The 53118-nt window shown below is 44.0% G+C and overlaps 3 protein-coding genes and 1 long non-coding RNA gene across 8 annotated transcripts in view; 2 read left to right on the forward strand and 2 right to left on the reverse strand.

The window, feature by feature from the left end:
* rmdn3 (regulator of microtubule dynamics 3) overlaps positions 1-5237 on the reverse strand; it is an 11080-nt gene extending 5843 nt beyond the window's left edge. For both annotated transcript variants that reach the window (XM_040124694.1, XM_040124695.1), the window contains exons 1-4: positions 4568-5237; positions 3274-3463; positions 1664-1807; positions 1-36 (exon numbers count right to left, since the gene is read on the reverse strand). The exon at positions 1-36 is cut by the window's left edge and continues 301 nt beyond it. In XM_040124694.1, the coding sequence (XP_039980628.1) occupies positions 1-36; positions 1664-1807; positions 3274-3463; positions 4568-4769 (572 nt within the window). In that variant the 5' untranslated portion in view covers positions 4770-5237. The remainder of the gene's footprint in view (positions 37-1663; positions 1808-3273; positions 3464-4567) is intronic.
* Positions 5238-12694: 7457 nt separating this feature from the next.
* LOC120789486 lies at positions 12695-15574 on the reverse strand. The gene is made up of 3 exons (XR_005707394.1): positions 14090-15574; positions 13942-14002; positions 12695-13045 (listed from the first exon to the last, which is right to left on the reverse strand). It is a non-coding gene; the product is annotated as an uncharacterized LOC120789486 (long non-coding RNA).
* LOC120789485 lies at positions 14900-38563 on the forward strand. Its single transcript, XM_040126214.1, has 23 exons — positions 14900-15126; positions 15394-15480; positions 15847-15970; positions 16062-16164; positions 19505-19618; positions 19702-19818; positions 21789-21949; positions 23061-23207; positions 23690-23792; positions 24994-25122; positions 25491-25673; positions 26268-26521; positions 27294-28244; positions 29331-29418; positions 29581-29688; positions 31365-32861; positions 33343-33465; positions 33582-33710; positions 35093-35285; positions 35392-35516; positions 36156-36346; positions 36878-37011; positions 37186-38563. Exons 1-23 carry the CDS (start codon positions 15108-15110, stop codon positions 37416-37418), a joined length of 5313 nt encoding a protein of 1770 aa, XP_039982148.1. The 5' UTR covers positions 14900-15107; the 3' UTR covers positions 37419-38563.
* A 136-nt stretch (positions 38564-38699) lies between these two features.
* On the forward strand, positions 38700-48510 carry cfap206 (cilia and flagella associated protein 206). Of its 4 annotated transcripts, none has more exons than XM_040126218.1 (12): positions 38700-39446; positions 40485-40568; positions 41483-41538; positions 42587-42775; positions 43621-43851; positions 44275-44489; positions 44691-44810; positions 45241-45439; positions 45607-45747; positions 47079-47272; positions 47439-47582; positions 48232-48510. In XM_040126218.1, exons 2-12 carry the CDS (start codon positions 40549-40551, stop codon positions 48451-48453), a joined length of 1731 nt encoding a protein of 576 aa, XP_039982152.1. In that variant the 5' UTR covers positions 38700-39446; positions 40485-40548; the 3' UTR covers positions 48454-48510. The 4 variants fall into 4 exon arrangements, with proteins under 4 accessions (XP_039982152.1, XP_039982149.1, XP_039982150.1 ...); XM_040126215.1 differs by lacking the exon at positions 38700-39446 and adding an exon at positions 39615-40212 and having other exon boundaries at positions 41483-41573; XM_040126216.1 differs by lacking the exon at positions 38700-39446 and adding an exon at positions 39616-40212 and having other exon boundaries at positions 41483-41573; positions 43621-43788.
* Positions 48511-53118: the final 4608 nt, after the last annotated feature.

The raw sequence follows: 53118 nt of genomic DNA on the forward strand, positions 1-53118 counted from the left end.
TCTGTGTAGTCTGACTCAGCGTAGGCGGTGGAGTACCTGGGACAAACAGACGGTGACAAATTTAAGGAAAAACCTGAAAAATGAGTGGAGAAACAGGATGACAGTGCCCCCATCCACAGGGCAGGAGGGGTCACTGAGTGGATTGATGAGTATGAAAATGATGTGAATCGTGTGCTGTGGCCTTCACAGTCATCAGATTTCAACCCAAGTGAACACATATGGGAGATATTGGACCAATGTGGTAGACATCGCTCTCCACCACCATCATCAAAACACCAAATGAGGGAACGTCTTCTGGAACAATGGTGTCCATCCCTCCAGTAGAGTCCAGAGACTTGGAGAATCAATGCCAAGGAGCATTGAAGCCGTTCTGGCAGCTCGTGGGGGCCCAACACCTGACTGAGACACTTCATGTTGGTTTTTCCTAATTAATCTGTCACCCGTCTGTATATGGAAGATCATCTGTTATTCATTTTGTATTATTTAGCTGGGAGAAGATGTAACTGTATTCAAGAAACCGCACCTTCAATTTCACACTGGAGTGTATTGATGGATGATTAAGTTTGCTGTTTAAAGAGTTGATTCACCCAAATCACAAAAAACTAGTTTCCGATTTATCTCCGGTGGTATCTCCCCTTGCAGATAGTGTCTGTTTTATTTGTCCAGGTTTTGAGACATCTGTTTCTTAGACCTCAGCATCAACACCAATGCAAACGAGGTCAACTGCATTTGTTTGAGAAAATGTAAGAAAAAACAACTTTCGCAATGTGTGAAAAACATTTATTGAATGGGACATTAGCAATGGCACAGAGGCGGTGCTGATGCAGGGGGCTCCAGAAGAAAAAAAACACTAGGGCAGGTCTGCTAAAAAGGTTTAGCCTGGGTCAACTTTTGCTGCAACACAATCCAGCATAATCCAGCAAGGTGCTGTGTTGGCCAATCAAACACATGCAGACGTGCATTCCTGGTAGTTTACTTTGTTGTAATGTGAACAATGTATTTCTGCTGTTTACCACCAGACCGCCAAAACAGAAGATAAAATGATTGTCAGTGTGATAACTTTCCAGAGCAGTGAACCTCTCTCATAGTGCTATTAAGTGCTCTTGGCTTCTGATAAGCCTTCGAACTCTCGGATCTATCATTCAAACATTCATCTCCTCTGTACCGGGAACGGCATAACGCCACCACCTTGCATTTTCTCAAATCAGTGCCACTTTCGTTCAAAAACTCTCGACAAAAAGGAATGTTGGTCAGTCAGTCACTTGCTAAGCTTTAGCCACACATGGTGCTATTTAACCATCTGTAATTGTCTCACAAGAATTAGCTGATTAAGCCTGTTAAGAAGTCTATCTGAGATCCAGGGCAGATTAGGGATTTTTGCCACCTAATCTGCCCCACAAACCAAAGACACTAAAGGCAAAACAAAAAAAGATCAACACTTCAAAGCTGCACTAGCCAACAATTTCAAAGTAGCAAAGGATCAAATGACTATGAAAGAGCAGAATGACAAACAATTAATTCAACTTTAAAAAAAAAAAAAAAAAAAAAAGTCATACTGGTATCATCAGTGTACTATGAGAAGCCCGGAAAACAAGATGAAGAATACACCAACACAAAAACAAGTGAATGCATTGCTTTTGAACACCTCCAACCCATGACATACCCTCCTTCGCTGGTCTCTTCATACGTGCTGGCCATGCCCTGGCTGGCAGTGAAATAGATGGAGCTGGAGCTGGCGGAGTCAGTGCGCTCTCTGTGGACGAGATGACGGCGCCGACGTACCCGCTGACTGTCCTCCACTCCCTTCCTGAATGTGGAGGAGGAGGAACACACATGCACATCGGTCAAACGATCCCAACGACCTCCATGTGGGGAACCAACCCCACTTGGAAGGGTTACTGTGATGTTTCACCCCATTACTGTACCATTCTGTTCTCTTACGGTGCAAAATGCGGCTGCTAGAGCCTTTCGGGAACCAAAAACCTATGAGAATCTAATCCCCACTCTGTGGCTTTCAGCCAAAGCCAAATCTGACTTTAAGGTGTTCCGGTAGACACGTGGAGTGTTACATGGACGGATACTTATCAGCTCTTACTGTGCGTTATTTGCCATAAACTTAAATCCGGCAGCCCGTTGCACCAGCTCAAAGGTTCAAATAATAAGTTCAAATGTAGCTTCGACTGAACGTTGTGTGGAAGTTCCACTATAACTTCATGGAGAGTGGCCGCACCACACAAAGTAATCACAACCTAAGGGTTAACTTAATATTGACACCTTCCCCGCCGTGGTGGACTGGTAAAGACTATGACAGAAGAGCTAGAGGAGAGTTATCTGCAATAATTCCAATGTGAGCGCATTGTCTGTGACTGAGTGCAGGCCTAGTACTGTGCTTTACAGTTACTGTTTTGGAACAGACACGAGCATAAACACTGTATGATTTTATGCTGCATTCACTTGAGATGGGAAATCCTGCTGGCACAAGTTTCATGCAACAAAAACTTTGGAAGAATTTTTTTTTGCCAAAATGGAAGATTTCCAGACTTTGGTTGATCTTATCAATATTTATGGGCATAATTATCTGAGATGTAGGCTAAGTACAACAGAGACGAATAATAAATTATCTTCTAGTTATCAGAGGGAAGCTAGTTTACATGCAAAAGCATACATACACTTTCTCAAGAAGAGTGTCTCTTTAGGACCCTTAATTTCTGTCATTCGTTAGTTATCAGATTATGGTGCTTTCTCAATTTCGTCGACTATAATATTGAGGTTTTTGATCATTTCCGGCATCACTGTGTGATTTTAGTCTGCTGTATATTTGAACTTTTTGCTATTATCATGCATTATCGGGACCATGCTACATGGTGTGTTTATTTAATCAGAGACATCCGTGAAAAGTTTCGAGCAAAAGAAAAAAAAACAATTTCCCCATTGAACACATTAAACGAGGCACAACCCCCTCACAGTTTGACCAACCTACACTGTATGTATCTGCTTCAGACCTGCATCAAAAATGTATCCTGCCTATACTAATTGTATTACTCAAATACCAAAGCAATACCACCTGTAATTTAGCCTGATACACTTTGAATTATTGGAGATCATAGGAACGGGGTACTCGGTTAAAGTAAACCACCTTGGATTTGGACCGTGTATTGTCTACACAATATGATTTGATTATGATGGTCTGGCCAAAAAATTACTGTTTGTTATCATATTCTGAAGAGGTTCATTGGGGGTGGATTCCACACAGCTCACCACACTGTCACTCACTTGACATCCTGAATGATTTGCAGGGCGATGTCCTGCAGGCCGCCCCTCAACTCAGCCACCTCTGAGCGCAGTGAGGCCACACAGCTCAGCACCTGGTCCAGCTGGTTCCTGAGCTCCAGCTGCTGCTCTGGGGACAGGCCCTGAACCACTGCTTCCACTGCTGCCAGAGCCTGCTCCTGGGCCTCTGCCTCTGGAAGAGGAGACAGGGAGACAGAACATGTTAGAAATTTAGTCAGTCAGTCTTGTACCCTCTAGATGCATCCCCACCCCACCACCTTTCTCCCACCCTCCTGACATGAACATCTATCCATCCATCCATCTATTTTCTCCTACTTATCCAGGCCTGGGGCGCTGCGGCAGCAGGCTAAGAAAGAGGGCCTGGTCGTCATTCACCTTACCTTCATCCTCCAGCTTCTCCTGGGAGATCCCAAGGCATCCCCGTGCCAGATAGGATACATACTACCTATCGCATATCCCGGGTCTGCCCCCGGTCTCCTCCTGGGCCCTAGAATACCTTTGGATGGAGGCATCCAGGAGGCACCTTAATGAGATACCCGAAACCACCTCAACTGGCTCCTTTCAAAGCAAACGAGCAGAAGTTGTATTCCAGATGTCTGAACTGTTCACCTAATCCTTAAGCTCCTCAACTGTGGCCTCAGAGAACTGCCGCTTAAAAATGGTGGTGGGGGAGTCGGCGTTGTCCTGGGAGCTGTGTTGTTGGGGGCAATAACTCCTGGAAGGATAAACCATGGCAAACTGGTCCCAGGTGAGGAGTCAAACTAAGAGTGATTCAAAACACTTAATATAAACAAGAACTCTGGCACAAAGCCACCTGCGATTAGGGAGACAGGACCCCCCCTCCCAGGCCTGGCACTGAGCTCATTTAAGGCTTTATTTTAAGGGTTCTTAGTGTTTTCCACTACGGAAAGAAGGCATTATTTCAAATGCTGAAATTGCCAGGCCATTTGTCATTCTCCGGGTGGTAAAAGATGAAGTCTTGCTTATATAAATGCCCATTTAAAAGCCTCAAAACAACATGAAAACGAACCCGGTTAGCACCAAGCATGTCTCTCTCTCTCTCTTCCACACACAGGCTCACACGCACACGCACCGACAGACACACACACACGCACGCACGCACACACACCGACAGACACACACACACACGCACAGACACACACACACGCACAGACACACACACACGCACAGACACACACACATACATACACATACACACACACACACACAAGCAAGCAAGCTGGTGTCAGTGCCAGGCAGAGCCGAGCCAACCCACCCTGAGTATCCAGCGTCTCCCGCAGCAGCGCCGCTCCGTCCGCGCTGTCAAACAGCCGGGGAGCTGGACGGGCCCCCAGCACCAGTCTCTGGGATCTTCGCTTACTGATCTCTCGGTAAATGATGAAGGCAATCAAGCTCAAGCCGGCCGTAGCTCCGACTGCAAGCCCGATTAACCCGTTCCTGCCGAGCGGCGTGTTCATTTCTCCACACTCCGCAGACGCAGGTCGTTGACGTTAAGGTCGGTTACTAACAGGTGCCACGGTCTCCCACCATGGCGGCTGTAATGAGCCTCAGGCTGCCAGCGACGTGACTGGAGCCTCTGCACCGAGTTAGAGAAAATACGGTTGGTACGGGGCACGCTCACCGCTAGCACTTTAGCCTACCGTCATTAGCCTTTCGCTGCCGTAGCGTTCACTGGCCAACAGCCACTATCGACTTTTAGTGAGATACAATTTTCCTTTGGCGCCTCGCTTAAATACTACGACGACACTTTTTTTTAAAAGCTAAACGAGTCTGCGTATAAATTATCACGATGTGCAAGTGTTAGTAGGCCACTAGCGAGACTGCTATGAAAATGTATAACGTAGCTACTTCACATCAGCACCGCCGATGACAGCCAGGCTAGCGCGTGGGAAAATAACTTCCGGTTTCAACGTACAAAATAAAACGCGTTGACAAGCGGACGGAAGCACATTTCCGCCAGGAATATAAAAGCATACACTCACGACCAGAAGTATTTGGACGGCTACATACGTCTGCTCTTCAGCCGCCGAGCTTCAACAGATTCGGTTTGAAAATAAAATAACCTACACGACATTAAAGTGCCAGGTCTCTGCTTCAATGGGTTGGTTTACATCAATATAGAAAGAACTTTGGTGGAGCTATAGCCCACTAAACAAATAGTGCACAAATTTTAGGGGCTCAAAAGTAAGTGGACAGATACTAAAATCATTTGCAGCCATAAAGGGGTTTTTCTCCACCTTGCAAATGATTTTCCGCTCATCCACAAGGCTTGAGCTCCCCGGTCTAACAGCTCGTTTGACATTTTCTAGTTTTCCTGACCGCGCCTGCTGTTTTAGAGCGTGTCCGGCTGCTGGATTTGGCAAAAGCAGCTACTTGTGATATATCTCTCTGATAGATTTTTGCTTTTTTGACCCTGATTACAATCTTCTCCTCATATTGACCTAAAACTCCACCTCCATCTAAATGGCAACCGTCAACTGTCAGTCAACTCTGAGCCACGTTTGAGCTCTTTTGTGCATGAATTAATGCTGAAACAACACACAGCTGCCCGAGAAACATTTAGCAGCCAAGGGGCCAATTACTTTTGAACTCTTGCAATTTTGGCACTATATGTTTAACGGGCTATATCTCCAAACCTCCTCAAATTAAAGCAGAGACTTGACACTTCAATGTAGAATCCATTATTTTATTTCAAGTTGAGTGTGCTGAAGCTCAGAGCCTGAAGAACAATGTGTTACTGTCCAAATATTTAATACTTCTGGACTGTATATACACAATGTAAAGCATTATCAAAATACAAAACACATATGCAAGTCTAAATTGTGCTAAGTCGCTAATAATAGATAGTATGCAACAATTATGCCTGTATGGCTTGCTGGTCGTTGGACCTTGTTGCAGTCGATGGCAGAGCAGATGGGGCCTCCAGCTGTCTTCAGCACCAGGTCATGTGACCAGCGTTAACGCTCTTCACCCCGTGCTTTGGGGCAACAGCCAAGCATGAGGTTCGCTGGAGTACCTCTTCGGAGGCAGAAATGGCATGCTGGAAATTCAGCCTTCCCCTAGAAGAACATGTTTGGCCGGGCTGGACAGCACATCATATATGGACTGGATGAGGAACATTATTCTGAAGGGCTCTGTTTGCCACTGCTCATTTCAGGGGGTCTTACGGTCCGTTGCCCAGTCCTACCAAGGCCAATGTGCCTTTTGAGCCCATTGCCACCATCTGGATTGCTCCCAGTGCCTCGGCTTCTGCTTCCACCTGTTTTTGCACCAGTTGGCACCCTTTCTTACCTCGGACTTTGTCGTACCAGGTAGCCTCTGCTCTTTCCACTGCTTCCTCAGCCCTCCATTGCAATCAGTCCTCACCTCAGTGGCGGCGTGGGAGATCTGGGGGTCACTCAATTCCCTGTACTGCAGCAGCTATCTTTCACAGCTGACCTCGAACTCCTCACTCAATCCACTAATTCGGAGTGTGACCTTGTTCTTACTTCCATTCAATGCGATGCTGGTCAGGCTTCGTGGCAGCCCTAGCCACCTTTGGAGGCAACTGATCAACCCCTTGGAGCCCTCCACGGTAGACAGATGAAGCTCATACATGAGCAGAAGCCACAATGTCTTGGGAAGGATGCCATGTTGGTAAATCCGAGCTTTGAACTTTCCTGGAAACCCCAGTTTGTTCACTGAGTTGTACAAAGTCTCCAACACCCTGTTTGTGGTCATGATGGACAACTTGTTCTCTTGTTCAGGCAAGTTGCAGCCTAAATCAAAAGTCTGATGTATTAAATCCAAGGTAGGCCTGTTTATTATGAGATATGGATTATGTTGAAATTATGAGACACTGGATCAAAATAATGACTTACTGAATAAAAATGGGCTTTCTAAATAAAATGCATTTATTATAAGATATTTAGTGACAATCACAAAATAGTGTTCATTTTTACTTTGCCCTAGACCCTGAGGGGGCCTGAAGGCCCCAGATTATTTGTGGCAGTAAATTTATGGTAATGTGATTAATTACTAATGCAACACTAACGCTAAATCATAAACTGAAATGGTGAGGGCTATACGGGCTATTCATTCTTACCCAATCTAGAAGCCCTGTCTTATGAGGGGACCCTGTGTCAAAATCACAATTTAATGCCTTTAATATTTCTGTTGATATTAGGATTACATGGTGTACATAAACCAATCAGTGTCTGGTCGAATCACCTCAAACCAGCTGACATGGAGCAGACCTGGAGCAGCGTAGTATTCCGGTGTGTTCGTTTCTGAGACTCAAAATGGGTTGGGAGACCCCTCAATAGGGCTCACAGCTCATTTTTCCTCCACGCCCCTCTAGTGGCTTAATATGTCCCTGGGGATGATTTAACAGTGTTTGTCTATGTCTGGATACTTCCTAATAGACAGACCTTCTAAAATCTCTGCAATGTAATGAGCTTGCATGTAAAAAACAAAAGATGTCAGTCTTCTGTTTATGGAGGTCAGTAAACAGACCGTAATCTTCTCTTATTTTTTATCAAAGTGTCTAAAAGGCTTATTTCATTGGGTTAAATGCATAGTAAGTCAATGTGTTGCCAGTGTCGACATAACTGTGACCGCTGTCAAATTTGAATACAGAGCAAGAAAAATAACGATTCAAGTCATAGCTATCAAAATAATAAAAACACTTGCCAGTAATTGCTACAAACGCAGGACGGTATCTTTGTTAATAAGATTATCAGTGTGCTCGTTTCTACTGAATATCAATTTGACGAGGACGTTGATGCTCACCTCACTCATGCCGTCCTTTCTTCCTGTGCCACCCACAGGACAGCAGGGACAAATACAACCACTACATCATGTTTTTTCAAAAATGTCAGTTCCTTCTTTTGGTGATGATTCTGTCTTTCTATGTCATAATTTCTTCTATGTTCTTTAAAATCCTGTGGCAAAGTGTTCCTTCATATTTCGAGAAATTAGGTGTGGAAACCTGTAGAACATGTTGGGAAGACTACATCTTCCATGATGCCTGGGAGTTTCTGGGAACCTCTGCCAAGCCATGTTTCCCCTGTGGACCTGACCCAGATATGTGAGACAGACAATGGATGAATGATGATGAATCACTCTGTTTCGTTTGGCTGCTACTGAAGCGTCCCCAGAATGTGTCCAACAGAAAGAACAATGTCATTCATGAAGAGGTGAATTCAGCATGACAGACACCTGCAGGGAGGAAGCAGTGGTGCCTCGAAAAGCCAAGAAAGGCTACAAGACTGATAAGTTGGCTCCAAAGTCTCAAAATGAGAGTTCAACTCTTTGTCTAAATAACAGAGGACCTCTGAACCGTCTCAGCAAGTGTGTATGAATCTTCATGATCACTGACCAGGGTCTGAAGACTTAAAACACTCCTACCAGAAAAAAAAGTAGTACATGTTCGGCTGTTCAAAAAATAATAATATTTCAGTTTTCCAGATCCCACAAGTTTGTTAGTTGTGTGCAGTGTTAGATATGCTAAAATATTCCTGAAAGAGAGAAAGGAGACAGTTTTTGAAATAACAATGTATAAACTGATGGCTGATTTAGAAAATACTCAGAATGGCAGAAAGTGTGGTCCCACAAACCTACACAAAGACAATTCTAACATATCTCTTTTGCTGCTAATAAACCTTCAGCTATCTTGTATGGCAAGTACTCATCCAAGCTATTTTACAACTTATAAAAGTGTAAAAAAAAAAAAAAAAGTCTTCTATCAATATGCCAAGGAATAGTGCACATTATATGTTTGGCTTTTGCATAGGCATGAATTGTCTTAAAATCAAGTAAAAGTTTATTTAACTGAATTTAAGCCATTTAGATGTGTGATTTAGTTAATAACTCAAAATAGCAGTCATCTTTAATAAAGATCCCCTCCAGCCGTGTTCTAAGACATATAAAAATGTTCTGCTGATGTGGTTTTCCCGCAAAAGTAGCTCAGTTACCTAGAATACATTAGAATCTATGAATGTCTTTTACTTCACTGAAGTCCAATCTCAGTGTATGTGCACTGGAGGCTTCAAGTGTTCACATTACACTTGTGTAAATTGCATAAACGACCAGTGAAACTATCTGTGATGTCACATTATCCTGCTTGCACATGACTTAAACTGAGATTTAAGGTGAGCATAGAGAAACCTTTCTCCTTCAGAAGATTGGTGTGAAAACGGCCAGTGGCAAACTCTGTACAAACATCAATCTGCACAATGAGAATCCAACATTCAAATTAAGTCACAAGAAGCAAAACGCATTTTTGAATGCAGGAGGACCTTAAGGTTTCTCCAAGAATAAAATAAAGGCTTGTTAACAAATACAGTACGGAATAAATAGTCAACTACATTAATCACAATATGAAGCAAGAGAGAGTTATTCTGATTAGATTTTGAAAGTAAGCACATTACTCTTGTTTGTTTAGAACCAGTGAGGCCAAGTGTTAATAGTAATAAAATGAGTCCATTGGATGATCATTGTGAAAATGGGGGAGCTCTCTCAGCCTTTAAGGAAGCAGTGTGCAGTCTGAATAACATGTTGTCCTTACGAATCATAAGACTGAAGAGTGAAACAACCACTAATGAAACTCAGCCCACATAGTTTGGATTCTCATTGGTTTTCATTCTCAGTAACACATTCTTCTGGGTGAAATCTCTCTATATCAATGGAAACAATCTCTCATCCTTTCCCTCTCTCTCTTTAGTCTCCTAATGAACAAACAGAAACAAAGCATTGATTTTTCCCTTATTTGTGCCTTTTGGAACTGGAGTTGTCTGTGGCTTAGCTGGTGCACTTTGACACTGATACTAAGCAGGAGATCTTAGGGAAGGTCAAACTTAACTGAATAATGACTCTTAGTTTAGTTAAACAAAGGGTACGTGATTTTCTCACGAGCTATGCAGTCAGACCAGTCAGTGTATTCACGAAAACGTAGGACTTAGCTGCTCCCACCCAGGAAATGCTTGAAGGCATAATAATATTCAAATAAGAATATCTGACTCCACTGAGGCCTTCAAATCCAAACTTAAAACTCATCTTCATGCCTCAACTTTCACTTAGTGGCTTATTCTTGGATTACCTCAGCCTGCCCCACCGGCAGGTCGGTCTCAGTCTTAATGAGTCTGTTAGGCTCAGTAGATACTGTATAGTCCGTGTGGTCCTGCTGATGAGATGAGATTACTGTAAACTTTCTGCAAACTTCTGCACCTCTCTAACCCTCTGTTTGTTTGTTCCCTCAAGCAGACGAGCGTCCAAGGCTATCACTCTCTCTCTCTCTCTCTCTCTTTCTCTCTCTATCCCCCTATTTTCTCCTCCTTGTCTTCTCTTTTCCGTCAGACTCTCTCTGTGCTGGACCATCAGCTGTCCTGGGACCTCTCTCTGTCCACGGGCTGTCAGTACCTCATTCCAGACGTGTTGGATCTTGATCTTTGTCTTCTCCTTTGTGTCTTTGTCTCTTCCTCCTTCTTTGTGTTTTTATTTCCTTCTAGATGTGTGCATAATGTGCTTGGTTTTGCCTCGTGTGTTTGTGTGTTCTGTCCTCTCTCCAGGTCTTCCCGGTGGACAGGAGGTCGTGTGGCTCAGGTCCCGGAAGTTGCTCCACGTCCTCCCGGATCATTTTCTTCATTAATGTTTACAGTCTACAATGTTGTCGTCCAGATTGTCCATACTGTAAATCTACTATGTTGGTCTATTCTCTATGCATGAGATCTATTTCCTGTCTGTCCGTTCTGAAGAGGGAATCGTCCTCAGTTGCTCTCCCTGAGGTTTCTTCCATTTTTCCCCATTAAAGGGTTTTTCCTTTTCCAGTTCGAGGGTCTGAGGACAAAGGGTGTTGTATCCTGTACAGATTGTTAAAGCCTCTTGAAGCCAATTTAAGATTTGTGATTATTGGGTTATATGAATAAAATAGGACTTGACTTGACCTTGCTTCACCAGCTGTTGGCAATGAGGACTGTACCAAGTGAGACTATGGGAGGGAGGAAGCAATGGGCTTTTTCTTTGTCTTTTGTTTTCCTACCAACCCTCAAAAAGTAACTCTAGCCTGAATGATATGTTGTAGAGTTCTTCTTATTATTATTATTATTATTATTATTTTAAAGCATGATGGAGATGTAACCAATGTTTTTAATAGCTTTAATTGTCTATTTATGTTTAGCCCTCGTATTAGCCAGGTGGTTTGACTATGCAGTGTCTAAACCTATTGTTTGATTTATTTGGCCTTTTGTTTGTGTCAGTGAGTTTCATTTGTTTTGTATTTATGGCCTTTGAACTATGTATAATGATATTAAGAAACAGTAAAAAGCAGGGCTCTGAACCAAGTTTCTATACAGTTGTACTAATTTTCTGATCCACGATACCTCAGAAATGCTTGCTCACATCCTGATCAACAGGGTTTAAGATCCTTGCCCAGAGGTGATTTGGCGCTGCCATTCTGTGGAAGGTGAAGTGACCTATAGGACTTTATGAACCTTACCAGGAGGAGAGCATTGGAGGAATACAGCCTCAACCTGAGGGAATCCGGGGGGTTCCATCAATCGCTTGGAGGTATGGATGCTGTCACTTCAATGGTGCTGCACTGCCTCAAGCTCCAGAAGGAGCTCACAACTAGGTGGGAAAAGGAATCAGTTAAGCAAGAGCAGAGATGAACAATCTCAAGGATGAGAGGGAATGATGACCAGAGGAGCTGGATCCCCTACCCTAGCCACAACCATTAACTCCAGAGGAGGAGGCCCCATTCCTCAGCTACCTGACCAAAGGGAGAATGCTGGAAGTGTTTGGACTCAGCCTGTTGCCCTGCAGCTAGAGCAAGGTGATTATATCAAGCAGTACATGACGACATTTGAGCATCTGCAGCAAACCAATGGCCAAAGGATGACTGGACTGTGAGACTGGTTCCCTATCTCACTGGGAGGGCCAAGAGTGCCTATGTACCAATGGCAGTTGCTGATAGTAACAATTACCAGAAGGTAAAGGAAGGACCCTTATCAAATACTACATAAATGAAATTTACGTGCAAAGATTCAGAAAACCAGACATTGGATGAGGTGAAACCCCCAAATGAACTGTACAACCACCTCGCTGACTTATACCAGAAATGGATTCAGCCAGGAGCGATTTTACAGATGTCTGTCACTAGAGATAAGGGTGCGGTTCCGGGAGCATGCACCAGAGTCTGCCCAGAAAGACGGTCAGCTTGTGCAGACCTTCCTAGCCACCAGATGGGGACCCAAGACCTACCGCTATGAAGCCCAACCCATGACCACAGCAGCACGGAGTAAGTCTGTTTGCTCTGGTGTGTGTGGTGGTCCTTCAGGGTCTATTGGTGTAGGTATTTCACGGCTCAGAACTGGAAGGACTCAAATGCAGGACTCAGAAACAGATGAAATATTCAAAACAGTTCACCTTTATTCAGACTCTGCAGAAAAAAGTAGGCAAGAATAAACAGAAGGCAAAGTCAGGGAACTGGCAGTGGTCGGACAGGAGAACCAGGTAAAAAAGGCAAAGGAGCAGGCAAAAGGCAAAGTCCAAAAACAGGTAAGTAAGGCTGGAACTCTACAGCTGGCTGGGCAGGCACAATAGAAAATCTGGCAGAGTGTGGGTGGAAATGGAACGGTATATATACTAGGAAGTTACTGGGGAATGAGGAACAGGTGAACAGGTGGGCGGGGAGGAGTCAGAGGCTGGAAGGTGGGAAGGGCTGGAGTTTCTGCAGGGCAGGTGGGAGTGGCAGGTTCTGAAATGACAAGAGAGTTAGTGATACTTGGCAAAGGCAGGCAGAGAATGAAAGAATAAATGACTGAACTGTGACATATGTATATCTCCCATTAAGCCCACAGAACAGAAACTGATCTCTGATCAGGCTAAGTTACTATTGTGTTACTATTGTGGTCAGGAGACCATAGGATAGCTTGGGCCAGTCTGGGGGAAAAGACCAGTTATCCCCACTTAAAGAGACTGAAAGGCCGGCTGTAGCTTTGCTTGTTACTGGTAGTGTCCCAACTCTGGTTCATCCATGTGCACTGAAGGACCAGGTCTCAGAGGCAGGCTTAGGTGTTAGAGTCCAGTGAGGAGGAAGCTCATGTGCAGAAGGAGCCAGTAAGCAAGAGTCTAACTCAGCAGGGACAGGAAGGTAAGGCACCAGTTTTGATGTGATATGGGAGATATCTTTTGCTATTTGTTGAAATTCCTACTGGTAAAGCAGTGAAGGTGAGGAAAACTAGAGGGCGGAGAAGACAGGAAAGGTTGATTACCGATGTAAAAATAACTGAGTCAATGCAGGCCAGTGCAGCTACGGCCTAGAATTTCCTGATGGGATGAGCTTCATTCTACAGGGTGGGTTCCTGTGTCAGGGCCGCCAGCTCTGTGCCCGCTTGATGTTCTCAGAGAGTCCTGGGAGGGTTCTCAGGGGAATCCAGAAAGTGTACTTTGCTTTGTGTTACACACGAGGAAAAAATGCAGCAGACTGCCAAGTTGGTCAGAAAAAACTTAGAGGCACAGTGCAACCAACCAGCCTGGTACAATCAATCAGTAAGACAGCCCCCCCAAAAGAAAAGAAGTTGTTAGTGAAATGGCAAGCTCGAGCCACTGACTATGAAGTAGAGATGGTAGAGAGGAAAATCCCAAACTAACCTTTCACATCAGCTACTCTTCCTCTCAACTGGTAGTGCTCCAGTCCATCATTCCTCCCCATCTGTTCAAAGAGAATCCAGGAAGCTGTAGTCTGGTAAACCATGAAATCAAACTGAAGCATTCAACCCCCATCAGACAGAGGATTTACCGAATCCCGTGCTGATGGATGAGATTCAGGTGATGACTGGCCTCGGCGTCACTGAGCCCTGTATCCTGTGGTTCTTGTAGTAAAGAAAGGAAGCGGCATCTCGTTCTGCAGCAGTTTCCACAAGGTAAATGCTCAGCCAGTCTTTGATGTGTGCCGAGGCACTCCAGTTGTCCTAAAGTGTAAACCTTTAAAACTGAATGTGTTCATTCTCCCTCTTGTCAGGTTATATGATGTGAAATTCACTAGTGAGAGGACATATGGTAGAAGAATTGTGTTAAATTACATCTGTTCATCTGATTCTCAAATCTCTTTCTTTCTTTGATGTGTCCGTTCCTTAACTCAAAAAAAAAAACATGTCGTTATTCTTAAATTTAGTCAACTTACTCTAAACATTAAGGCAGAAGGTTGGGAGCCAGAGAAAGATTATTACACAAGACCCATATCTTTTGTGAATACAACACAGCATGGGCAGACCACGAGACATTACCCTCCGTGGACGAGATGAAAAGGACTTCAGGGCTGCATCGGCTTAAGGCTTCAAAACCTTGAGGCAGCATTTAGACCGAAATGTCGAGACATCAAATTTGGAGAAATACGCAGGCTGACCGAACGAAGTGTAAACTATCTATCAACGATAATCAAAGTGTTCGGTCAAGACCTGGGGGAGCAGGGGGACCCCCGTGGCCTTCCCGGCATCCCGGCCACGGCCCTGCTCTTGGGTCTGCACTTTCTGTCCGTCCTCCCGTCTTTTCTCCGCCCTCTCTAGCTTATAAATGAGCCGAGCCGCGTCCCGTCCGCGGGGTTAGCTGAGACGGCCGCTGCTGAACGGACGCAACATGGCGGAGCGAGGCGGCGAGCGGCCGCGGTCCAGCCGGTCCCGTTCTCCGGTACCGCAGTAAGAACAGAGCGCCCGGTGCCAGCGCAGCTCTCCGGGCTCGTGAAGTCAAGGGGGCGGTTGGCTTCAACACGACGAGGAGAAAAACTGTCGAGGAAACGATCCGCCAGTGAGGAACCGGAGATGAGCCGACACACAACAGGTAGGAGAGACAAGTGCAACTGTGCGAGCGACCCGCGTCTTTCTCCGCGGGGACCGATGCGGCGCTCGAGTGTGTGTCTCGCTGATAAAGCTGATATGCGATCACACACTCGGGGGCGCGCTCCTCTTCCTCACCGTGAAGGCTCCTGCTCACCAGACCAGTCTTTCTGAGTGGCGCTGAGGAATTTGCTGGACCGGTTCCTCCGGTGGAAATTCCTGTGGGCGTCCGTTCAATAAAAAAAATAATCATTTCCTCCCAATCTTTCAGACGTCCAGGGGTCGGTGCAGGAGTGCGTCCCCTCCCCGCCGCTGCCTGCTGATCATGTGCTCGACTCCGGAGCCGTGCTATTCCCCGGTAGATATGAACCCAGCCCGCTGTGCCTGTTACACACGCTTCTGCCTGTGCAGCTCGGCAATGTGGCTTCGACTAACGGGATGGGTGAACTCAGACTTACACCTTACAGCTGCTGTATTGAAGTGACATATGCTGATGACATTGCTGGATAAGATATTAGCACGTTGACAATGATCCTCTGCCAGCTTTCAGTTCTGTTGGCAAGAATGACACCAAAACCTTCTGCATTAAACAGCAGTGCATGTGCCAGACCAAAGTAACTGAACATAGCGTGGATAGCGGGCAGAGCAGTTTGCCAAACCTTTTTATTTTTTTCCTTCCTCGACCCTGAGAATTGTAGACAGCTTGTGTTATCTGTCTGTACAGGTGCTTTTGATCAACATGGCTGCCCTTTGATCGTGTTCCCAGTGGACGGACAAGCCAGGCTCTCCTCGGGACTCGGCAAAGCAGAAGTGGTGGACTTCATCAATTACTTTCTGTGTCTGCACAAGTGCGTGGAGTCAGACGGGCTTGTCGTGTGCGTGTGCATGTGTGTGCGTGGGAATACTTGATGGTACTGATGGTTGGATTGTTCTCCACAGTAAGAAGCAGGAGAAGGAGAGTTTGGTGTCCGTGGTGGCTGACCTGAGGCATGCCTCGCTCCCTACGACCAGGTTCATCGCAGAGACCCTGCTTCTGCTTGAGGTATTGTCATGGCGGAGTGCTGCTGTGGATACTGGTCTGCGGCACCCTTTCCAGTGACTGTTCTGAAACTAGATATGCACCACACGCAGAGAGGGACACCTAGGGCTTGAGAAATTGGTGGTCCTCGTAATGTTGTTACTAGCCTGTCCGTGTGTAAAAATAGTTTTGGTTCAATATGAGACTGTGGCGATCCGCCACAGTCTGGACGCATTAGGAGAGCTGGATCCTGGACTCTGAGATGTAGCAGTGAAAGCTGCTCACCCTGCACATCAAGCACACATTTTCTCACCTGGTTTGCTTCCATGTTGTGCAACCCACTGCACAACATGCACAGTGTCTCTCTCTGGCCTTGTCGGCTCAGTGCTGCTCGACCCGTCGACTTCGCACTGGAATTGAGTCATGCACTTAAAAACAGCTGGTCTCTTGTTAGGTTTTGAAAACAGGAAACCTTCAGGGTTTAAAAATTCATAATATGGAGAGCCGTTATTGATCAGCTGTTTCACGGACGTGGGGAAAAATGCTTTTGGACTGTAGGGGATGGACACCCACAGGTCTGCATGAGCAGCTAAAGTCTGCACTGCGATATGGAAAGATGGTTCAGATGCTTTCTGCTTAGCGGCTGTGCTACAGCAACGCTCCCAATCAATACAAAAGAAACATCGATGCAACAGTAGAGATTGTGTGCTTCGCGATGTTAACAGTATAAACAGTTTTCTAAAAATGCCCTGACATTTTCAGCATTTAACAAAAAACATACACAGCAACAGATCTGGGATAAGCCAGTACGGACCAATTATATCAGACCCACTCTGTCAGTAAGGCTTAACAGTTAACTTAATTACTTTGAAACAATGAGAACAGCCTAGCTCTTCTGTTTTTTTTTTTTTTTCTTTCTTTTTTTTTTCTCCCAAATAACTGGAGGAACAACATGTTGGAAATATCCTTCTGTAGCCTGTGGAGCTGCTGCTGTTTTTATCCTTGAGATAATGGTGCATTCACTGGTACAGATACAGAGGGGCGGGCTCCCTCCAGTCTCTCACAAGCCTAAAGCTCGCAGGCGTCTTTGTGTCGACCGTGTCTCTGCTTCTCACTATACATGGGTGATGTGTTACCATGCGTTGTCTTTCTTATTAAAGTCCCAGCACTTCTATCGTAGAGAGTTTGGAAGACGTCGTCAGTGATGATCAGTTTTTTCCTTCAGTTTGTTTTAAGTTATTTTACTTTTTTACATCCTTCAGTTTCATGACTAAATCAACACAGGGCAGTTTGTCAGTGAGGGCATTTCAGCTTCTTCACCGGGTGCCTTCGGAGCCTTTTGAGAAGTGTCGGTCACTGCCAGTTTTTCTTCAGGTTCGGTTCACATGAATCGCATCCTGATGTATCTCCTGAGTTTGAGACTGAATGTGTTAACACACCATTGTGTTAGTGATTATCCATCTGCAATGTGGATACATTTCACCTCTACTGACAAGAATTTTTTTTTTTTTCTTATTTGAAGGTATCTTTCCCCCTTTTTAATAGACTGAGGACAATAGAGCACTGAGAGGAAGTGAGGGGAGAAAGATGCTCATGACGTGCAACAAAGGTCCAGAGTCAGACCTGAACCAGGGACGGCGTAATTAATTATATGGTCAGCGCCCAAAAAGAGAGGGGCATTTTTAAGTGATTGTCACCCACTGGGTTTGCACATCACTAGCTTTTACAATACCTGTCTTTAACACTGGGTACTGTACCCTCACATGCTGGCAGCCCTAGAAAGGAACAAGAGGTACCTACAACATTTTTACTTCAGTTTCCCATAATAAAGAGCTCATTCACTTGAACAACAAGGGTGGCTCGCCCGCTTCTGGATGTAGCTCAGCTTTTGATTTTTCATTTCCTGTGGGCGGAGAAAAGTACAGCTCCAACACCAGAATGGAATTTGGGCTGAGAAGAATGTCCCATCCCTAAGAGACCTTCCTGCTCTGCTGCAGTAAAGATGAGTTGAGGATTTTTATGTAAAATTCTTGCATTAGTGCATCTTGAAGTAGTGTGCAAGGTCAGTTCAGAAACACGTAGGCATGGAGCTTTTGTAAAAACAGCAGCTGGGTGTTTCGGCAGTTGCTTCTGTTTGAATTAGACATGAGCAGGACTTGGAGTTTGTCCTCCGCACTCGGTACAGCGACGGGCTCTACTTGAGACGGGCCTCTTGACTGGCAGAGCTCTTTCTTACAGCACACACTTATGCAACATTAGCTTGGTTGATTTCGAAGAGCTGTAGTCTGAAGTACAATACTAAGTGCGTCATGTCTGTGGTGGTAGTGGAATTCCTCTGTGTATCGGTGGAGAAGGGAGAGTGGGGGGTCACATGCATGACTGGTCACATGTTGGGTTATTTAATGGAAAAGCCGCGGTGAAATTACATTAAATGAGCACAGTTATGTAGGGGAAGCTTCTGCATTTCTCAGGAAAAACAAAAAAAACATTTTATATTTTCTGAGGTCTTAGTTGCTGGCCTGACGTCGGCGTGCGCACCGACATTTACCGAACGTCTGCATTTTATTTTGTAATTACAAACTGGTGGGATAGAGAAAATCCTGACTTCTAACTAACCTAATTGCTATTAGCAATACGGATGCATGTGGTGTTCAACTGGAACTTGATGCCACTTTAGTTTTTCTCAATTTTGACTTATTTTAAAGATGCATTCACTTTCACTGACAACCTCTGAGGCCCTCCTCACCAACAGGTTTTCTGGTGTAGTGGTCACAGTTGGAATTGCAGGTCATGTAATGCCCACCTAAAATCATTAGACATATGGGTTTATAATTTTTAAAAAATTTTTCTGAGCACCAGCAACACCCAGAAATGACTTTTTTTTTTTTTTTTTTTTAAATCAGACATTAGCCCATGAGGTTCAGCAAGATTTTTAAAGTAATTTATTTTCATGCCATTTGTGTGTGGGGAGTCAGCAGGAGGTCAGCCTGCCGAGGGAAGCGCTATAGAGCATATGCTCCATGGGCCGAGAAACGTGAAAGCCTGAAAAACAAATGGCGTGTGCACCAGGGGAGCCAAGTCTCAGAAAATAACTCCTGATGATGTCGGGAGTTACGTGGGCTAAGGTTAGGGGGAAATCTGTGCGAGAAACTGGAGGTCTGGAGTTTGAAAGATTTATCAAGCAGGGAGGGTTAAACAGAAACATGATATTTGTTGCATTATGGGTAGTGTAAGAGCTGTGTTTTTGGAGCGTGACTCATACTCAAGAAATGGCCACTGCATGAGCAACCCAAACAATTTTATTTGATGTTAATCTCAAACAGGTGGTTTGGTGCTGATCTTTCTGTTGGCATTTCTTCTCTAGCTGCACAAGCGGACAGTCCACAGTGTTTACATAATTCAGCCCAAAAAGAAGGATGCGGTCAAGCTCCTGCTGAAACTCCTGGCTCCAGCCAAGTCCCGCACTGCCTCTTTCAAGGTGAGTGAAACGACACATACTGTATTCCTGGCTTTGTCTCCAGACTTGACGTCGGCGGTTAACACTGATTTCATCTTCTGCAGAAAGTCCTTTTGAAAGAAATCTCGGAGCTCTCCAACTACATTGACCGAAGCCAGCTAACAGCATCGTTGGGTGGCTACCTTGTTTACTGTCACGAGAGCTGGGTTGCCTTCATTAAGGTAATTTGTACTTGGAAAATATCATCATTCTGTCCACGGCTCTACTCCTTACTGCCTTACAGGAAACCATAAGCCCTTCTGTGAAGATTGAGTGTCTGGCAGCTAAGGCTGGTTTCATCCTGAAAGTCTAGGGATCTGGCTGAGCGTAAAGAATCACTACATTTCCATCAAAAAAAACATAGTGCTCTTTACACATTTTTTTTTCTTTCTCTCTAACTTTTAATGTAGGACCTGCTACTAGATTAGCTCCCGTATTAGTGATGGCTGACTGACCAGATGCTATGATTAGCTAGCTAACGGCTTGGTGTTAACCACTGTTTAGTGTCTAGATATCAGACCCCAGTCAAAACAGCTCAAGTTTAACCTTTTAATTAGGGATGTGATTATCCTGGATTTCTCGACCTGAAAATGTGACCCACGTGATTCATTCAGATCCTTATTAATAAAAGATTTTTTTTTTTTTTGGGGTGGGGGGTTTAAGCTGGAGCTCAACATGCCCATTTCCTTACCTGCTGCGTAGCCCAGTCGTGCTCGTGCGTCAGTGTTACATCGTCAGTGAACAAGAAAGTGGCCGTTTTGGGTGGGATAAATCGGGTATGTCAAGATTATTCCTTGTGATAGGTCTGATATGTCATAGATGCAGGTCTGCTTTGACTTTGTAGTTGTTTGATCAGTCAGATGATCACTTATTGTTTTTTTTTTTTTTTTTCCACTTATCACAGGGTCCATGGTTTACCATGTTGCTTGTTATTTCACTGTTTCTCTGTAGCTAAATTACTTGTTTGCATACTTGAAAAACTTAGCCTGCTAAGTAAATAAGCTAGCCAGTTGATACCACATGCACTGCTTGGCTGTATGAATGGTTGCTTTTCAAGTCGTCCTTATGTAAAAGGCTATGGCACGTTTTTGTATGAATTTCTTGTGAATGGCTAGAGCTGGAAAAACCTTAGAATTCTGTGGGGAAACAGTAGGCTAGTTGTTACTAGCCTACTGTTTTAGGTAATGTTTACCTAGCCTTAGCAGCTAAGTAGTGTTTCGTACAAATCCCGACCTGCATCCTCATATTATAATGTATACACTGTGTGTTAACACTATAACACCTTGACCTTGATTTTTCTGATCATGACATCTGGGACACCCAGTCCCGTACATGTGTCATGTTCTTGGATGAGACCCAGTGTATATGAAGATCAAGTCAACCAATCTGACCAGTTCGGTCTGTGAAACGCATCTGAGTCAGATTCAAAGCAAAACCTCCGAAGTGGTCTTATGATCCACCAGAGGACTTAACACAAAGTAACACTGTCCTTCTCTCCGCTGCGTGTGTGTGTTTGTGTGTGTGACAGTTATTCTGCTTACGTCTGAAGTAGCCCGCAAATATACTACCTGTTTACCTGCTGTACAATACTACAGCCAAAATATTTAATTCCAACTCAAAACTGCCCCTTTGTGATGGAGAGTGTGCTCAGCTCACGCAGTCAGGGCATGCTTTTATTTGTGAATCCATTCATGGGATCCACCCACGCGGCCTGCGTCTATTGTTTGTTACCTTGGTGAAGCTTGTGCAACTGCCTTGTGTAATCAGCTGACCTTATTAGCAAGTGAAAGGAGCCCCTCTTTCCATTAGATTATACATTCACTCAAGTTCAACTGGGGCATTTGACCACAATGACATTATTCATTAACCATGGCAGCCCCCGGCCTATAGGAGACTTATTTACGCTGCAACTACACAATCTCCACTAGACATACAGTACATTGAGGTTTGGGAGACTGAGCCATTGCTGCAGCTTCTCAGTTAGTCCACCATCAGCTTGATTTGATCATCTTGAATTACAGTTAGACAATAAAACATGTTAAGAGTGTAAACTTGGAAATTATGATCCTGTTTACACTGCACTTGGCCCAGCTCGGTCTTATTATGATGGTGGCATTTTGAAGTGAGCCTGGCTCTGTGCTGCTCCCTGCAGGAGATCGATGCCTTTCTCCAGGAGTTCCTGTCTGTGGTCCAGCGGCTGCCCTCGAGTATCTCCACCCTGCAGGCTCTGTCCAGGCTGCCGCTGCCCACCACCTTCAGAGAGCTCCGACACTTCTGCTCCACCAACGAGGCCAGGTTCCAGCAACTCAGGAGGTCAGGCTCACCGCTGCTCTTCTACGCCTGCTATAGGCCAAACCCTGCTTCACTTGGTGATCTGATTGCAATTCTTGATTTGTAATGATTTGAGAATCCAAAAATCTGAAATTTGAAATGAAGCTTTCGCTGTCGTCCCCCTGGTTTCAAAGATGTGTAACTGTAGCAAAAAGATCCGTTTGATATTGTGATTCCTTCTTTTTAAAGGTAAAAATTAAAACTGCAAAATACTAAAATTTCTCAGTTTCTCCGTTTGTTTTGTTTGTTTTGTTCGTTTATTTCTAAAAGAAAAGTTGATGACCTGGGTATCAGACTTATTTTTAGTGTTGCTTTTTGCAACAAAATCCCTATTTGCGCAGGACTATTGAGAAGCTCAGGTAACTTGTAGTAGTTGCTAAGTCACCTGTGTTCAGGTCAGCGGGCATCTCAGTATTATGGAGTCTCTTCTTGTACGAGGAAAGGATTCCTTTCCTGCCTTTTTTTTTTTTTTTTTTTTTAAGGCATGTGGCCTGAGCCTGAGCAGCTGAGTCTGACGTGTCCTGAAAAGGCTGCTGGTGCCAATTTCGGGCAAACCTTTTTTTTTTTTTAAATCTTATTTCATCCATCCATAATTGTTGTTTCCTAGTGTGTAATGACAAGTCCAGCCTGTCAGGGCTGTTAGCGTGGCTAGCTGGCTGACTTTTGGTTTAAATTTATTTATTTATTTATTTATTTATTTAACATACTAACATGGCATAAACTGAGGATTCAGATACAGATGGCTGGACCCTCACAATGATATCCATGTTTGGATGGTCTTCATCGTAGTGTGATTAGTTTATTATTGGTTTATTGTGAGTTTTATATTTTTTGACATCATTAATTGTTACAGACACAAAGGAAAGAATACAAACAAAGTGGGTGATTTGGCACTAGCGCTAGATTTAGGTACCAAAATGAACATTTTTGCAGCTATTCCGCAGGAATACCAAGCACCGGTAACAGGTTACATAAAGGTTACCATGAAACAAAACACTGACCTGTCTTGGCTGATATTTTCCTTTGACCCACTAGACAGTCTCCAAACTAACCTGTATTAATATTTCTATGTACTGTTTGTTGTGGTGTGCAGGGAGCTGGGGCTGGATGAGCTGCTGAGGCACTGTGAGAGCGTGGTGGAGAAGCTGCGTTACCCTGAGAAGGAGCCGTGCTACCAGGCGATGGCTGGCACTGCCCTCTTCACCCACACCTCCTTCGACATGCTCCAGAATCACAGCAGGTACTGCAGGCAGCCAGCTCAGTCACAGGAGAGAGAACCGCTCTCAAATGCCGTTATCTTAATCGTCTGTAACAACACCTCCCATGCATACCGTACCGCAGTGTGTTGCACAAGAGTGAAAGCCACAGTGCCAACTTCATGATGAATAGGGTTGTCTGGGCTGAAGAGTGTTTTTGTTAATCTACAGGATCGTACCTGACGGTTTATGGTAATTGGACTCTCCAGGTCAGATTCGTAAAAATCTGACAATAAAGATTGTCTGTGTATAAAGCCAGAAAAGCATGGAAGAGCATTTACAATGTCCCATTTTAATACGGTGACCCGTCTGTTTAACAGGAAGGTCTTAATAAAGACCTTTCATTCTGGATAACTGTTGAGGCATTTTGGGACAAAAGCAACCACCAAATAGCCCATGGTATGTTGTAATGAACACGGATGTATGGTGTCAGCTATTACGTAAAGGTCCTTTTTGCATTCTGCAGGATAACTGCAGCGGTGGAGAAAGTGGAGCTGCTGTGGCAGCAGGCCTTTTCTCAGGCCCGTCTGCAGCTGCAGGGCTTCCAGCTGCGAGAGGATGCGCTGCAGGTGAGTCTTTCACTGAGGCTTTCACTCCGAACCTGTTTGCTTCACTTTATAAACACGCTGTAGTGCACTTGCCCGGTCCTCGTGGTTCATCTGGGCCGGTGTGAAAGACTTCAGTTTAACTCGGAAGCTGACCGTGACCCTACCGTGCAGGTGGTCTCTGTTCCGTTGTCTGGTCTGCATCGAAGCTGACTCTGGTGGTCTTCATGGTTTGAAAGCAAAATGGATTTTATTAGATGTGATTTTTAGCATGGATTCAAGAGTTAAACTATTATTAATTTTTCTAGCCCTGAACTGTCAGTGAAGTGAGCCTGTAAGCAATGTGTTCGAACAGCGTATGTATTAATGCAAATCATTTGGTAACCATAGTAACATATGAGCGTCGAGTCGCGAGCGTGTTGACTTTCCCTGATCAATTAGAAAGTGAAAAGAATCAAAACAGAGGTGGGTTCTACAGTGCTGAAGCAGTTCCCAAGGGAAACGACGTCTTCTCCTATTTTAACGTTGTGTGGTCATTATTCCTAACTGGAGGTCAAGTTGCAGTCTTGACTAACAATGCTCGTGATGACTTCTTTCGCATGAGCTCTTCAGAAAAAAACCAGCATGATTTGGACGTTGCTGAGGCTGTAATGTTTATTGTCCTTGGAAATTTCATTAGGAACTCAAGGGGGTTTTTGCTCGGCAGCACAATTTTGAAATCGGATGGTAGTTATTCAGGTCACTGGGTTCACCACCTTCAAGTAACAGAATAACCTGTGCAGCCATATAAACTTTTATCAGATACATACATTAAGAATGTCAGCTAGAGGTGCAGCAAGCAAGCAGGGCACTGAGGCACAGAAGGGAAGGACGTAAAGCATCTTCAGCCCTGGATTTCTTAGGCTTTAAAACTGACCAGGTTCCTGTGAACATCACGTCGGCTTTTATGTCGCGGAGGGTGGATATTAGAGGGAAAAACCTACATGATCTTATGATGTTGCTGTGACTTGCTAATGTGATTCATTCTTGTGCTTCTCGCCGGATCCTCGTGGATCTTAACGCTGCAGTTCTTCCCTTTTTAATAGAGCTGATGACTTTATCAGTATGAGAGTTGTTGGAGACCTTTTTAAAATGTCTCACCACTCTTCTTATGGTAAGATAAGTAGCTGTGGTTGAAATGTCAGTCTGCCTCTAATGAATTGAATGTGTTTACTTGTGCTTACAGATCACAGAGCAGATCGAAACTCTTCTTCAAGAGAAGCTCCAGCCTTACAAAATAGAGATTGCCAAGGATGCTGCAAGGGCAGTGGCGTTGGTGTCACACTTTGAGGCGTCCATTCACACTCCTGCTGTGGTACTTACTTAGTTGATGTGATCTGGTTCTTTACTTTGTGCAACATGTAGCCTGTTTTCTTTCACTTTTGTGAGACGTGGTCAAAATGTAATCCCAGTTCTTGTGTAGTGCAGCCTCAGACAATACTGTGTTTCAGCTTTTTACAGTTTAGATTCTTGGGAGTCCTGGACGAGCCTTTTTCCTGATTACACTAGATATCCAATACCAGTCACATATCTAGTCTCATCCATACTTGCTTCCTCTCACTAATCATATCAGTCATATTCCCTATGATTTAATTCATGTTAAGTTTTGTTGTCCACGTTGATCTTTTAAAGGAAAGAAAAAAAATTACCTCACAATTACCCCTCTCATCTCCCACCTACCAGGCGCTTGTTCGCTGTGCTGAAGACGTGATCCACACGTTAGCGGAGATCCTGCCGTTCGAGGGTCAGAGCAGGGAGCGCTGGGTTCTGGATCTGGAGAGGCTGAAGGAGAAGCTCCACTCTGCTGCACACTTCATACTCCAAACCCTCAGAGCAGTTTCCAACTACCATCACTACTTCAACAAGGCAGGTTCTCTGCTGGAGTCTAGAGATCACCAGTCAACTGCACACAGTAGTCTGAAGTAGCTGAAAAGATCGGTCGATTAGTTGATTGTCTGTCTGAAATGAATCATATCAACCCTCTCAACTTTTCTATTTAGCTTAAACAAATTTTTTAGGGGTTGGAATAAGCAGTTTCTGAAGAAAATGTACCATGTGCTCGTATACGCAGAATATTGCAGGTGTAAACACTTTTAACAGGTTCAAATATCTTAAAATATTAATAGATTGCTCATGAGACATCTTTACTTTAGTTGCTGTGTGGGTTGAAGCACTCAAAGCGGATGAAGTGTAAGCACTGAAAAGAGTTGAGGTGTCAAATCGATGCAGGAGTTTCAAGTTTAAGCCTCAGTCGCAGGTAAATTGAAAGCTATGGTCAGTCATAGTTGTCGAGTAAGAACTGAAAGCAGATGAACTGTCGGTCGAAGGATGAGAGATGAGAGCCTTTTGTTGTTTACAGTAGAGTCAAAACACTGTAGACAGTGTCGGTCGGTCCAGTGAATGTGTGACCTGAAATGTATACGCTTCATATCGTGAACCCGTTAACTGCTCCTCTTACAGGCCAACAGCTGGTACAGTCTGGTCCTCTGTGAGAATTTCCTCCAGGAGCTGCTGTCAGGTCTTCATACAGATGATGTTCCAACACATCGTCAGAAGAGGAGCTGGGGCACGATCCCTGCATGGAGGCACAAACTCTCCGCTTTCCTGAAGAAGAACCCCCCCCCGCATTTGGAGGAGCTGGTTCATCTGGCTCATCTGTCTAAAGTCATCCCAGACGATGCGGTCCAGCAGGCGGGCAAGCACATGTCTGAGCGGTAAGAGAGAATTGAGTTTGAAGCCTGTGGCCGTCTCTGTATTAGTCCTAGTCTTCATACAGTAGTTTCTTATGGATGTGTGAAATATTACTACTTGTGGAGGTCTGTGAATAAATCTGGTCCAGGCTGCCTTTTGTCGCAAGATTCAGCTTTTTTTTTTTTTTTTTTTCACCTTGTTCTAGACGTGTAATGAACCTACTAACATCTACAATCACACCTGTACAGTTTACCATGCCATTGGGATCCAACCTTTTGTGTGTAATAAGTGAAGTGCGTCTCTTTAATTTGTGCATATTCATTTCAATGAGGAATCATACAAATAACAGACGTGTAATTTTTCTCAAAGACGTCAGAATTTGTTCAGTACAGTTAAAAAAGAAGGCGGTGGTGTTGGAGAAAAAGCAGTTTGAATGTCCTGAAGCTAAAGAAATGTCAGTGCCTGCAGACAAACGCTTGTAAGTGGCGCTATCACCTCATTTTAATTTATGAAGGATGGTAGATCCCTCATACGATGCATGACTGAACGAGAGACAGGTGGGCAATAGTGCAAGTACAACATCTATGTTCCTGGCGCCATTGTGTTTAACCTCAACAGGACTCAGCCAGGCAAAAAAAAAAAAAAATGGAAATATCCAATGATGTCGTATAGACACATTCCTATTCACACCACAACATTTTAGATTGGAAAATTGGCCAGGTAGCATTCTCAAAAAATAAATTTGTTTGACAACAGTTAACCTTTTTTTTTTTTTTTTTTTTTTAAATTCATCAGGTGCATGACCCTGAGGAAACTTCTAATATCTCCAGGACCTGTGGATGTGGGTCACCTCCAGCTGGCCTTACAGTGGCAGTATGAGTTGTTGCGGAGCAGCCATGTAACTCCGTCCTCTGCTGACAGTGCTACATACAGAACAGCCAAGGATGTTCAGGACAGCCCGTCACAGTCCAACCTCACTAAATGTGAAAGTGGTAAACGAGCAGCACATCTTCTTGGGACATCTCCTTTGACTGCTGTTTCTGGGACTGTGTCAGCCGAGGGCAAACCCCCCTCCCTCAGCTCATTCGACTCAAGCTTGGATGGAGCAGGGAGCAGCCAGCTGGAGGCCTGGGGAGGGAGGGAAGGAGTGGAAGGTCTGTCTAGACTAGCTGAGACCAGGGACTCTATGAGACCTGTCATGAGCCATCCCCAAATCCACGAAGAGAACATCTCATGTGTTTCAGATCCCGAGGATCAGAGAGAGCAGTCTGACTTCGGATCTGTGGGAAACTCCTCTAGGGCTAGCATCCATATCATCCCTAAAGTAACCACGGATTCCCTCAACTTTGAGATCAAAGTGAAGCGCTCCGCTGCACTACCTAATAATCCTTGGCTTAGCTTGCCGGTAGACGATCTGGAAAACTCATACACTGTCACCATCACACACAACCCCACCCCACAGAAGACAGATCACCGCACCAGTGCCAACCACTCCAACAGGTCTCGAGATCAGCCCACGAAGACGGAGTCGCTGAGCAGCACACAGCCCAGAGGACCACGGAGCAGGGACTGGATACTACATTCACAAAACAGTTTTGAGGATCCTGAATTAAGTCCCATCTGCAACATACTCTCCAGCACTATTACAGATGGAAGAGACAAGTCCATCTGCACCACAGAGGGGATTCCTACTCTTCTCTGGGATTCTTATGACCTCCATGACCAGAATCAGGATGCTGTGGATGGGTAATGCTTCTGCTTGGCCACAGATCTCATTTAATATAATAATATAAAGTATAAAGTGAGTCCAAGTAATTTTTGCTGAACAGCAGCCCTAGCTCTGGCTAGATAGCTAATTTATCTTTAAGACCCTGGGAACCTACCGTGCACCCACACAGGTGAGTTCACTTATTTTGGCCGATTAGACCTCTTCTCAGGTCTGTGTGGGGGTGTAAAGACTGTTTGACATTTATCTCGCTCTCCTTCATTGCACCTGTTCGGGTGGGACAAACTGCGCCTTTAATCGTCCTAATTAGGTCAAGGAATCTGGTGACCTCATGCGCACCCCAGCTAAATTTGACCCACCTTCAACTTAAGTAGAGCTCTAATCGGCCAAAATAACTGGGAAATACGTGTATGTTGTGCAGGGCCTTTAACTCTGAGTCGATTGAAAACCGTCTCCAGCTGATTCATGTTAAATGTGAACCCTGTAAAATGCTAAAATATGCACCTAAAAGCAACATACATAAGATTGGCTACTAGACGGACGCTGAACCTGTGTCCTCACAACTTTTTTTCTCCAGTTTCTGGAAACAGTATCTTTCCTAATCGAGCGCCATGCACACCGCTTCTGCATTTTGAACACCCTAAAGCTTGACAGGCCTGTCACGCCTTAAAGCTACTGAGCTACAGTCACTGTTCATGGTGGGGTGTTTTTTAAACAAATGGTCAATTACAAGATAATGGTAACTGCTAAAACGTAGCATGACAGTAGCACAAGTATAGAAGAAAGCAAGTCAGAAACTCTAAAGTTTGCTAACATAAGTCACCTGAAGCTACTGGTCATAACAGAGCATGTAAGACTGTAGCAGCGAAACCCCTGAGTGTTTTAAGTTTAGCAAGGGTGCATTTTAATGCTTGACTTTAAACTTTCATCTGTAAGGGAACGAATTTGTTCATTTGAACTTCACAGGAACCACTAGTATGGAAATGTTGTCGAATGTGGATGTCACAAGTCTGGGTTTTAGAATTTTGCTATGCATGTACTAGGACACTGGTTGGGCTAAAAGAAATGGCAATTTTCTGTCTTTTTTTTTTTTTTTTCCCCCCCAGTGTGATCGATAAGGACTGGGATGAGAATGAGCAGGAGGGGTTAAGGGAGGTGGAGAAAATCCTGGGCAGGGCTGATGAAATACTGGAGGTAAGAGATGCACCATTCGAGCAAGGGGGTGGATGATTGGTGCCATGAAGAGCTGCAACAAGTTAGCATTTTCACATCAGGTCCCCAGCACAAGTCACAACAGCCAAATGATGCGTCTTCCTTTCTTACTTGATCTGATCAGTCGGCCGTCTGTCTCTACAGGAAGAAGAAAATGTTCTGGCTCAGGAGGCAGTGCTGGAGGCCCTGCTGAGGTCGGAGGACAGGCACCATCATTGGCCACCGTGGGACAGTGAGGACCAGCACGGTGTGGTACGTTAATGACACATCAAGTCAAGGATGTGAACTATGATGTTGGGAGACTGCTCGTCCGTGACCTTGGGTTGGAAATCGCAAACTACCAAAGTGATAAACTGCAATCTAAAGTCTTCTTTTTTTTTTTTTTTCTCTTGAACTTTGCATTCATGAAGGTTTTTGCTGGTTATTTTTAAACAAGGTGGTTCTCACTGGTCAAGCGAGCTGTCTCATGTCTTTTTAATTAGTCCAAACAAGCAGATGATTAGCTCTTCCAGAAACATATTGTACATGCTAACACCTTCATTAAGAGGCTAAAACTTCAGTTACTAATTGGTTATCTTGGTCAGTGACAGAGTAGCCAACTGTGTTTTAATTTGATTTTGATTGAGTGTTATTAAATATTCAAAAATGCATGTTAGTTTTGGTCTAATTTTACTCATTTGATCACTGTTGGAGTGTAGTTGTCTGTGAAGATTCTCAGTCATCCAAGTCATGGTATTCTGTAAATGCAATGCGAAGGCAACTGGCAATGCTTGACTTTTCTTGAAGACGTTTCGCCTCTTATCCGAACGGCTTCTTCAGTTCAGTTTCAGTGTAGTTTTAATCAGGAAACCCTGAAGACATTTTTGTCAGTAAATTTTTCTTGACCAGATACCTTCCCCTCTGATTAACACACACACACGCAGAGCAAGTCAGTGCCCTCTCTGAAAAGCCAGCAGTACGCCATTTTTCCTTCAGAACCACTGTTCTGATTATTTTTACCAGCAGTTTGGTTTACAGCAATCCCGGCTGCTGGGCCTGGAGTCATTTTAATCAAATTTTTCTCCAAAAGGCAGACTTTTAATTTTTTTTAATGCTGTAGAAGATAATCCAGTTCATTCATGGTGACCGCAGCTGCTCTCTTATTTAAAAGAAAAACTCACTTCTGCCAACTACAAGTCAATGACCACAACTGACTGGGCAAACAGCTTATCGAAATTGCAGCATGGCAACACAGTTAGCCCCACTTGGCATCAAATTTGTGTCATGTGCTTTCATTACCAAAGGCTTTGGGCATGTGTGTATTGTTGTTTTCCCGCACTCTGGCACTTGACATTGGAAGTGGGGGCCTATCCCCACATAGTGGCCTCTCGAACTAAACACAATTGAAACAAGTCAAGCAATGAAATAAACTTCTGAAAAATATTTGTTTTTGCCTCACCAATCAGAATCATAAAATACACGATTCTGCGGATGGATCCAGGTAATTGAATAGAACTTAAATAAATAAATAAATAAATAAATAAAGTAGGTTGATATTCACATCATTGTTTTATTTTTTTGGCAGAAATTTTATCATGTCATAGCTTTTGCTCTCAAATATTACTTTTATTTAACATTCATCTTCATTGCGAAAAAAAAGCTTGAATAATTTTTCACAGGTTTCATTGACGATATCCTCACTGGTACCCAAAAAGATTGATAAATGTATATATAATTTGCATTATTACTTAAAGAAATATAAATTCATACAGTACAGACTATTGCTCTGGATAGAAACAGGAGTCCCATCGTAAAATCACTCATTTTTGTTCCTGCGCAACTTATACATTGTCATCCTCTGTTAATAGAGAACAAATTTCTAAACCTTCATTGAACTACTGTTAATACAACCAGTGTTTTTTCATTATGCTTATGCTCATTTTTTAAAGATGTCATCCAGTGAGTTGATGGAAGCTGGCGTTCTTGGCCTTGAAGACTACCTTCACCCTGCAGAATATGACAACCCCAGTGAACCCAGATCAACTGGATCTGAAAGTGAAACTAGGGCTTCTGAAGATGATGGCCACTGCACTGAAGCTGCAACAGAAGCAGATACAGCACCATTTCACAGCAGGCAAGACCTGCTGACTGAGCTAAGGACAGTCCACATTCTGGACGAGTTGATCATGGAGGAGAACCTGAAGATCCACGAGCTCCGACGCTGTGAAGAAATTCCCAACAACAAACTCTCAGGGAGCAAACCTTCAGATACAAACGGGTCGTCAAGTGCGAGCAAAGAAAGGGAGGCTTTCCGGTTACAACTGGAAAAGGAGAAAAGGGAGGTGGAGAAGCTTGAGAAGTGTTTGGAGAAAGAACGCAAAAAAGTGAAGGAGCACAAGGACCGAGCTAGAAAGGTTGTAAAATGTTCTATAATGGACAAGGCTAGAATTGAGAATGAGGAGGACCGGGCACTCTGTGATGAACTTTTATCAGAGGGCAGTAATAGATCACAGAGAACACATTCTGCATCTTTGGACCAGAGAGAGGAAACATCTAAGACTGAAAATATTCAAGCAGAATTGGTTCCTGGTGTTGCCGAAGAGGCTACACCACAAGAAAGTGTGCCTCAATGTCAAGATCTTACCCGGTCTGAGGCTGATCCATCTGGATGTAATAACACTACCTTAAATAGTACCTCTGATTTGAAGCAACCTGCTGAAGAGTTGGGAACCCAACCTCAGGGATGTGTCTTTGGGAAAGAATTAGACGGATCTGGTGAAAATGCTAACATATGCAAACAAGAAGCTTCTTTATCCCCTGAAGTGAGGCCAGATGAAGGAGCTTTTGACCCAGGTGGAAAATCACTCCTTCCTCCTGTGCCTATGCCAAGAAAAGCTTTACTTCCTGTGAATGACAACCTTGTAGAACACAAAACTCCTTGTTCCACAGAGCCGCTGAATGCAGCTCTGTCCTCAGTGGCTCAAGATCCTGGTTCTGTGCAGCTTGATCTACAAGATAAATCACTGGAATCACTGCCAGAGAATGTGAGTCTAGCCATCAGTCACAACGTTCTCGATCCAAATGTAAAGGAAAGCAACAACAACAATAACAATAACCAGCCAGAGAAATGTGGGCTGTCATTAGAGCACTTGTCTGAAATAACCACTGAAGATGAGGAGGATACTTCAGTGGTACCTGCATGTTTACTACCGACAGATATGCACCCTACAGTGGAAATCCAGACTTTATCTCCTGTGGATAAGTGTCCACAGTCAGTACAGTCAGCACCACAGCTGCCTCCTGACCAGCCTCTGGAGTTTGACCCTGGTGGAAGAGACGAGCTGAATGAAGACTTGCCTGATGGTGGTCAGAGCTCTGAGGTCTTGAGGATATCGGGCTCGGGGTCACCCGGGACTGAGGCCCAGTTTAACATCAACACGAGAGAGGTACAGTATATACTGGAATACATGGAGCAGCCACTTTTTAAGTTGTTCATTAGTTGAGAATCTACTTCTAGACCTTTCAGTGTACCCCAGTGCTTAAAACTAACATAAGTCACAGGGTAATGTTATTTCTGACTGTCCTATGGAAACTTTGTAGAAACACATTAGCTTTTTTTTTTTTTTTTAAATGCACTTATTCACTTTCTTTTGAGTGAGATGACAAGATGGATATGAGTCAGATAGAGCCAGTCTAGCTTTTTGGTTAGGCTAGTCTAACCATATCCTAGATCCAGCCCTTTAATGAAAACAGATATGAGATGGATATCCATTTTCTTCTCTCACACTCAGAAAGCAAATAAGTGCACTTCCTAAAATGTTGAACTATTCATTTAGTTGGCTAAATGAGTAAACCCAATATTGGCGAGCGGCAGCATTTTTCTTCATTTGAGTCAAAAGAATTTATTTACTCACCATTTGATTGCAGATGATGGATTTTAAGACCCCCATAGTACTGGACACTGGGTCTGGTTTGATGAAGGCAGGATTTGCAGATCAAGACCATCCAAACATTGTATTCCCAACAATAATTGGGATGCCAAAATATGAGGTAAGGGTGTATTCTTATTTCATTTATCAACCCAGATTTTTTGAAAAAATGCACTGTAATGTGGCAGTGCTTCTAGCCAGCCTGTCTGATGAGAAGTGTGTATTTTGTCCTTGCAGGAAATAATGAATGGTAACCTTGAAAGGGAGACCTATATTGGACATGAGGCTCAACACATGAGAGGGGTCCTGGCTCTGAAGCACCCCATAAAGAACGGGATCATTTGTAACTGGGATGAAATGGAAAAGGTAAGGTGGAATTCAGATGCCAAATATGTGATGTCATTGTTTAGTTACTACAACCACTGAGTGTCTAAAAGCATCCTTCCATCCAACAGGCTTTTGAATGTTTAGTGGAGCTGGGATTTAGTGATTGATTCGGTGGTGATATGGTGGTCGTATTGTCAAGCTACCTATATTTCTGAACCATTACTGGACTATGACGTATAGCATTATCTCTTTCAAAGTAACGATCATTCCCCTAAAGTGTCAGTCTGGAAGATTTCAGTCCTGGTTGGTTTGGCGACACCTGTTGTTACTTGTGGTAACAGCAGATGTGGTTTGATTCGACAGGTCCCAGAATTCTGGGGGCAGCAAAACAAACTACTGTGGTTTTTTAATAAAGACGTCGGACAATAATTGCCCTTACTCCATCATTCTGTGAGTCTGCAAAGAGCAGGGGACAGTGAAAGGAGCTGGTTACCTGGCTGAGAAGTTGGAGGTGAGCAGCCTGTTGCCTGCAGCTCTTCATCTAACAGATCACTGTGGCTGCTCCTTCTTTTTCCATTACTCCTGCATTATTTCAAACTGATCCGCTGTCAAGAAATGCAGCGAACGACCGTTGTCTTGATTTATAGACGGATTTTTGATTATTGATAACATAAGTGCTGAGCTCACAGAGAAATGAAAACGTCTTCAATGGACAAAACTAACATCAGTTGATATTATATTTAAAGTTCAGTGGGGAGGTGTTGTCAGCTAATTTGTGTTTGTTACTCACACATGTCATGTTATTGCACAACTTTTTCACTGTATCTGAAAAAGCCTCCCAAAGTGAATTAAGACAGTGTGCGTGTTCTCTGACCAATCCAAACATTTCTCGTCTTCACAATTAGTTGCTAGAAATATTTACAGTTTAATGCCAGCCATGCCCTTAGCAACACGGAGAGACAGACAGGTGAGCTGAGATGTCAGTGAAAGATCTTGCCATAGGTTCAGGACCTGTATAAAAAAATAATAAAAGAGAGGTTTATGAAAGAGCCACAAAATCGTGTGTATAAATCTATCTATATCTATATAGAGATATAGATAGATATCTCAGACAAGTTTTGTTTTTTGCACAGTTGTGTCTCACATTTGTATTAATTTAAAGAAAATTTAAAATGTGTTATAATGCACGTGTGGTTTCAGGCAAGTTATATCAGCAAATACATATTGAATAAAGTCAACTTTTTGCAAAAAGTGTGTGTGTGCATTTGTGTTTGTGCACCTTTTGTGCGATGAAAAATGACGGTTAAAGAGCAGATGTCCTTACACAACTGTTCATTTTGGCCGTTGGACAAAAATGTCCCTAGCAAAGATGAAACCAAACCTACGCCCTCGCTTAAACAGATAAGTGTTTTGGTTTTTAGATCTGGCATCACACGTTCCAGCAGCTCTGCGTGGATCCAGAGGATCACCCTGTTCTACTGACGGAGGCAGCCATGAACCCCCTGGAGAACCGACAGCGCATGGTGGAGATCATGTTTGAGTGTTTCAATGTTCCCTTCACGTATGTGGCCATGCAGGCAGTGCTGGCACTTTACACGGCGGGAAGATCCACTGGTAAGTTGGTCACTTGATGTGTCGTCTTTAGCATTTTACTTTGCAATTGTGTCTGTGTGTGTTGTATTATAGATTTAAAAATAACCCAACAAACTCCCCCTTGTAGGTGTGGTGTTTGACTCTGGGGACGGAGTGAGCCACAGTGTGCCTGTGTTTGAGGGATACTGTCTACCTCATGCAGTGCAGCGCTTCCCTCTGGCTGGTCTGGATGTTACGATGCAGCTTAAAAAGGTATTCAGCAACACAACGCTTGTCCTTTTTAACGCTGTATAGGCAGTGGTGTGAACGACTGGTGAGAGGGTTTTTCCGTATCAATTTAAGAATAAGCCAGGTGATGCTCTGTATTTTTCTTCTTGTCAGCAAATCCCAAGTGCAGAGGGAAACAAGCAGTTGATCCTAACAAGTACTGTGTGTGTGTGTGTGTGTGTGTGTGTGTGTGTGTGTGTGATTGCTCTGCGCCATAGAGCGCCACTGTTTACCAAAACTATTACAACACATCAGTGAGTTGCACTGGGTGACATATTCCTTCATCACCATGGACACACACACACTGTAGTTAATTCTGACTCAGTCCCACACACACACACACACACAGCGTCCTGCTGTCCCCAAATACTCACTACAGCACCAAACGTGGATTAATCCGCCACAGAAAATAGTCCCTGACAGATGCACTGTTTCCTCCTGTTTGTTTGATATACATAATATATTTACAAATGCAACTATATAATTGTGGGCCGTCTTTGAAAATGTGGGCCTTCAGTAGGAACCCGTGGGTTTGGAGCAGAGCGCCACAGGCAGGGTACTGAGAGATGGACCAGGTCTTTTTATGAGCTCTCTTGACACTGATGAATGTTGATGTGCTTCAAGCTTCTGCAGGAACAGGGGGTGAGCATGCGCACCACAGCAGAGATGGAGATAGTGAGGGAGATGAAGGAGAAGTGCTGCTGTGTGGCTCTCAACTATGAAGCTGAGCTGGCCCAGGGGGGGTCCTCCTGCAGGGAGATGTATTACACCATGCCAGATGGACAGATTGTCACCCTCAGCACGGAGCGGTTCAGGTAACTGCACAGCATGTCCTGCTTTAGATGGATACTCAACACCGATGTCCTGTTCAGCAATTTAACTGAGAACTTAAAATTTTATGTTTTGACATGTTTTTAATGATGAATCTGATGAGCTGTAAGGACGGGAAATGACTAGCTAAACGTAAAACATACCAAACACACAGAGGTCTAATAATAAGCACGAGACCTGCGGGGGGAACTTGTCCTTTCTCTAAAAACGCATTTCCACGATCCCGCTCTCCTGGCATCTCTTCCTCGTGTCTTAAGTGGGCTAAAGACACAAGGATAAGACGTAAGTGAGAGAAATGAGAAGACATTTAAGACAAATGAGGAGCCCCCTTTAGTCTACTTGAATAACGTTAAATGCTGACTTCCGATGCAGAGGTGCTGAGAGACTTGTCCAGCAGGTGCTGCACACACGTAGGACTGTTTGACCTGCCAGCTGACTCCTCAGATAGGGCGGCTACCTCTTGTAGCAGACTACCGTTATATGAATGAGTCTACCGCTTCACCCCGTTCCTCCAGGGCCCCAGAGATTCTGTTTAAACCCGAGATGATTGGACAGGACCATTGCGGGATGCACGAGAGCATCTTCAAGTCAATCGTCAGCTCAGACATCGACCTGCGGCGCTGCTTCCTGGGAAACGTTGTACTGTCAGGTAACGGTTGGTTTTTGTTAACAACAGCCTGACGGCTCAAAGATGCACTCCGGCCTTGCCAGTAAGTCAAAAGCGCAGCTTGTCTCGCTCTATGCTTTGACTTTGACTGGGTCTTGTTCCACTTCATTTTATGACCTTTTTTTTTTTTTTTTCTGTTTTGGTCTCTTGCTGAAGGTGGGAATACTCTGCTGCCTGGCCTGCCTGAGCGGCTCCAGGCTGAAATCAAAGGCCTGGTGCCCGCTGACGTGGGGGAGAGTGTTCGCGTCAGCAGCCCCAAAGACAGAGACTTTTCAGTGTGGAGTGGAGGAGCGGTGCTGGCCAGCCTGCCCACCTTCAGCTCCGCGTGGATCAGACAGGAAGAATATGCGGAGTTTGGCCCGCAGATCGTCTTCAGGAAGTGCTTCTGAGACGGACTGCTGTAAAGTCTGCAAGCCTGACTCCTGTGTAATGTACCACTTAAATTTATGTCACCAAGTGCAATATATTCATAGCTCTAAAGTAGTGCCATGGGTCGGTCTGAGCCATTATAACCCCTTTTAAATCTTTGTCTGCTGTCCTGATCTTTTTCTGTGGCGTCAGTTTTACCCCGGTCATCAGTGTGGATCTTGACTTGTGAGCTCTTACTTGACACCAGCAGGTTTCTGTTGACCTGCTGCTTTGCTTTATGCCTTTTTAATCCGTTGAGATCCACCAATATGGCGAGGCTGGAATTGAAGTTTGTCATAAAAGTCCTGTCAGTTAACGTTGACGGTCCTCGACAACCGTTTTAACTGTCTTAACTTTCCCATTCTGGGAATGTGTTTCTATGACCCGAGAATTTAAGTATATTGATGTCTGTGGTTAAGGCACTAGAATTGAAGCTGGCCTTTAATTGATGTCTACCAACTTTGATTCCTGAATAAGCGCTTGAGGGACGTGTAGAAGAAACTCACTGTGCTGACTCCAAATATATTTATATATATATATGTATGTAATGATCTAATATCAAATGACTGTGTGTTCATACAACCATTTAAATTTCCTATAAAATGGTCTTTTTATGTGTTAGACATGGTGAAGGTCGCATTCATTTTTGAAACTTGGATCAATGCAGCTGTTCAATGTTCACAAGTACAATTTTTAACTATAACAGCATTGGAGGATCTTTATGATGGGGCATTAGGGACACTGTTAGGAAAGAAATAGTTGTCATATTATGACTTCTCAAATAGTGGATTTTTTTTTTTTCTGTTAATATTGTTTTGTTGGCAAAAAATTTTTTCTTAAAATGTTACTTTTTTCCCCCCTCCAAAATTACGTTTTTGTCAAAACATTCCAATTTTTTTAATATTTTGACTTTTTACTCGTGATGTTGACTCACAAGTCATAATTTTACAACTTTTTTCTCAATATTGTGTACTGTTGAAATATTAGGACTCTTCTCCAAAATATTCCTATTTCTTTTTCCCCCCTGTAATGTCATGACTCATAGGACCTTTTTTTGTCATAGTATTTCTTTTTTCTCGCAATGTTGAGACTTTTTTAGTAAAATGATGGCTTTCTTGTAACATTACGACTGTTTTTCATGTCTTTCGTTTCCTCGTTTTTTTCCACTAAGTGGCCCTAATACTCATCTCAAAATGTTGTGACTCTCGAGTTAGAGCTAAAGATCACTGGACATGGTTGTGAACCGCAGAGGAGGAAAGGGAGGATTTGTGGGATATGAAGTTGGTATTCCAGAAAACGGCTGTAGCCGAGTCAGGTCTCAGTAATGTCGATTCTCCACCTGAGGCGACTTTTGGTTAGTCAAGTTTTTGTGTGTAGTTGGTAAGAATGAAGTACAGTACTGGTCTGGTAATGCCTGTCACTTTATTTCAGTCTGTTGAATAAGCAGATGATGTTAAATGCTACTGCTGCAGGTACAGTGTTTGTCTGTTGTCTTAGGTTGAAATTCTATTTCATATTTTTAGAGTGCAGTGTCTTACCACTTTTTTTTTTTTTTTTTTTTTGTTTTTTTTTACAAGACTTTCACAGTAGTGTTTATTTTTGGGCAGGTGTTCCAGTGGAGCCAGAGCTGCTGCATTCCTCTCATTACCATGACTAAAAACCTGTGTCAACCCTGTGTATTCGGACTTTTTCCTTTGCATGGGATTATTTGTTGCATGTAATTTAGTGTCACCTCTCTGCCTGCGCTGCTTCGGCTGCACGTGTTTCTTTTTGTGTGTGTCTGTTGTGAACTGCCTCTACAAGGTCACCGGGTTGTCGTGCGACCCAAAGCTCAGCTCTTAAGGGGAGATCACTGAGAAATGTGACCGCGGGGGCTCCAGCGTGAGCCTCGTGTCAGGGCAGAGGCGAGCTGCTCAGCCCGCCTGTCGGTCGAAGAGACCAGGCTCTTTGGCTTGTCTGGGCCGCCGCCTCCTCCTCCTCCTCCTCCTCCTCCTCTTCCTCTTCCTCCTGTAAGTGTACTGTAACAGTCTGGGATCGGTCTGGCCCCTTTTTTCGGCTAAACCACGCTATTTATGTCATGTCCGTTTTTTATAATAAATATTTTAACCGTGATGTTGTGCCTGGTCCCTTTTTGTTCATTGCCGCTGCAGTAGCTGAAGTCAATGCGTCCACCGGCCCGCCCCAGGAGGGAATACACGGGGAAAACCTGCAAGAGCCAAATCTTGAATAGTCCCCTCAGGTGCATCAGGCGTCAGCCACTGGGCACGAGGACGCCAACTGACGCTCGTCGCGTTTAAGTCCGTGGAATACGTGTCAAACCAGAACCGTTCAATTCAAAAACGCAGCTTCTTTTCGCCTCGACTTTGACTCGGGCTGTTTTAGTGTGGGTCACGCCGTGTGTACCAAAGGTGTCAGGGCCGCCTCGCCGCGGTACCGGACCCGCAGGATGACGGTTTCGCGTTTGGCTTCGCTTTCGTGCGGAGAAAGTGGAGCAACACCAGCCTCTCTTTTCCCTGGAACAAAGGCGAAGACTGGGTGAAGTACACGGCAGGTCCCGCGGTCCCGCGGTTCCCGGAGGCGTGGAAGCGTTACCGTGGCAACCCGCCGAGGCTGTAGCGGGCCGTGTCGGTAGCAAGTGTCCCGGTAACCCGCTTTGTGTCGGTAGCAATGTCTCGGGCTCACGCAGAGAGCGTGATTAAAACCATTATCCGTGAAATAGTGCAGGAGTGCGCGGTGAGGGGACATGTTGTGTCGGACACCTTGGCGGCTTTCATGGTCAGTAACCCGTGTTAAAGTGCTGCCTGTTAAGCTAGCCAGCTAGCCAGCTAGCTAGCCAGAACTAGATGCCAATGCTCCGTGGCTCATACACACGGCGCAAGGGTGTAACGTAATTCACGAACTCCCTCCATGCCAGAAAATAACCTGTAGTCGTGTGTTTAAACGATTGGCAGTCAGGAGGGTCATTTCTGGAACTTGCTGGTGGGTAAAACACTGAGCTGTACCCCCCCGGGTGACTGTGAGCTCCCTGTCTTTTTTAACATCCTCAGGTGAAAGCGGTTGTGCTGGACCCAAGAAATGGGTTTAATATCGATCGGACACTGACCAAACAAGATGTCCAGAAACTGGAGGAGGTACGTTTCTGTAACTGTATTGGACCCCCCCCCCTTCAGTTTAGCCCTTCCTGCATCACCACTTTGGAAATGAACCCTTCTTGAACCGTTCATGTTCGTCAGTCTGCTGAAATGCATTTTGATGTTGTTAGACTGAGCTAGAATACTAGAAAGATGATATCTAGGACAAATGGGATATGATGGTGAAGCCATTACATACATGTACTTTGTAGTCAGTTATTTATTTTTATTTATTTATTTGTATTTTTGGCTGCAGGTCACATATTAAGGAATTGCTGTGTTTCTTTCCCCGACGACAGGGCCATAGCCAGGGTTTTTAAAATACTGATGTCATTAGGCCAAGCCCCCACCTAAATATTTTGACCAGAAGCCACACATAAAATGTATTTAATTTTTTAAGTGTTAAATCGTTTTAAAATTAAAGGTCTTGCTGTTCTGCTCATTAAGTCAACTGCTGATTAATAATGACTGTAAATTTTATTTTGAAACATGATCATCTTAAAGCATTTAGATTCTCCACACTGTATAAAACTCTGGTGAGAAATGCCGAATTTTTTATTTCTTTACGTTTGGTGTGAAAGTGGTCAGATGTACTCAGATTTAGTCTATAAAAGAACCATTTACAGAGGCAGCGTGGTGGCGCGGTGGTTAGCACTGTCATCTCACAGGAGAAAGTGCTGGGGCCTTTCTGTGTGGAGTTTGCGTGTTTATCTGTAGCTGTCAGCCCCGTGATAGACGAACAACCCGTCCAGGGTGTATCCCACCATTTATAAAGCTTTTAATAGAAGAATTTAAACTCCACTGCGTTGATAAAACTCCCAGTTATCCAAAAAAAAGTACAGAGGACATGACCTCAGTGTGGTCAGTGGAAGCTACAGGCCTGTTTCTAATCTCCATCTGCATATTTCCTACAGCTGTGTCTGGATAAACTCACGGAAAAGTGCAGCCCATCCCTTGACACGATCAAAATGCAAGTGTATTTTGACATGAATTATACCTCCCGACGTAAGTAATAACAACTACATCCAAGATGTCTTTTGCTGCTACAGTGACAATTTCAGATTTCTTTTGAGCCTGGTAAACCAAATGAGTGAATTTGTAATCACGCTGATTAAAGCAAAAAAAACATTTTTATATTACGAATGTATAGTTTTTGCGTCTCTGAGGGCCTGACTCGTGTCTGAGTCTAACGATTACTAACAGTTGTTTCATTATCAATTGATCTGTTTTTTTTTTTTTTTTTTAATATTGATTGACTGTTTAGTCTTTAAGATGCTAGAGAATAGTGTCCATCACAAGATCCCAGAACCCAAGGTACGATGTCTTTAGATGTCTTGTTCTGTCCAACCAACAGTCCTAAACCCAAAGACATTCATTGATATAAAATACAAAGGCAGGAAATCCTCACATTTGAGAAGAAAGGCAGAGACTGATTACTGATTTACTTGATGATTGACTTGAACGATAAATCGGTTGTTTTCGATTAATTTTCTGTTAATTGACCAGTGGATTAATTGACTTGACTGATAGTTTTAGCTCTACTTTTGTCTGCTCTTAAAGTACATTCTGTACAGTCTTCAGGGTAGATCATTTGGCTTCTTGTCCGTTTCTGACCAAATAGCAGGCGCCAAAGCCTGCATGGAAAATCCTAATTTCATCTTCATTATTTAATTAACTAAGATATTCTTAGTATTGAACAGGCACTGCCAAATATGGGAATTGTATCCTGTAACATTAAACCCTTTAGTTAAATTTTGATCCCAACTTAAATGATTGAATCCCTAATCTATTTAACAACCTAAATCAATAAGCTTTCACAATGTACCGCAAGATTTTTACAACTAACAAACTGGGACACATTACACGTTTTAGTCTTTTTAACTGGACTGGCTGTTCCATTTAGGATTGATCTGAAATTTCTATTGGTAATTTTACTGCATATTTACACAAATGAGTGATAAAGATGTTGTTACAATGTGAATATCACGACTAAGTAAGTCCTTTGTGTGTTTGTGCAGGTGAGTTTCTTGAGGAAATTCAGCGGGCGGTGGAGTCCAGGCTCAGCCCAGTGAGCAGGGAGATCACTGACAGCAGGGTGAAAACACGGGAGGAATTAGATGCCCTGTACCGTAAAATCATCACTTACATCCTGCTGCGCTCAGGCATGGGCTCACCTGCAGATGTCAACACTGTGCAGGAGGCTACAGGTTTCACACTAACTTGTTCTTTCACTGGAACTAGGGTCAGTAACATTACGGTGACTGCATTATGTGGGAATGTAGGATAAAGGGCAGTGCCACCCATTTTAACAACACACAAAGGATGTTCCAGTTCCCCAGACAGCACGAGCCATGTCTGTGAATTGTGCCATTCTCTCCTAAAGTATATCAACCAGTGAACTACATGCTTTGAGTTGCCTCTGAGCTTAAAATCACAGCCTGCCTCATAGACAACAAATGGGTGCTCAATGTTAAAATGTTGAGTCCTTTCACTAAAGTTTACTTTTTAGCTTTTACTAACAGGTATGAACCCAACTTCAGACTTAAGTCAATGCAACTGAACTGTCACATTCACTAGTGCCTGAAAATTTGCTAATAAGAAACATGTTCTCCCCCAATGCAACAAATATTGTGACATGCTTTTGACAAGCAAGGTAGACTACTTGCCCCAAAGTATGTGGACAGACCTATCCTCATACTTTTGTTTGTGTCGGCAGTGTCTGTTTGTCTCTTTCCTGTTTCAAAATGATAATACCCCCGTGCACAAAGCCAGCTCCGTAAAGAAATGGTTCTCCCAGTTTTGTGCGAAAGAACTTGTGGTCTGCACAGATCCCTGACCTCTACCCCATCCAACACCTTTACGATGAACTGGAACAGCGACTGAGAGCCAGAAGTGATCACCCAACATCAGTGCTGGTCATCACCAATGTGCTCGTGGCTGAATGGGAGCAAATCCCTGGACATACTTTTGACCGTGCGGTATAAATTGTTATGTAGATGTTAATTATAATTTCAAGCTAACTGTATCCTGACTCTTGATTTCGCTTTCGCAGCTGCCCTGCAGAGCGTCTTCCCTCAGACTGAACTGGGAGCCTTCGTGGTGCTCTTAAAGAGGGACAAGGAGCAGCAACTCACTGAGCTCAGCATGATTGTCACAGGGATCCGACTCTTCAACAAAGCCAGCAAGAAGGGAGAAGAAGAGACTGACCTCCGTGAACTAAGTACAGCGCACCAGCCTACCGACATAAAAAGCACTGTGTGCGCTGTTCTGAGAAGTGCTAAATGTATGCATGGTAGTATTTACTATTAGATGCGGTAAGACAATATAATATGCCTTTTTTTTGATAGATAAGACACACAGCAGAATATTCACAATGAGGTTACGACTAGTTTTTTCGCAAAAACATCACCTTCTGATTACACCACAAGGTGGGGCTGGTTCAGGGAAGATCGTCTTATACCCTGCTAACTGAGCAGCTTTAAAGTCATCAGCCTGGTTTGCAGCATTCCAGGTAACGGGTGGTTAAGCTCCCGTTGTGGAGAAGAGCTGTTAGTATCTCTGCAAAATTAGAATCCAGTCCAGTTCTTTCAAACAGGTGTGTAAAGTAACGCGCATGGTCTGTCTTCAACCGTATCATCAGCGTAGGTCAACTTCATCAGTACTGCATTTAATAATTATAATACTTCCTTTTACACTCCCTCTGCAGTGCCTGCGGTTCTTAATGAAGCTCTCCCAGTCATCAGTAAAAGCATAGAAAAGGAGCTGAGTGTGTCTCAGAGTCTGGCCTGGAAATACACAGCTGTGCTGGAGAAGCTAACAGAGTCTGACCATCAGCCTGGAGAATGTGACGTGCCCACCCTCTTGCTCAGACAGGCTGTCTACAATGTCAGACAGCATGAAGCGTTCCTCAAAATGTTACTGGTGAGGTAAAAGTAGCTGGTAGCTGGTAATTATAGTTTGTGTAATTGTGGTATTTTCATGTAGCTTACGTCAATCTTCAATGTAATCAACACACATTTATTTTTCGCAGCCTATTAAGTAACAGAGAAGAGATGAAGTCATGTATTACGTCCCCTGAGGTATATGTTAAAAAGTAAATGTGTGTTTTCCCTTTACCGCCAGGCTGATGCACGTTTATGTGTCAAGCATATTGAATTCCTGCAGACAGAGCTCTCATCACAGATCAAGCTGCTGAAAGAAACTGTGCAGTCAAAGACAGCTGTACCCACTGCAAAGGTTTTTGTAAGTGTCTTGGTCACTGCTATTATGTTGCTACTGTTGTTATGACCTGTCATACCGACTCTTAAAAGGAATAGTTCAACATTTTGGGAAATGCACATACAGTAATCGCTTTCATTTTGAGAGTGAGTTGAAACGACTGATGTCAGTCTTCTGACTTTGTGTTTAGTACAGAGCTGGAGTCAGCATGTGGTTAGCCTGATTCCCAGTAGTGGTACCTCTTGCTCGGTCATACGCTCCAGTTTAATTGAGAACTACGCAACATTTATTTATTTTTTTTGTTTGTTCTATTTTTTAGTCTTTTTCTTTGTGTATTTTTCAACAGTTGCGAAGCAACTGTACTGCGTTTTGGTTAAATGTGCCACATACTTTAAATTAAAAAAAAAATTATAATAATTGTCGTCATATTTGTATTTCCTATATCGTCTTTCAGCCTCTGTTCAAGGCCCTATCAAAGCTGTCGTCTGGACTTCAGGATGAGGCCGAGCTTCTGAAAATCCTCAGTCACATCGTGCACGATCTGCGGCCCTTCCTCGCCTCTCAGGCCAAGATTTTTTCTGAAGCTTCTTTGGATGGCCTGCTGGAGAAGTCAGAGGTGAAGACAGATGAACAGAGGAAGACTGAGTCTTCAGGTATGGCCGACGTCACCAACAGATACACTATGTCTACCTCTAAAGTGATGAATTCCGTGTTTCACAAGTCTAACAAAACTGGACTCCAGAGAGCAAAATGGCTGTGATCCAAGCTAATCCAAGTGCTCAGCTCTAATGCAGTTGTTTTTCTTTATTATGCCCATCAGATGAGCGTATTGTTCCAGCTGAGATGAAGACACAGGAATGGCTCCTACCAGAAACAACAGCCAGTTTTAATGAGCTGTCGCTACAGTATGATGGAATCTGTGGCTACACACTTGTCAACAGAGACGGGCTTCTACTTCCAGGTACTGTTCTCATATCACACCATTAGGATATCAGGAAGGGTATTTGGATGGTCCTTCTTAGTCAGATTCAGGCATCGGGGTCAAAGCCTCAGCATGCTTCAAACAGACCGGGTTTCATGGACTGTGATCTGACGAGGTGTAAATGCAAAAGTGTTCATACGTGTTCTTGTTGGCCACTTGAAGGTGGGGCATTGTTGTCATAACATCTCCAGACTGCATCTTGGTCTACCCTGGTGTCGTCTCACGCTTCATGCTTTCTGGGAATATCCAACTGGGGAAAAGGCAGGCGTCCAGGAGGCACACTAATCAGATGCCTGAACCACCGCAACTGACTCGTTTCAGTGTAAAGCAGCAGAAAAGAATGAAGAAAACTAATTTTGGCCAGTTGCATCCATGTTCTCCTTCTTTCAATCATTAGCGGGTGCTCAAGGGTGTGGGTTGGAACCTAGATTGAGTGATAAATTGAACTTGGCCTTGAAACTGAGCTCCCTGTTCACCCCTACGGTCCAGTAAAAGCCTTTATTTGCCGAGCCTTGACCTCTGTCAGTGTCCCGGTTCATGTTACCCTCACAAGACTACAAGATACTTGAACTCCTTAGCGTGGGGCAGTGACTCACTCCCAACCTGAAAGGGGCAATCCACCATTTTCAGGCAGGGTATGATACCTGCAAACTGCCTACAACAGATCCAACCCTGAGGGCACGAAACTGGACACTCTCTGTCCTATCGACTGCACATTGAGACTCTGTCCACTAATATCATAAACAGAAGAGGAACCTCACAAGACACCCAAAGGGAAACAAAGGACATACAGATTGGATGGGCGAACTGTGGTGACTCCTTCCATCCAGTGCTCTGGCAAAAGCTTTCCCAAGGCGACTGACCGGCCACTTTTAAAGAAATAGGAACCGCCACCCTGGCCTGCCACACCCTGATCTCTCTCCAAGAATTCTCTGTCTTTCTAGTCTTTGTGTGTCTTTCTAGTCTCAACACAGTGACTTGTACTAATGAGCATAATACTGTACACTTTTAGGTAGTCTCTCTTGGCAGGAACTCATGGTGTTGGTACTTGGCACTTGGTACACATGAAAACTGAAGTTTTGACTGTAGCGGTGGAGAGAAGAGTTTAAACCCTAAGAATTGACAAATGTGTATGAGGGACAGTTTTGTCAGTTCTTATCCATGCATATGTAATATGAAATGTTGTCATCATTTATTTCCTCTGATTGTGATTTTTCTCAATCTGTGAATTCTGTTTAAAGGGATACAATATGAACAGCATCCTTAATCTAGTCTCTTAAGTTTTCGAATGTTTGAGACTTCTTTTGCAGGTAATCCACACATCGGAGTCCTGAAACACAAAGAGAAGCTCTATGTCTTTAGCTCCAAAGAGGCTGCCTTGAAATTTGCCTCCTCTCCAGACAACTTCATTGCAGAGGTTGCCGAAAAAGCCAAGCTATCCCCTGAACTCATTCAGCTCCTCAAACTCCACCAACAGTTCTCCTGCGTCAGTCCATACTCTGAGGTGAGCAGTCTTCACTAGGTAACTGCGTAATTAAACAAACCTGCAGAATACATGTACATTTCCTTAAAGCCACTATTCGTAGGATTTCAGTTTGCCACTTTGGCATGATCTGTTGGTAGTATTAAAATGACACTATGACGGTGGTCTTTGACTTGTGGTTCTGCAGATGCAGCCAGGAGAGAGTTTATTGGTAAAGCCCATCACTAAGTGTGACAGCAGCACACAGACTGACATCCACCCGGTGGAGACCAACATTGTCAAGTCATATGAGTGGAATGAGTGGGAGCTGCGACGAAAAGCTATCAAACTGGTGAGCCTGATGAATTCACAAGATGCTTTTTTTGTCAGCTCTTTTCTGGCATAAAAAACCTCCCAGAATAATGAGGCAGGAGTACAGACCGTGAAAAAGACAGCCCTCTCATTCATTTGAATGGAACCAGTCCATCAGTGCAGCAGGTGCCAATGTAGAGGACTCTGGCAAAACAGCGCAGGGTTGATAAACATTTGCTGCAACGCTAAGCAACACAGTGTCATCTGGACCTGTGTTGGCCTATCACATGCACTTTCCTGGTGGATTTCTACTGTACGCCTTGTGATCATCGTGAAGAAAGATGAAATAGTTGTCATCGTGAGAACTTTCCAGACTTGTAAAATCCTGTCTGTGAGTGGACAAAGCATTGTGCAGTGTTTTGGTGTCTGATAAGCCTTTAAATGCATTCATTCACTCCAACCGGACTTCCCTGGTCATATTTCAGGTCTCACTGGTCCCTTCAACAACACACCCCCACCAACTTAGCCAACCTCACTGTTTTAACGCAGGACTGTTTTCGGTCTGAATCCCAGATGTTATTCATTGATACTATGTCAAGTAAAAAAAACGTAAACGTCTGTTTTGGCTCTGACACAAAGAACCCTGTTAATTTAATGACATATATATGTTTTGTACTTTATAATTCTAGGCTGATCTTCTGACCAAAATGACCCACTCAGCTCAGACTGATCTGAGCCACATGAGACGGGAAAACATCACTCAGACCTGGCTGCCCAAGGACGCTGCCTGTCAAAGCAAGAGAGATGGTGAGAGCAACGTGCCCAAACCTCAGATCTACCTGGCAGGTCTGAGGGGACAAAGAGACGGACGCATGGCCAAAACTAACCTGACCAGATCTGTGGATGAATAATCAAGGTGTACAAAAGAACAGCTTGTTGTTGAGTAAAATAAAAGCTTATGTAAGGCATGTCATCGTTTTTATTCGTTTTCCTCTCGTGTTACTTGATGAGGACTGGAGGAGTCTGCACAAATCTTTATAAAGACAAAAGCAGAGCCAGATAATGTAGTCGTTTAAAGCATTCCTCACTTGCATTTCTTTAATTGTATTGTATACAGTACATATAGAGATGATAAGATTTTCACTTTTTCTAATCGAACTCTACAGGAACCCTACAGCTTTTATAACGTTTTTCCGGGAAGACTTTCAGACCCAGGACGTTTTGGGGAGAAACTCTGAATGTTTTTTACAATTTACAAGCAAACTCCACAGGGAACCTGTCAGCTCAATATAATGTCTTCACTACTGTCTATGACTTATTGTCCAAATACACGTTTGTATTCAAATGAGCAGTCCCCCTGATGTCAGTGATAACGACCGGTGTTGACGAGGCTTGGCGCCGGTAGGGGAAACTCTAACTCTGATATGGCTCAGTATTCAGATAACTTTCACAGCCCTCACTACTAGGAACAGCTAGATAGGAAAGCTTGGCTTGGACTTTGACTAAGGGAGTGCAGGATGTGAAAGCGACAGCATGTGTGTGAGATGTGGTGGAGTGAGGATGTCCCAAGAAACTACTATTGTGATATTTATTGTTGCGTTGCTTGCCTCAAGCCAATCTGTGCTGACAGGGTACAGGACAGCACAGTGTGGTGAAAGGTGATGTTTTGTTTGATGAAGTGTTGCAGGCGTGCTGGTTAAGACAAACCACAGTGAGAGCCTATCGCTTATTGTCTGTCTTTTAATCCTTTCCTCGCTGCAATGTTCTACGCTGACCGCATAGCTCCAAGTATGTCCACATCTTGTACAGACTCATTTCTATCAACCAGTGCCACCGCTGACGAAGATCACACTAACACATGTTGAGCCAATCGATTTATTGCAGGACATGGCTTTGGTTGTGCTTTGGCCGTGGTCAGCCCTGCTACCAAGTAGGATCAGAGCGGCAGTCAGCGTGCTTATCCACTACCGTGAGGCGGCAGTGGAAACGCAGTTTGGAGTATCAAGGTTATAGAGGTCATGGTTCAGTTACGACCTGTTGAAAATCACTGTTACTGACCTGTTCAAACAACTAAACCGTCTGTTTTCTCTGCTGTGGTGAACTCGTGGATCTGAGGTTATCGAGGTAACTTCACTCTAACCCTGGGTTTTCAGGGTTGTGACGGTGGTTCACTCCTTACCGGGGTACATCACCATGGTAACTCGTGCCGCACACCTGACCTGCTCCGGAACAGGTTATGTAGTTTATGTAAGCCTCCGTCTACTGACCGATCAGGTCTCCTAGAGAAGATCCCGCGGAGGGTCTCTTAGGAGGGCTAGAGTGTTCAGAGACCGGCAAACCCCTTTGACTTTCCTTGATGATTTTTATGAGGGACCCTCGTTACTGCAGAGGTCCGGCTCCTCAGCGGGAGTCCACTCCTGTCTTCTTCGATCTCGTCCGAGAACGGAGCCCGACTGAAGCACTGAGGCCTTGTACGTGTTGTAAAGTCAGTCCACTTACTGCTTTGAACTATGGTTTTATACTTATTTTTATTTGCTCCCGAGACGCAGCTGAAAGAACGAGGCTCAAACCGTCACACACACCATCTGAAGACATCTAAGCAGCACATTGATTTAACGGAATACACACATGTAATTGTGGTCCTAATGATGGGCAGTGATTTTATGAGCCTGTTAACCTACACATTCACACAGATTTTGGATTTTTTTTTTTTCCAGCTGTTCTTCCTGCATTTGGCAGCTGCAGCTGTTGCTTTCGGCCCGGATCGTGTGTTTAACTTCTTCTTTTTTGTCTAATATTCTAGTTCGCTCTTCATTTGTAAAATATTTTTCTCTGCTGGCAGTAGACGTGTCCACGTCTGTGATTGTTCACATGCTGCAAACATGGCCCCTCTGATGTGAACGCGCTCAGGAAAACCTGGGTTGACTCCTCGAGTTGATAACCACCTTTATGTGACCACTTAGCATGGTTACGGTTGTCAGGCTCAGTGAAGCCAGATAACGAAAAGATATCCTGGGTATGTTGAACTGGCTTTGTAGTACAGGCCAAAGATCAGTTAAGCTTTTTGTTTCTTTTTTCAGAAAGTCTCAAGATGTTTTTACATCATCAGGATTCTTTTCTCAGACTTCACTAGGTTTTTATCCAGAGCCACATTAAAGACATTATACAGCAGTTTTCACAGACTTGGCACTGCTCCCCATGACAAGTAAGCTGCAGGTCATCATGTATGGAGTGCCCCTTCGATATGCGCCTGTTAGACATAGACATTGTTTGTATTCATTATTTTGAAACTAGACTCTTACAAATTTAGGCCTTGTGCTGGCGGCACAGTTTACTGTAAATTGATAGTGAGTCTTCAGGACGCTGGCTTTAAAGGGTGACCTACAGTTACACTGTGAGTACCACAGCTAATGATTATAGAACATTATTAGTTCCTCGTTTGAAAGTGATGTTTCCTAACATTAGCAGGAATATCGGGACTGAATTTAATAGATATTCTTTTCCCAATAAAAGGTAAAGAAATTCATATTAAAACTTTACACAGACACTGTTCTTGCAATGAATTCATTCACAATTTTAGACTCAATGTTTCCCGTTATGTTCGTCCTCCAAAAAGGAGGCTGAGCGTGTGTCTGTACTCATTCAAGTAAAATTTGGACTCAAATTTCCTTAATAAACTGAGAGACTCATAAGGTCTTGGTCCCTGTTACAGAAAGAATTGTCGAGACCTTAGAAAGGAGGGTCAGCCACCAACTCAGGAGATGGCTGGGGCCGCCAAACAGCCTGAGCAGCGTTGCACTTTATGGACACCACAACAAACTGAAACTGCCCTTCAAATGCTTTGAGGAGGAATTCACGGTGGATAGAGCCAGAGAAGTGGTACAGGTAGCTAAAACAGTGATCTAAGTGACAGGAAGTGGAAGGCAGAGGTAGCTGTTCAGGAAACAGAGACAAGGGTGTGTCAATATAGGCTGGTGGGAGTAGTCACACAAGGCTGAGCTGGGCTAGGATCCTCTCCAACTCCCCAAACAAACACCATCAGAGGGAGGAAAAGAAAGTGCCACCTAGTTCAGGAAGAGGTGAGAGCAGCAGTGGAGGAGATGGGAACCTGCAAGACGTTGGGAAGGAAGCAACAGGGAGCTTGGACAAGATGGGAGAATGCAGTTGATATGAAAGTGACCTGGACTGAGCTTTGGAAAGCTGAGCCACACTGTGTCCAATTTTTCATCCAGGCAGTGTGTGATCTGCTTCCAAGCCCATGTAATCTGGACACATGGGCCAAAGCAGAGTCCATTGTGCCCATGGTGGTTCAAGCGAGGAACCCTGAAGCACATCCTCAACTGCTGCACAAAGGTACTTGGAGAGGGACGGTACCCAAGGAGGCGTAATTAGTTCCTGTGGACCACTGCTGAAGCCATCAGCGCAGGAGTTGAGTGGAAGAAGTGGCCCCAACCCCCAAAGTAGGCCATTGCCTTTGTCAGAGCTGGGGAGCAGCCACAACCTGCCAAAAGAACACCTGCAGGCATCCTGAATTCAGCATGGGACTGGCAGCTGTTGGTGGATGATAGCATTTCAAAGACAAGTCATCCTGAAACTAGTGAAGTTGAGTTTGATGAGTTGTTATTATTCCAAAACCACTGATGTTTCAACGGTCACAAGTTTGGGCATGGTGCTTCAAGGTGCAGAGACCTACACAGATGTGCATGTTGAGGAGGGAACCATGGGAAGGTGTTGAAGAATCCTTGAGGCAGCATCAGAGTCAATTCCAAAGAGCAAAAAGGGCGAAGCCGTAAGCAGTGGACAGACACAGAAGTAGGGCTGTAAACGACAAGAAGAGAGCCTTTAGAGTACTAAAAATAACACATAATTGTGATCATTTAGTTACATACAAGAGAGCCCAGGCTGAGGTGAAAAGAATAATAAGACCAGCAAAGAGAGCAAGTTGGCAAAGTTTTGGGCTGGACCGCAACAGAGAGGCCAGGCCTATAAACATGAATGTCTGTTGCTGACTGACTGAATGAATGATGAAGTTACCGCACCTGACGGCTGTTTGATTTGATCCTTTTTGGGAATATAGAAAGACAGTATAGTGGATCAAGTGTTTTGGTCATCTATCCCTTTCTGGCTGATGCCAGAACCAGATGTCGATCGAACCCTTTTGTTCCAACTTCAGTCTGACCTTATTAATGAGATCTGAACTGTTTTTTGTCTAGAGTTGGAACGCTGGGCTGAGAAATCACGCTTTCCTGAGTCCCTGGGCATGTTGGAGTTAAGGGCAATGGAATTATGGATTGTATTGCAAAGTCAACTTTAAAGCAAGTACAAACAGATGTTAATGTATCCTTGTGGCAAGACCAATGGAAAAAGAGGCAAAAAGGAGTCATTACTATGCACTATGTTCTTCAACCTGTGGTTAAAAAGTCCTTAGTTATTCTGGAAGCTGAAGGGATGTAGTGAAGTTAACTAGGCATCGTGGGTTAAATATATCTTTGCACGCTGTTGGAAAACATCCAACTGTTATGTGAATGTGGTAGCCCTGAGACAGCCCAGCATATTTGTCTAAACTGTAGACAATA

The sequence above is a fragment of the Xiphias gladius genome, chromosome 4, assembly GCF_016859285.1.
Source record: "Xiphias gladius isolate SHS-SW01 ecotype Sanya breed wild chromosome 4, ASM1685928v1, whole genome shotgun sequence".
In the NCBI taxonomy this organism is placed as follows: Eukaryota; Metazoa; Chordata; class Actinopteri; order Istiophoriformes; family Xiphiidae; genus Xiphias; species Xiphias gladius.

Bases quoted from the DNA above. Each gene is read 5' to 3' on its own strand.
- cfap206 (XM_040126215.1), top strand. From the start codon at position 40,105: ATGTCTCGGGCTCACGCAGAGAGCGTGATTAAAACCATTATCCGTGAA. The intron at 40,569-41,482 runs GTACGTTTCTGT...TATTTCCTACAG, and splicing joins ATGTCCAGAAACTGGAGGAG to CTGTGTCTGGATAAACTCAC. The intron at 45,440-45,606 runs GTATGGCCGACG...TATGCCCATCAG, and splicing joins GAGGAAGACTGAGTCTTCAG to ATGAGCGTATTGTTCCAGCT.
- LOC120789485 (XM_040126214.1), top strand. The intron at 33,711-35,092 runs GTAAGGTGGAAT...TTTGGTTTTTAG, and splicing joins ACTGGGATGAAATGGAAAAG to ATCTGGCATCACACGTTCCA. The intron at 35,286-35,391 runs GTAAGTTGGTCA...TCCCCCTTGTAG, and splicing joins CACGGCGGGAAGATCCACTG to GTGTGGTGTTTGACTCTGGG.